Genomic DNA, 71,620 nt, shown 5'->3' on the forward strand with positions numbered 1-71,620 from the left:
AAATTCTTCTAAAGCACCTTGGCTTTGTGCATGATAAACAGGTGCCTGGTTATGCTTGATGTTTAGTTGCTTAATAACTTGTGAGAACAAATGTGATGAAAAGTTTGCAAAGAATTATCTTTAGTATTCTAAATATGGTACTAAACTTTTAACTTTTAAACAGATTTGGCCGTGATAGTAGTGGATAGGCGGCAGGATAATGCGTGACCTTACAAATTACAGTCACAGATACCTTGAAATTAGTCATCTCCCATTTTTTTCTCTTAACTGACTGTATTCAAATGTCAAGTAGGTCTACCTTTTTTGCTATATATTGCGACCGGACTAATAATAACAGTTCTTAAACAACTTTGACACCTGATCACACGTAGCTTTTTGGTGAGTATAAATGGAGGAAAAACCCACACAACCTGACAAGTTTGTTCTCAAGCTGATCATCAGTATGATTCTGCATTACGTATGACAACTCCACATACTGAAGCTCTAACTTTAATGAGATCATGGGATAATCCCTGTAAACTGCAGGGTCATGCTAATGCTGAACCAAACTATCTCTGACAATTACACTGTGGGTCATTACAGACTGTTGTGACATATGGAGCGTTCACTGAGAAACTATGTTCAGCATCTGTTTTTTGTTATTAATTTTCATCCCTTCATCCCTGTCATGGTCAGGCTTGATAATGATGACTTTTGTGTATGGGCTTGCTGCTGTAGTCTGCCTGTTTTGAACCAATAATCTACAAGATATTTTTTTCATTTTGATGACATCATTCGTGGTGATGATGTTTTTTTCCACTACATTTCATAAGCTTAGTCCAATAGCATTGCAAGTGGGCCTACTATTCCATCCACCAGTGTTTCAAATGATAAGTTTAATTTTGGCTCAGAGATGCCCACCTTTCTTTGCAAAACATGCACATGCTTCCTCTGTTTTTCCTTTCTTTCCTGCTTTTCAGCTGTTGTGGTTGGTCCTGCACATACTAACTACCAACTTTCCCACAATTTATTGTTTTATTTGTTGATTACTGATTATACTTTTACTGTTATATGTTCTTTCTTTTTACATTCCCCTTTGCTGCTTTGTCAATAAAGGATCATCTTATCTTATCTTCTTTTTTGTTTCTATTCTAAGCAAACTGGAATCTGCATTACATCAGGTACACAAGCATCCAGGTCAACTTTGTAAGCCATCGTAGTTCTTCAACGCCAGTCAGTCTGACAGCAACATTTTCTTAGGAAATCCATTGCTGTGATAAATCCTTGCTAAGACAGATCAAGGAAAAGTAAGTAGAGCGTTAACAACAATATTTATAAGCCTTTACTGTGTGGCTGGGCAGTTTTCACCTTGCAAATTTGAAAACATGCATGTTGTAGTAAAAAACCTACTATTCAGTGGTACCGCTTTTTAGTTGTTTAATGTGCTTAAAAATATTCACTCCCTGAGCATAACATATTATTCTTTGTTGAACATTAAACCAATAAACCCATGCAATATGCCAATATAGTGTTTATTACCTTGTGCATTTAAAAATATGCATTTCATGGTCTTAAACATATTATTTAGCAGTACCTCTTGGTTAGTTGCACATTTCACTTAACACAATTAGCAGAGTGGGAAGACAATGAGGGATTGCATCATTGTCTCTGCAATAGTAACTCTTACTGCTCTGTTTAATACACATCTTCATAATAGACATCAGTATGTGTTTCATAAAGTTCTACCTTGGGAGCATTTCTTTTTTCTATGTTTGTAAACAACTTGCCTCATATATGTTCAAATTGTCTTGTTCCTTTTTATGCTGATGACACTGTTATTTACATTTCTAACTCTGATTTATTAGAAATCCAAAATGCTTTACAGTTTGAGTTTAACTGGGTCCAAAATTGGTTTCATTACAACAAACTTGTGTTAAATAACAAGTCCTGCACAATGGTGTCCGGTATGTGACGTAGTTGTTTATATTATTTAAGACCTTTTATTTACATATCAGTAATTTTGATGATTGTTCACCCCTTGAGAAAGTTGATTTTTTAAAATATCAGAGACTTTGGATTGACCCTGAACTCTTCTTTAAGCCCCATATTGATTTTATTATAAAATTAAAAAAAGCTTTCTGAGTTTACTTTATTGCTCAATTAACATCCATTTTGCTTTGTCCCCAGGATTTTCAAAGAGCCTAGTTCAGAGAGCCTAGTTTCTGTCTTTGAGTGTGAGATCCTGCAGCAGATACACTCTATAGGAAAGCCATAAGACATAACACAAAGTAATGATAGTGTGCTGTTTGGCGTGAGGTCTCTCTTGCTAATATCTCCTCGCTAACATGTCAGTATTTTCTACTGATAAGGGGGCGGGGTAGGGGAAGGAGTTGATAGCAGAGGGAGTGTGTGGCCCTCAGAGGCCGCCCCGCATGCTTTGTACAGCTCAGGAATAACTTCATCTAGGCCACCTAAGCAAAACCTCACCACCACCTCCTCCTCATGCTCTGCTGGCCACACCTATAAGCAGTGGCGTTTCCAGACACTTTTAACTAGGGTGGCACAGGTGGGGCACTGACTTGTGCAGGAGTGGTATGAAGTACACACACACACACACACACGTCAAAATAGAATTCTTTTAACATTTTAGTCTCCACCGCTCATATCTACTTTAATTATTATTTAATTACATTTGTGTGCATTACATTTGCTTCAGAGATGCTTACAAGTCTTTGAACAAGAGTCTAAGTCAAGTCTCAAGTCACTTGTGGTCATAATGAATGTTTTCTCACTGGCTGCATTCAAACCGGGCTACTTAGAACACTGCATAGCTATAAGGAAATCTGTAGCTGTAAAATGTTTTTCACTCACAGAGCACAACCATGTAATGCGCAATGCAATTAATGACAGCTTACCAACTACTGTAAGTCAACACATTCCCCAGACTCTCAAATCAGTGCAAAGTTATAACTAAATAAAACTGTAACGTTACATGATCAACAATAAATCTGTAACCTGTTTGCAGCCAACGTTAATAATTAATGTGAGGGCAGCCAACATGACGTAAATGTTTACGTTAATCAACCACCACAAGTTCGGTAAGCAAACAAAGGCTCATTCATCTTTTCATAACGAACGACAGTCGGAGTTAGATAAACATTCATTATAACCATGAGTGCCTTGAGACTTGACTTGGACTCTAGCTCACTGTCTTGAGACTTGACTTGGACTCTTGCTCAGAGACTTGAAACTTGACTTGGACTCTAGCTCACTGACTTGAGACTTGACTTGGACTCAAACTAACTCAAAGCCGTGAGCATGTCTGACACACATAGCTAATCACATTTTAGGAAAATGTGGTGGCCCCTGGGGTGCCCTATTAGTTTTCACCAATGCCATCCCCTAGACACGACCCTGCCGACAAGCAGAATAATATAGAATATACAGTGAAGCTGTGAGAGCGAGACAAATCTATTCCAGTCCCACCTATTGCTTTGTCTATTTAAGTGTTAAAATTTCTTTCTTCTGCTCTTTGATTTTCAATTTTTTTTCACACACAAAAAGAAAAACTTGTTGAGGTGGGAAGATTTTGCCTGAAAAATAACAACAGTCAGTCGATCATTTTCTCATTCCTTCCTTACTTTGTTCATTTTTTTCCCCCAGTCACGCAGCTGAAAAAAATCTTGTCTTCTTCTTGTTCTTCATCACTGTTATCCACTGACTTCCCCCCTTTCATTGCTCCTGAGCACAATCAAATGAATCCAGCCATGAGCCGGATTTCTGTTCATGCTCCTGTGCTCTCGCTGTGGTATGCTGGCTAGCATTACCAACTGGAGTAGGGTTTCCTAAGATCTGCAGAAAGTCATGTCTCTCATGTTACCACCTGTTAGCTTGTGCTTGGGAAGGTAGAGAAGTGCAGCAATGTGACAAAGTTACAGCAACATTTGCTGTTCACCTTTTTTTAAAGTGCTCAAAGCAATTCCTTTTTTTTGTACAACATCCTTGATGATTTCAGTGCTTTGATAATGTTTTATAATTATTTTAAGGAGTTGTCAGTGACTTTTCTGGCATAATAGTAATTAAAATCAATTGGTCAGACCATGACCTTCATCCGTATTTAAAGGTGTGTATGTGTTTATTTTAGATTATGTTTTAAATATCTAATAGTTGTTTTAGCTCTCTTGAATTGCACTCGCTATCAGGAGATTACTGTAATCTACTTTTTAGGTATCATTCTTCCTTGTAAATTATTTGGCAGCACTTAATTTAGAGACCATTGTATTACTACAGTATTGAAAACAAAATGTATTTTGTTCATTTATTTATGATTCATTTGTTTAGTTTTACAATCTAAAATGTTTTCTTGCAGTTTTCTTAAATCATAATAGAAACAAGTTAAACTTACCACAAGAACATACAACAAACCAAAGTATATGGATAATCAGTATTAACATTATACAACCAACGTGTCAAGTTCAGTACGAAAACCGTATCTGAGTTTAAACAAAACTAAATATTATATTTCATTTCCTACTATATAGTCTTAACCTTAACCTGTAATATACCTGCAAGAGTACATGCTGAATACATACATGCTCTTACATTTTGTATGCAGCAGAGGTGGGACTTGTTTTACAAGTCAGAAGTAAGTATCTAGTCTTAGCACTGAAGTTCCAAGTCAAGTCTCAAGTTCTAAACTTTGACTTTCAAGTCCTAAACAAATTATAATGTGCTGTCAGCTGTATTAACTACTGCTTACAGTTCTTTGTGCATTTTCAAATGTCAAACAAGTTCGAAGTTGTTGCATCTCCATTACTAGTTTTACTCCTGTATGTTGCAACCCTATTTTTGTTTACAACAGCATAGTCTATATCCAAAAATTATAACTTTTGGGATCATCTTTCCGAAATACGACTTGTCTGAATTCACTCACTAATGTTCCTCTGACACTGTTACGCCCAACTTTTCTCCTCTCGTGCAATTTGATTGGTTGCTGTTGGATCTAAAATGCAATCCATTAAATGAAGTGTTGATGCACGGCACACAGTTTTCTTTTAAAATAATAATTTATATTTGGGCTTTGGGAGGGTATCAAGTCAGTTTGAGTCAAAAGGACAAGTCCAAGTGAAGTCACAATTCATTGTTGTTAAAGTCTAAATTCTTTTTTGATTTTTTGAAGTCGAGTCTAAAGTCATCATATTTCTATACAGTCCACACCTATGGTATTTAAGTATGCAGATGATTTATGTAACCCATCACTCATGAAGATAAGTCAAAGAAAGCCAACATCAAATTCCATAAAACAAAAAAGCCACATTTAATCTTCACAAAAAGACATAGGAAAGCAAAATGGTGGCTGTGAGATGCTCTGAAAGAATGTTGAATATCATGGTGGTGACACAACATCGTAAATAACAAAGGACACAGATTTTCCCTATTCAACTGTTACCTGAAAGTAAAAGATTACACATTGAAAATACTGTACATTTCTATCAACACATCAAACCCGTTTTGTAGTGAAACTTTGCACATTGTTCTCCTCAGGAACACACGAAGATTAAGTCTCAGCACTTATCACACAACCCTTCGACAAATCATCACAACAACTGTTTCAAAGGTACACTTGTCTGGCGCCATGTATGCATGAGAGGAAATTCCTTCAATATAAACAGTCATGTACAGAAAGATCATGCTTTTGATAGACCAACGTAGCGATAAATATCTTCAGTAAGAGCCTCCAAAGGCAATGTGGGCTGCAACATGGGGTGATGAGGTGATAAAGTGCACCAGCAGTGGCCCTCATCAGCTTTCAAACAGGTTTGAGATGGCAGAGATTCAAGAGACCCCTATACAGCAAAGAAAGGCCGGTTTGTATAATGCATTTTCAAGTGCTTTCACACACATGAAGCACATGTAGCATTAGATAATATGTTCAAAGACTCAATGCAAATGCCTTCCTAAATTCTGCCATGATTAAAGGCATGCCTCGTGAGCCACAACAACCTGTGTCTCCAGCCAGAAAGGAGCTCCCTTTCAGCGAGTACAAAGAGAATACTAATTTACAACATGGGTTTATCAATTTATGTCAAGCATGCTTTTCATGCTTTTAGAATGAGTACTGTGCATTTCAACACTGTCTTGTAAAATATTCCGTTCATAATTTGCTTCACCAAATACGTGCTGGAGGTAACGGTAAAATAGTGTTATTACTGCATGGATTAAGTTCACAATCAAGATGCGACTTCCTTATATATATAAATTTATGTTAATTAACTTACTGACACAAAGGCAAAATATACCAAAGCTGCTACGTGTTGCTCGCTGTGTGCACTGCACACACATATAGACAATACAACATTGCAGAGATTGGGAGAAAGTGGGGGTATTAATAGGGGCCCACATTGGGATCCACTAGCAGATTCATCCACCCATGACTGTTGCAGCAAGAGAGGAAGCCATAGCCTAGTAATGACTGAGTTATATATTGCAGTATGCATGTATGCATTTATACTTATATGTATGTATGTTCGGCCAATCAGATGACTGAAGAATGAATTTTAAAAGTGAGCAATGATTTCTCTGAGACTTTGCAGGAGACTGTTCCAGAGTCAAAAGGCAACAGGTGATTATGGGCTGGGTTGCAAAACTTGACAATGCTTTGTGAAATATTTTGTAACGTAAAAGTACAATAAAACATCTGCATTGCCTTTTATATCCACCAAAACTCTGGGTAAGTAAGATAATCAGCACCTTTTCCAAATCTGCCATCACGTCTGTTTGTCTGAAGCAAGTCTCAGTCAGCCACAGTGTGATCAATTTCACACAAACTGAAACCTTTGAGGATGCTGGGTATTTGTTCTCACTCGTGTTGGCACATTGAGTTTCATGTGAAGTATGCATAAGCAGAAATAAGATGCACTGAAACTGACACTCACTCCCACAGATTATGACGAAGATGGAAAGCACTGAGGTCAACTTGACATCTGAAATATTGCATAAATTCTTGCCTCACTACTGAATGTTCAATTACCTAACTTCAAAACGTTCACCCACAAAAAGGAATAAAAACTGAAATTTTGGCACACAAAGTAAAAGTACCATGAATTTATCTCTATAATCAATTAACATGATTAATTGACAAAATATGTCTATAAACTACTGATATGTGCACTCTATTTGTGTCACACCTTATATTACGCAGGCCATACATGTGCATAGTACATTGGTGAATGAATAGTTACATAATGGTTTGTGGTTCAGCAGGGTTAGTTTAGACCACTGGAATAAAGTTAATATGTAACAGTGACAGTGGCAAGAGCCTGAGCTCTGGTCAGAATTTGAAATTAACAAATTTCAAACTGTTTTCAAAGTGCTGTTGCATCAGATACGATGCTGTCAAGGGGTGCGGCTGTTTTTTGTTTGCTCCAGACTACTGGCACCATATGTTGGTTCCCTGATAACACACAGTTACTCTGATAACATACTGTATGTTCTTTTTGAGGAGACCATTAGAGGGAAAATGACCACCCAAATATACAGTAACTGCAGTAACAGTTTAAAGCTAGGGCAGGAACTAGCAAGACACTGCTAAATTTTGAAAGTATCCAAACGTTAAAAGTCACAGCCCATCCCTTCAGACCTCCCTCCAAAACATATTTTAATGTGCAGGGAGTGCACAGACATGGGGGCGTGGAGGTAGATAGGCCGGCAGGTGGGCAGGTAGGTAGGCCAGCCAATCATGCTTCATGCTTATTTCAGTCCTGCGACAGCCACAGATATCGGATTGGTTTCATTTTTGCGTTAGACATTTGATTTATTGATGGCTGTTGGGATGTAAAAAGAATTTCAACAGAGATAACAAATAATGCTTCTGAAACTAATTGCCTATGCCCCAGCTTTAAGACTGGGAAGAAGTTACAAATGTCCCCAAACGTGCTTTATTTTGTTTTACTTTGTTTATTTTCCAACTAAGTGATTATTTAGCCTCTGACTTTTCAAATATTCTTTGTTCCTGAACCACATACATGCAATATAACATACATCTTAAAATAAGTAAGACTACTACAAGCTCCTTTTAGTAACTGTTTGGGAGTTTCCAAGCGGATCGGTCTAAGAAGGTGAAGTTTACCAAATTGTCATGGAATTTCAACTTTCCAAAAGAAGAAGTCAACAAAAATGGAAATTTGAACACCTACAATTCTACGACAACTTGCCAGACTTCAATTACTGAGGAAGATCACAAAAGCTCCAACACAGCTACTCAAATACAGACACAATTCAAAGTGCAAAGATGGGCAAGGAAAAGCATTGGAATGACACTCAAAATGCAAAAGCAAATGTAATTTAACGATGATGAATTAATTTATACGTGTGTGAGGCAATTACAGTATTCTGTGTTTACAGTAGTCTGTGTTTCCACAGTGTCAGTATTTACATTCTGCAAAATTAATGTAAATAATTCCCCTCAAGCATGCTCACAAAATTGCCTTGCATTCGTTGTAAACCAGACACTGAAGCATGTCTGTGCAGTCTAGCAAAAACTGAATGCAACTGAAGTGTCATCTACCACAGTGCCTCGCCCCCCAGGCCCGGTGGCTGTACAAGAGAATTTGAAATGACAGCTTCATTGTAAATCTAACAAATAGCTAGACACGAAGAAGACCTCGGGGGTCAAGGCTGCAAATCTGTGGTATTTTGAAGTAGCATGTTTGTGTGTATGTGTATTTGGAAGGACGGCAGAAAAGGAGGCAGAAGTAGAGCGCTAGATAAACAAAGACTGATCACAGAGTATGCATGAACACGTTCCAAAGCAAGTGTTGTTGAGCTGTGACTACAGCTGTTTTACCAGATTAACATAACCGCTCTCCCCATCCTGAGCAGGTGCATTATTACATTTATTCCCTAAATACTACACAGCAGCCTGATCCAGTGACTTACTGTTGCCACCAAGGCCAGCATATTTCTCCACACATGCTCTACCTGTCGACACATGAACACTAAACTATAAATATGTAAAGTCTTTTTAGGGAGTTTTTAGGATCTTACCTCTTATCACTTAGCACCTGCATTTTAAGTTGCCTAATGCAATGACTAAAAATTGGTATTTAACTCAGAGATGAGCTACATCTAATGAAATGTCAAATGAAAAGAAGGTATTTAAAAAAAACTATAGCAAAAGGTGAGGAAGAAGAGTCCAGTCTCAAAATATCCAAAACAATCTGCCTTTCATAGGTTTTATGAGGAAAGAAATACATTCAACATGTTTGTTAGTCTGAATGCTAATGTCAATCTTCAAAGGGGTATCTTTCAAGATGTGGCAATAAAAGAAATGAGTTAGGGCACAAGAAAGTTTCTACTTTTCAGCACCATTCTTTGATCCCCTACTTTGAGCTCATATGGCATATTACTTGTATTTCAAGATATGATTCATCCAAAAACCTCACTTGGACAAATCGGAAAGAAGGGAAAATGGGCTCTTCACAAATTATGTAACAGCAGAACAACAGAGCTGTGTGTTTCTCCTCTTCTGCTTTGATGAGCTGTTCTGATCTCTGTGCAGATAATGATGATTTCAGTTAATTATCATGCTGTAATACACAGAGGCTTCAGGAAGCAGGTCGGGCTGGGTGTTGTTTTCTATCACTGTGTCTCATGTGAGATGCTGTTCCTAAATCTGCTGCATAAGCCGACTGACCTGAATTCAGCATTTGGATTCTCGTTTTTTGACACACACATACACACACACACACACACAGTGCTCCGGGGTTCTCGTCTGCAACAAAAGCTCATATTTCAGCTCAAAAGAGTGCTTGATTTTATGAGCAATTGTTGTAGAATGTATTCATTAATCAACAGCAGAATTATTTTGCATGACATTTCTCTGACCTACATATCTGATGTCATCACAATAGTCATTTTATCTACCCATATCTGTGTCTCACTGTTGGCAAAGTAAACACAAATGCCTCCATCATTTGAAGTAAAAACAGACAGAGTAATAAGCCAGCTGATTGCCATCACACTTCCTCCCCAGTGAGCTCTGGGACAAGCATGAGGAGGCCGTGGATAGGCCTCCTCATGCACCCAGACAAGATCTGTCTGGCACCCACATATCAGCCCAAACTGATGTACAAACACAGTGAGAGGCGAGGGAACAGGTTTGTCCCAACGAAAGACAGTCGGTGTTCATGGATAACGATCACACATTTATGTATGTAAATCACACCCTGTGAACAACATGTCAGTCTGAAATACCAACCTGTTCTCATTCCCAGGTCGTCATACCGACGTTGTACACGCCCATCTGTGGCTCATATAGATACACAAGGTACCTTTTAGCGTCTGTATGAGACACACCTTTAGAGTCTGTATGAGACGCCTTCAGAAACTACTTGGTTAAGTAGTAGGAAGTCATTTGACGTAACATGACTTTAAACTGTAATGACGTCAACGTTGTTGGTTTCACAAGGGACACAAACCACCTGGGAAGGACTGTGTTTGTTTGACTCACCGATCCACCCCACCACCTACATGGGTGTACTTTAATGTTCTTTGTCACTCTTTATATTAGGTCATCTGACTTCCTTAAGGCAGCCATGTACGAGTGGTGTGCAAGGAGCATAACAAAACGTTGGTATTTGAATACTTGGGAATGACACAGACTGATACCTATACCTCATAAGGATTAAAGATGATACGTTTGGGAGTTAGGGATGAACATTGTTTTACTGTTTTTTGCCACATAATATAAAAAAGGTAAATTAGTTTGTGAGACCTTCAGCATTTTTCTGTTACTTTGGTGGTAAAGTCTGTTTATATCAAAATCTAACAAATCATCCCAGGTTAACCATCACTTTTACCTTTATACTGTCAAAGTGTATTTTTCTCTATTCAAATTCTAATTTACGTGGAGTGCAATCAAGCATCGTTTCCTACTATCAAGGTACATAAACGTATCAACATCCAAAAAATAAGGGATTACTTGTTCTTACCCCCAACAAGTGAAATGGTTGTTTCAGAGGCTAATATTTTGAGTCACAACAAAACTCTGTTTTCACGTTTACGAAGGTTACATCAGCCTGTTTCCTTCTTTTACTCAAACCTCCAGCATTTTATTAAGATGATTATGACTGAACAAAGGTCTGTATTTATCAGTAATTAAGACAGATTTAATTGTGTTAATTCAGGCGTGATGTGCACTTGAGGCTTAGTTATGGGTCTTGTGAATTTACATAGCACTCCATGCTGAATATTTAAAAAAACAAAACAATGAAAACCATTGTAAAATATGTTGAGCTGGTGTTTCATTCTCAGATATGTGTCAAGGTCGATCTTAAGATCCAGCCTTATAAATAGATCTCACTATCTTAATATAGCACATACCAGCTTAATCCAAAGCCTCGTCGCAAACACACACTGGCAGCATACTCACTGACCAAAAATTATCAATATTCACCTCAGACTGATTCTGTTGGTCAAAAAAGTATTTGGCTTTGGCGTTCCCCAATGACCTCTGACCAAGTGTTTTAGCAAGCATGCATACCAAACTGGAACATTACTTGATCCGATGGTGGAAAAATGGCTTTAAAACATTTGTACATTAAAGTTTGGGTTGGGTCTAAAGGTTTGAACATGAAATATGGGGGTGTGGAGTTGTGAAAACGTGAGTGAGCTTACCAGACCTGTGTAGCCCGCTCCACATCACTGATAAATCCAGGCTAATAACATAACAAACCTGAATCTCAAACTGAACTGTCTTTTGTCAAGTTGTATTGTGAGTAATGCAGGTGCCAGGTTTTGAGGAATGTGTGGAATGAAAAAATACAGTTTCTGGTTCTACTGCATTGATTTTTTACCTTTTCTTAAACTATCCATTGTGCTACTGACAATGTTGCTGCAGTACAATGCCAGAAATGGTGGGGTACTCTTTTAAAGTGTGTAATATTCAGGAGAATCTATTGACAGAAATACAATATAGAAGAAGAAGAAGATATACTTTATTGAAATTCATTGTTTCACTCTGTTATTATTGTTAAACACACACATATCAACAAACAGGACCCATAGCAACACACGGAGAGATGTCAGAGTGAGGGGGCTGCCACTCTATGCGGCGCCCAGAGCAGTTATGGGTTCAGGTGCTTGCTCAAGGCCTCCTTCGGCCCAGGAGGTGAACTGGCACCTCTCCAGCTACCAGTCCACTCTCTGCAACTCTGGTCCGAGCTGGATTCGAACCAGCGACCCTCCAGATCCCAGTCTAATCCTTACGGACTGTCCATAACTATGTTTTCAGAGGTGTATAAAGACCTTACATAATGAACCGTTATGTTTTTATTAACTTAGAATGAGCCATTTCTTTCTACATACACTGCAGGTCCTCTTACATACACGTCACCATGTTGCGCTGCCATGCTTCTACAGTGGCCCTGTTATGACCCCGGCTCAAGGAAGGCAACATAAAGGCATCATAGACACACATGGACACATGAATTCAGCAAATCAAGCAAGTTTATTCCAAAAACTATAAAGGGTCAGACAATTAACAAAATGTGGCAGCAAACGCTGCTGCTTCTGCTACAAAACAGTGGGGAGACAGCGAGTGTGAGAGAGCGCAAATTCCTCTGGGGTCCTTATATTTCTCCCTCTGTATCCTGATTGGCCAGCTTCATCATCAGTTGGCCAATATGTATGGAATAAATACTGTCCCAAATGTATTGTAGCTGTGTGTAAAAGTTCTGTACTTGTGAAAATGTTTTGGAGCTGTGTGGAAATATTTGAATGTGTATCTGAATATCAGAAAAAATAAGTTTACAGGTACGGATCGATTCTACAAAGTAGTTTTGTCCCACATTTGACACGTTCTACTGAATAACCAATGGGAATGCTCTGATTAACATGTCATTTGACTATCCAATCAGGAATATCAGTTCACCATCCAATCATTTCGCTGTCTGTCACTGGGTTACTTCTCTAAACATTGCAGTAAAGTTAGACTACAGTCATGTTGAACATAACATTGAGGCTGAGACAAAAAATATATATTCAATCCACGTGATCACGTAAAAGCAAAAAAAGTAGAGAGAAAAGTAAACACAAGTAGTCGTTTTGGATCAACATAAATTAAGCAAGCAAAGAATTAACCTTCACTCTGCTTTGGTTTTAGATAGATAGATAGATAGATAGATGATAAAATATATTAATTACCAATATATTATTTATACTATTTAGTTCCTTGAATACAGCTTTGACAGACATTTCATTAAATGGGTGGAAATGGTAACGTGAGAGAGAGCAGAATATGGAAATTAATTAACTCTCCACCTTATTTTGAAGCCAAAACTCCCTGCAAGAAAGGCCCGCCCCCCTTTCCGTGACTGGATGGAACTGACATTCCTGATTGGATAGTTAAATGACATGTTAACCTGAGCATTCCCATTATTCAATAGAATGGGTCAAATGTGGGACAAAAGTACTACTACCTGTAGAATCAACCTGTAAACTTTGGGTTTTTCAGATATTCAGATACACATTCAAACATTTTCACACAGCTACAAAACATTCCCTAATGAGTTTGAGAAAAAGTACAAAACTTTTCGCTTTTTGCTACAATACATTTGGGACAGTATTCCATACTTGGCCAGGATGCACAGGTGCAAGCCAATCACCCACTCAGCACCTGAAGAGAAAACAGGGGGAGGCAGAAAGCAAGAGGAAAATCAAAAATAAAACAGGCCTGCTTGGAGTGTAACAAGCTCAAATGAACTTTACAGAGCGAGTTTTGTCACTACGTTGAATACACACAAAAACAAGTAGAAGTAGTAGTAGTAGTAGTAGTAGTAGTAGTTGTTGTTGTCTGGTTTATTAGAAGTAAGAAAAGAACACAAATTTGGACAAATAGAGGACTATTCGCAACCCTCACCACTAGATGCCACTAAAACTTACACACTGAACATTAAAGTGACTAGGGTTTATTGATGACAGCATGACAAATAATGAATATTCTGTCACATTTAAAGTTAATGACCAGTATGTTATTATTGTATTTCATTCTATCTCTCTCTATCAGCTTCTAACATGGCAAAAGAAGCTTGGATGCATTGTTTTTCAATTGCACAAAGAGGATTAGCATAGTAAGCATAGCAAGTAATGTAGCGTTCAGAACAAGCAACAATCAGTCATGACCTTATGCATCCACAACAGATGAGGACTTGGTGCAGATGTTAGCAGGTTTCACCCCGGATCACCACTGCCCTTAAACAACAGGTTATGACCTTTCACCACAATACATCTTTATCCACATCATGCTATTGTTAATAGTAACACAGAACGGCTAACACCAGCTACACCCAAATGAGTAACTTCTGCTGATGGTTTGCAGGTGCTGCGCCAAGCCTTGTGAAGATAAGATATGGTGAAATGTTATCAATCTATGCCAGGAAATTAGGTAATTGGAGCAGTAAAGGTTTAGGATTTGGCAGTGAGGCAATCAGAGAATGTGTGTGAATCACTTACAGTAAAGGTGGATTACTTTGTGAATTTGTTTCCTGCAAACTGACTTAATGGCTTAAAATTAGGGCTGTCAAACGATACATTTTTTTCTTAATCGCAATTAATCGCTGAATTTCAATAGTTAATCGCGATGAATCGCATGTTTTATCACATGATTAAAATTCTATTATTATTATTATTATTATTATTATTATATATATTAACTGTTTTAAGTCTGTATTAACAATGATAACAATTCTTTCCAGTGTATCTTGATTGGAAATCAAATGAATGCAAAGAAAGTTAGTTTCTAAACTTGACTTTAAGATTTATTTGATTATTTCAAATCAAAAGATGAACGAGACTGAGGTAAAACAATCAATGTAAATTCTTCCTTAACCTTGCTTTCAAAAATTCTACAGCAAAAGTGCATGTACAAAACAAAATGTACACACATACATTATTATAAAGTGCATAACAAACAAAATACTCATTGCTACATTATTTCTGAATTCAGTTGAAACCAATGAGACAGCACTTGCTTTGTTAGGAGTTTCAGTTTGACTCCGTTTCATACAGGCTATGTATGCGTGCAACAATTGTCCCCCACGACGACAATATATATAACTTGCACTCTCTCAAATAGTGCTTTGCCTCAGTCCGCTAGCGTCAACCTGATTAGCTGTACTAGCTGTATGCTTAGCTCGTTGATGGTAACGTTAGCTTAAGCTCGAAGTGCTTTGATGATATTTTAATTCCATTTCACGCAAGGTGCATACTGCTGCATGCACGGCAGCATGACAACAAGTAAGGGTGCATCGAAGGGTCAAAATAGTAGCAGCCAAAGGTCTTTTTAGCAACGATTCTTTGGTAACAGCACCAGTGACGGTGTAAAATAAGAATATTTGACACACGCGATTAACACAATTAAAACACATTGTGATCAGTCTTTAATCTCATCGCGATTAACGCGTTAATGCTGAACACCCTACTTAAAATTGTACATATTTAAAGTTTGGATGCTTCTCCACTCAAAATCTGTTCTTTGAGTACCATACCATTTAAATAAAGTTTGATTTTGAAACCTATTTTTAAATAAATAAATCTCAGTACACATGGTGGATGATAATGAATTTCTAAGATTTGTACGCTTTAGATTTATAAGACCATTGCGCCAGTATCGTAACAGGGATGATTGTGTAAGTGGTGCCCATTTTAATATGGGGACTGAGTCCAACCAAAGGGATAATCCATCATTTTATATTATGAATATTATAACAGGGTTTCCATGAATCTGATGCCCTGCAGTTATCAGTGTTCTCCCCTTTTGTTCATTTCCTTTGTTCATGTCCTTTAAAAATCCATGTACCATATGGTACTATTCTGTAATTCTCAGTACTCTCATACTCTGTCATACCAATCCCCCTATTACACTGTAATATGGAAAATAATTGTGTGTTAATACAATAAATCCCAAAGTAGCAGATTTCCATCCCTGACAGATGGAAGGCCTCCCTCCTCACCTGAGGTAGACAGTCTGTTTGAAACATTGTCAATCATGCATAAGACAGCATTATGGTGCTATTTCTCCTCTATTTAGTCCCCAAAGAAATCCTGCACAAGAATACAGACACACTCTTGTTTGGCTCTTGGCTCTATGAATAGGACTAACAATGCTTTCTTGCCAGTAAACCAGAAAGATGGGTAGCTGGAAGCCAGAAATAACGGGTATGTGGGATTCAGCATACACACTGTATGTGTCAAGCCAAATAACACTGTTGTATGCCCTAACTGGGAGGCACAGAAACAAGGCCAACTCCCTATTGTGTGTATCCTGCTGAGGCCTGAATGACTGAAAGCACAGAGGACACATCGTTTGAGATTTGAAACTCCAGTTTTTTGTACTTTATGATCTAATGTTTTTTTTACTGATTTTTTTGTGTTTGCTTATTTGTAATTTAAAAATCTCTGTTGTGAAACAAGAGTTAAACCTTAAGCCATAAGTGCCTGGCTTGTTGTTGGTATTGGTCAAGTGTTCATGCAGAAACTTCCTTGGTGATGGCATGTGTTAAGCATTTGTTGAGACCTGAATTCTCTCAGGGACACACACAAAAGGGCTTGAATGGTATATGAATAGTCAATGGCTTGGCTGTTTTTACTCCCTGCCAGAGTAAAAAGAAGAGCCAAGAATCACACCCTAAATCCTGTTTGTTACAGACTCATTTATGCATATGAACTGTGCTAGTTTCTCTCTTCTGCGGCTCAGTTTTCTCTTGAAGTCCAGTTTTCTGTCCCTCTGGCTCTGCAGCTCATTTTCAGTGACCGTGTCTAGTGAATAGCAAAAGGCTCTAGCACTCCTTGTACAGCGGACCAATTCTTCCTTTTGGCAATGACAACCCTTTGCAGAGGAGACGTGCTTTGTATGATAACACTGAGGAACATAATGTATTTGAGTCTATACATAGTAGCCATTCTTCATTCCCTGCATGTAGGGAGTTATGTGTTTACCCTAGAGATGTTGATGACTTCAGAGCAGCTGACATCAAAGGATATTGTATGTACGTATATACAGTACTATGTTTGTATGATGATTTATCTCCTCTTTAAAAGTAGCAGTACTTGTCTAGCATACAGTATGGTGCAGTGTTTAACATAACACTTACTAGTGGATTCACTGCAGTGGACAAATATGGCAAATTTCCAGGTTTTTGAAAGCTAGGCTGCAGAACTAACAAGAACAGTGTTTCGGTCAGCTCTTGCACTGACATGGGAAAAGTAGGGGTTTGGATCCAGGAGCAGTAAGTCTTTTATTGAACAACAGAATAAACTTCCATTTGGAGTGAAGGAGGTAGTCCAGGCTTAAACAAAGACTGTGTACAAAGTTGCATCTAAACTAATTGTGAGACAGAGATACACTAATTGTGTGGAGATAACGAGACACAGGTGACGGACATTAGGGCAGGTGCAAACAACTAACCCGTTCAAACATTACTATCAAAACAAAAGTTCAACAAGTTCCAAAAAGTGCAAAAAGAGTCCAATCGAATCAGGGTGGGTGGAGGGAGGTTCGGAGAATGGACTTCTGGCACAACCGCATTGGGGGCAGGAGAACAGAGCTGTAGCAGAAGGTCTCAGGCGGACGGCCTGGAGGCAGGAAGGGTCGAACAGATCCAGATGGTGACCAGGGGGCAGGACCGAAGTCCTGAGCGGGTTCAGTCTGGTGGTGAAGGCTAGACTAGGCGGACCATACATTCTTGTTTTTAGGACCTAAAAAATGCGTCCAGCCGGGATTTCTAAATCACCCAAAATGTTCGGGATTCTGCTTTTAATTTCTACAGTTGGCATTTATTGTGTGTGTATTTGCATTACATTTTACACTTTGACGTACCAGGACTTTTTCTTGTGTACCAGCACTTCTTACAAGCTGCTTGTACTCGTCTCTGCCCTCTCCACCAGCGGAGACAGAGTAGGCAAAAGATTGGTTGCTTTTTTTCATCCAAGCATGTGCATAAAGTTACTTAATGTCACTAAATAATGTCACTTATTGTGAACTGACCAATCGCAGCCTGAATGGGGCGGTACATTAAAAAAGGTTGATGTGGTGCTAAGCAAACTTTCAAAATGTTGAACTCATTCTGAGTTCTACATACTAGTAAGAGCAGTAAAATATACTTGCAAGAGCTAATAGCACGTATGTTATCAGTGGGGTAAATATTTAGGGAAAGAAGTTAACAAAAAAGTGCAGTGGCTGAGAAGGAATGTAAACTTGAATTATGGAGTTTAGGTAGATGGGAGCAGACCCAGTAGTGAGTGAGAAATTATATTATATATCTATATGCAAGCATTAGAGACTTGAATTTAATTCGGGAGGCCATAGGAAGTCAATGGAGGTCACTGAGTAACGGAGTGACATGAGTCCTTCTGGGCTGATCATAAACCTGACGCGCTGCTGCGTTCTGAACCATTTGTAGGTTTTTCACCGCACAAGTGTGAAGACCCACTAGGAGGGCATTGCAGGGACAGGAGTGGTTTAGCAGCGACTGGAGTAGGAAGAACCGCTGACTGGACATTAGGGCTGTATGATTAATCATTTTCAAATCAAAATTGCTATTTGGAAGAATGCGATTAGACTGCAATAAAAAATGTATGTTAATTATACAGCACATCTGACCTGTTTTAAACAGTCATGCAGGTGCTAATTCATTCCGTTGTCATCCTTGTGTGACTGACTTGCTCGCGAATCACATGCACCATGTGCCTCCTGTTACGGTCCTATTCATCAATCAGAGCGGGCGTTCTGCTCTCTACACAGTTACATGAAGCATTTCAGAATAGCTTTGCCTGCCAAATTTTTGCTGACTTGTTCAGATTTTGTTGATCTTTTCAGTTGTCCTCAATTTTTGTGCTTCTACCATGGTTAAGTAGGCTACATAGTTAAGCTGTGTTTATTGTTGATTTACGATGGGGAGTCTGCACAGGATGTTTTATTTTGAAAATCAACCAGATTCTCTATGCCATTCTGTGTCTTACTTCCTGCCCGGTTCAACTGCTCTGTGCTGGTTGATGCAGCTTAATTTAAAAAAAACATAATCGCAAGTCGAATCATAATTGCAATATCTGGCAGAAGAATCGCAATTACATTTTTTCCCCAAAATTGTTCAGCCCTACTGGACATGAGGAGCAGGAGTCAGGCGGACCGCTCACTGGATGCAAGAAGCAGGAGTCGGCTGGACTTCTGACTGAAAACCTGGCGGGACTTGTGGTACATCCATGGTACTGGGCAAAAATGACTCTAGGGTGCTAGCTAGCACAGTCTCAGTGGTGCTAATCAGCTGAAAGTCTCTGAGGAACTAGACAGCTGAGTCTCAGTGAAGCTGAGGCAATAAGGCAATAAGGTCTCTGAATTACCAGGAAGCATAGTCTCTGGGACGACAGACAGTTAAACCTCCTCAGCACTGGATGGTTGCGAGGAAGAGGGCGTGGGCGGCCATGATGACTCATGATCCAGGTCAAATGAACTGAAAACTGGGACAGGCAAAACATCTGGCAGAGTAGTTGCAATTGAAAGTACAGTGAGAGGTGAAGGAGGTCGTCAAAAAACCAAGTAGCTTAAGTCCAAACAACAAATCCATAATGACATGAGCCGTAATCCACAGAGGGAAAATCCACAAGACAATGGGGAACACGAGACGCAGTGCAGCAGGCTCAAACAAAGACTGTGTACGAAGTGGCAACTAAACTAATTGTGAGACAGATTTTAAAATACCCAAAGGGTGTGGAGATAACGAGACGCAGGTGACAAACATTAGGGCAGGTGCAAACAATCAACCCATAAACACAATGACAGGAATCAAAACTAGACAATGACACCAGGGACAGAACAACTACAAAATAAAATAGGAAACATAGAAAACATGAAACACAACACCAATAGCCCAGACCCGTGACAGATCTGCATTCAGCTTGTATATCAAAGTGCATATATGCATAAATAAACAACAAATATTCACTGACATGTTGTTTTTAAAGAAAAGAAAATAGATGGATGTCACAACTCACCCACTGCAGTCTTGTAATCCATTTTAAATTTAGTTTAAATAAAAAGTGGGTTTGTGTTACATAATATAATCCCTGTAAGGAAAACAGATTCAGTCAAATCTGTGCCCGGGTGTAGTTCATTGGAATTTCATTTAACCAACAGTGAGTGTCTCACAGAGGGTTGAAATGTGTGAATGTCCATGCCACGTCATTATTTATGCAGTTAACTGACTGTCAGCAAACATATACTGACCAGATGTGTAAAGCCTACACCTTCGTTTTCCTCCACATGTCTTGTATTAATTTTTCCTCAAGCATACACAAGAGACCTGAAAAGAAAACCCTCACTTTTCTGCAGATCATTGTTATCCTCCTTCCTCAGTGCCTCTGCGGTCCAAAGCTTCAGTACACACTGCATAATATCCCACTATGTAATTATGTCATGGGTTGTGTTTAGGAGGCAAATTACAGTAAGTCCTGAATGAACAGTTATTAAGTAACACAGATTTGCACATCATCATTTGCAAATGTAACATATTCCACTCATTACATAAAACTGTGTCCCCAATCTAGTTGCTCCCAATGAATCATCTACACTTTATGTATTTTTGGACCCCGTCTGTCTGAGAAGCCTGTTGGGCACAGGAAGAGGACAGAAGAGGTCAGAGTCTTTTGCTGTTGTATGAGGGAGCTGCACTGTTATTATTTCCCCTTCAAATGTTTTTTTCATGCCGCTCATCCATCACAACCTCTGCCTTCTGTCCAGATGTACTCTGTATCTTGTGTGTTTTGGAGCCTGTATGCCTATGTATTTGTGTGTGTGTGTGTGTGTGTGTGTGTGTGTGTGTGTGTGTGTGTGTGTGTGTGACTGCAAAATGTCCTTTCCCACCAAAGGCACAGTATGTACTTGTTTTTGTATAATGGCATATTCATTGTAAAGTAGTAATTACAGTCTAAAATGCAGCAGTTGGATATGAGCAAACTAAAATGCATACATTACATGAACATACTACAAACATCATGAAGGAATATTTGAATCAAATGACTGAGCAGTGCAAGATGTTCTAATATCAAATTGTTATATAACTTGTTCAATTTATGGTGTGCAGTATGCTATAGTGTAAAGCTGACTGTATGTGAGTAGTGTATAGTGTGTTAAGTAGTGTGAGGAAGCAGTAGTGGTAATTGATAAAGGAAATTATGGTTGTTTGGGAAAACCAATCTAAAACAGTATGCTTAAGCTAATTAGCCTTGATTTGAAGTGCTGGCTTATTACACCCACCTCCTTAGATTAACCTCGCAGTTTGTGTGACAGGCTTTAAATTTCAAACTAGTAGTGAAATTTACTTGAAGTTATTATTCACATTAAAAGTGTTTCCCTAAGTTAAGTGCTCAGTCTTGTGTTTTCAGTTAAATCTTGTTACATGCTTACTTTCTCTTTTAAGGAAGTAGTTTTCTGTTGTTGATTGAGTTTAATTTGTCAGTATTATTTAATTGTTAATAAAATCCTTATGGTTATTTTGGTTGCACAGAATCTGTGAAGTATAAATTATTTCCATTAGTATAATATCTCTTCAGCTCTAAGCGGCGTTTTAGCATCTTTCAGCCCCTTGTTTTGGTTTTCGAGCCTGCGATCTTCCTGTTTTGGTTCTCTGCTCTTTCCAGCGCCAGCAGACAGCTGTAACCTACCTGCCCATCACCAAATGGCAGAGAAACAATGTTTGCCTTTGCCAAGTGGCCCAAAACACAACTACAAATTAATTATAATGTTTCTCTGCTAGATGTGTGAATAGGCAACTGTTTGCTTTTATATAATTGTGAAACCAGTGGATGAAATTGTTATATATATAGACCAATTAATGATCTTTGATGTGTTAATTTGGAGAATCTGGAGATATGGTGAAATACAGAATGGTATCATCAGCAAAACAAAACAAAACAATAAGATGGGCATTAAAATGGAGAATTAAAACATTTATATACAGATAGACATATAGACTGAGGGTACAGATAAAATGAATAAAATCTGACCTTGGTTTTATTCATTGGCACATAACTAGCCTCAGTATTTCCACGCCATGAAAAATCATTCAAACCAACAGATTATAATTTGTTTGTCAAATCAGATGTGGAAACAGTGGACACGCAACCAGGGTATACTGCATATAATTCTCTCATGCAAATTTTCTTGAACCTTGACAGACAGGGAACATATCGACTGATCCAGTGGTCTAGCTATCTACATTAGCATGTAGTATTAGCAAACAAAATCAGCAAAATCATGGCCTGTAGAAATAAAATGGCAGTAGTAGTATTTTTACAATCATTAAAAAGCAGAACAGTAGGGCTTTATTATGTTACATTCAGTAGGAAGTTAGCTAGCGTTAGCTAACTAACATTACATTAGGAACAACCCACAGCCAACATTTTTCTGGATTTATTTTAGGTTTTGGAAAGAGAATAAATCGTACTTCTCCTTTCAACCTCTCTGGGTAGAAACTGTCACTATTACAAGTGACCCAGGAACAGCGTTTGACCAGATCTTAGAAAAATACAGCCAAAAAAAGCTAGAAAACAACTCTTTTTGCATTAGAGTAAATGGAGCACAGCCATGAAAGTATCGGAGCTCAGTTAGAGAGAGTCCTATACTGCTCTGTGATTGGCCAGCTGTGTATTTGGGGCGTGGCTTAGCGAAGGGTCAGTTGGTGGAGAGATTAAGTAGGCTTACTGGTGAGGAGCTGGTGGGGAGCTGGTGCAGAGCGGAGCAGGTCAGTCAAGGGCGTCACTTTGCGTTGAAAAGTGGTAGGGACAGAAGGGCTCAGATTAGGGGCGTGATGATACATTTGGGTCATGAGAAGTGACGGTGCATGAGAACAAGACAAGAAGATTTTTAGCACTATTTAAATAAAAGGGAACACATCGACTGATCCAGTGGTCTAGCTATCTACATTAGCATGTAGTATCAGCAAACAAAATCATGGCCTGTAGAAATAAAATGGCAAATAATGAAACAATGGAAAGTAAAATATAGATATATCTAAATGACATTAAATCATATTCATTTCCATCATTATTTTTTGTTTAGCAAACTTATTTTGGTCCATCCATATTCCAGGATCATGTACACCTTTCAGAGCGGGCACAATAATAATTTCTTTTCTAATTCTTTACTTTTAAAATTGCAAATAATATTAAGCTTTTTATTTCAGGTTCCTTGAAAGCCCGCTCTATTAGTTTCAATACACACTGATTACAAAAGCAGACAAGGGAAAGGGACAGATATTCTGTCCTAAATAAATACCTTGATAACCAGAAAACACACAGAAAGCCCCGTTCAACAAAATATTATAACTGGAATTATTTGTATTTGGTTTCTGACAGCTCTGACCTGTAATCACTGTTTTTACCACAGGTCACAGGGAAATTCTGGCAAGGTCATCACAGGGATCAGCCTGATGATTTGACTGTGGCTGCTGTGGGAGACACCAGTTGCTCAACTGCTGAGAGGTGAGTGTGATCCAAATGAATGATAATGTTGTTTGTCTGTTGCTTGTGTGAAAAGGCAACTGTTTGCTTTTATACTACTGTGAAACCAGTTGTATGAAATCATTATGCAGTGCTATTCCTCAAGACCAGTAAATTATATCTGATGTGTTAAATTGGTGAACGGCACACACATGGTTAAATACAGGATGGTATCATCAGCAAAACAAACATAAATACACATTAAATAAAATGGGCATTAAAATGCTGTTGGAAAATTTATATTCAGACATAGACAGACAGACAGATGGTACAGATAAAAATGGATCAAGGATGAGCCTTGGTATTATTCTTTAGCATACTAAGCCTCTGTACTTCCAGGCCATGCAAAATAATTTAAACCAAGATATAAAAATTTCTTTAGTCAGATAGTCTGGTCAGCATTTGAATGTATTTTTATTAGCCATGAATAGAGGCACACAGTGATGCACTATCAAGAATTTTCACAGAGTCATTCATCAGACAGCGTGCAGCTGCAGCTACATCTAAACGCTGATCACTACAAGAAAACGTTCACTCATAGAAACTCATATTTTTTCAGCTGGATTAATCATTAATTCCAGGGTGATGTGAAAAGTAAATAATAGCTGGTAAACAGATAGTTGCCATCACAACATACGCTGTTCCACCTTCCTCTAATGAATTATAACTATCAAATCAGGTGTGGGAACAATGGACACAACTAGGGTATAAATAATTCTCTTATCATGAACCTCATTTTCATAGATACATATTAACTTCTAGATGTAGCAGTCAATATACAGTGCAATTTACTGATCCAGTGGTCTAACTTCCTACAATAAGCAGACAAACTGATGGCCTGCAGAAATAAAAGGGCAAAGAATCAGAATCAGAAATACATTATTGATTCCCAGGGAGGATTTTGTTTCGTTACAGTTGCCCATGTTGGTAAACAAGGCATTAAAGAAATAGAAATAAGAATAATCAATACTAAGTGACAGAAAAAATAGCTTCAGAAACATCAGTTACAATTCATATCCGACTAGTATTGAGAATAATAATTTCAAGTTGGTCTTCTTCTTCTCAGTTTTCCAAAAGCTTTCATGTTTGCAGACTGAAAGAGAACACATTTTGTTTTTTCATCTGTTCATTGCCAACTGATCTGTAGCTATGCAGGGAGCCAAACGCTTTAGATTCCCCTTGTGCTTTTTCTAAACGTAATTTGTGTCGTTCACATCTACAGTCTTTTTTTGCAATCTCCAAATTGTTACCTCAATAATACTTATGTTGATAATAATGTAAACTTTTAAAGCTGACGCTTCAGGTTTCTTGAGGGCCACCCAAATTAGTACTACACACCACACTACACTGTCTCTCTCTCCCTGTTAGGCTATGTCTCTGCTGACTTTCTCCATCAGCAGTACGTTTCATAAAGTCACCGTGTTTAATAAACTCACCCGTTATTCAGTTTTCAAGTGTGCCGCATGTGGATCGAAACTGAAACTTAACGTTAGTGAGTGACATCTGCAGTGGTGTGTTCACTGTCGCTCCGCAATGTAGGCTAACATTTCCTGCGTGTCCGTTGACATAATACCAGATGACCTCTCCCTCACTGTTTCTATGCAAAATGCTAAAGTTGGTTGCCAAATATACTTTAGTGTATAGTGCAACTATACCTGTCTTGCCCACCCAAGTAAAGTATATGATGAAAACACTTAAGTTAGTGCAAGCTGTAGGCCTATAGGCTATTTTGTAAATATTACACCTTATAAACCCCTTTTCTTGGTATTAAACACTACCAAGAAACAAAACACCAGGAGACTGTTGGTGCAGGCCAACCAAGAGCTGGCATTGATTTACACAGAGCCATGGAGGTGTCATTTGACTCCATTTGTTTGCTATTAGTAAGTAATTACATCATCTTTTTCTGTGAGTGTTTTGTCAGCTGTTGGGGGGTGCTCAGCTTTTCTTAGATAAAATTAGGTGGGGGGGCGCCAAGGAAAAAAGGTTGGGAACCACTGGTTTAAATCCACTGATAACAGGTCACAGGGAAATCCTGGCAAGGTCAACACAGGGATCACAAGATGCAGCCTGATAATTTGACTGTGGCTGCTGTGGGATGGATTACTGTTGATCACAGGAACTCGGTGCTAGAGAAAGTTCATTCTTAGAGGAGCTGCACCTGATCTGTCTGCAGGAAGAGGTAGTTGACACTGGATCCATTTCAGTGGTAGAGAAGGTTACACTTTAAAGGCAATTCTTTAGCAATAAAAGTAAAGAATATTGAAGAAGTTAAAATTTACACTGGTCTATGCTGGTTGAAAGATTATATTTGCTTGCTTGTACCACTCCCATGTAGAGTATTTGGCAAAGGTGACATCTGGAACGACAAGGGAGATAAATGTGTCATGAGGTGAGGACATATAAATATAGTACAGGCTCAGCTACTATACATAAAAAAAAATTCTCGCTGTAGAGAAAATCATTAAACAAAGATCCTGCCAGAAGTCATCAGGTACAAGAAGCAAGATTTTTACTGCCAGATTTCAGAAAATTAATATCGTTCATTTGCAGGATGCTGAAAAACCTGCCAAAAAATACCAGAATAGATGTCTGTCTCTGCACCAAGTTTATCTTCTTCTTCTTCTATCTTGATTTAAAGCAGGAAGTTTGCAGTGAGCTAGAAATTGCTTTTGTTGAGGGCAGTACCAGTGGTGTTAGAGGACTGATAGGGAACAAAGGGGACCCCATAAGAATGCCTATGTTCAGGGTCCTGAATTTTGTTTAGAAGTACATAAAGACTGAAAATTGGTGGCAATTCTTCAGTCACCCGTACAGGTCAGTAGAAGTCCCAGTTGCCTAATTCTCCTTTAATTGAACTGAATTTCAAGCAAGCCTCTGAAAACATCTTGATAAAGTATACTCTCCCCAAAGGCAGCTTATTCTGTTACAGTCCACTAAATAATGAAATGCCCCCTTTCATCTCAAATCCATGATTTTAGATAATACCAGCAGACATTTACACTGAAATATGATGCTGTATCTCATGCTGCTATAAAAATCAGTAATAATAATAAAGCAGCCATTAATACAGGCTGCTCTTGTCCCCAAAAGGAGCACACTTACACAGCTGAGTCTACAGTATTGACTCCTTGAGACAGCGCTATAAATAGCACCGAGCGCATGTTTCCTGGGGCTCATAGCGCCCTAATGAGGGTCTGCTCACCTTCAAAGGCCAACATAATCTAAATTTACCACAGTGCCATCTTGCGACAATGTTGAATTATCTCTTTGATGGGCAGAGCAGAACACATTAATGGATTGAGGTTGGTGTTGAAATACCCTTTACACTGATGCAGTTCTTTGTTGCCCACTTCTTTGTGACAAAGTGACACAGCGGTTCAGCTATGATGATTCATGCAGCCTCCTGGATGAAACAGTGAAGATCAAAAGGTGGATAACAAGAGAAGGAACTGACAGATGGACATCTGCAGAAAGCTGATTAATGCTTCTGGTACATCTCTTCTGGTACTTTCCAGAAAGGCAAGGTAAGATTGTGGGAGGAATTAAAGGCCCTGTAAACTCTATATTTCTCTATATGAGCACACAATATTCTGCAGTTTTGGTGATTTAACATGAGAGATTTTCTGTATTTTCTCTTTATTCTGTGCTCTACTCGCTGGTTTCAAGTGGGCCTATATGTCACGTTTTTCGGTGCACCGATCAGGATTTGACAACATTTCAATCAATTTGGGGTTGTTTGCTCATGTTGCCATTTCTGCCAATCAAATCAAAATAATAAATAACAACTAAAAATGTTTCTCCAAACGTGAACATTTATTAATGAATATTTCATGTTACAGAGAAACACATTTTTAATTTGTACGATTTACATGTGCTTTGGAATTAATTTTTCTTCTAGACTACATCTAAAACGTATTCCCAAATGCTGAACTTTACTCTTGTTTAAAGGGCCAGTTCACCTATTCAACAAAACTTCGGAAAACAGATGTTGGTAATTTTTACCCACCCCATCTTTTTGTTGCTGCCCCATTGGCTGGTATTTGTGTATGTATGTGATTGGTTGTGTTTTGCATTTTTAAATTTTGTTCTTTGTAATGTGTTTTAACATTTCGCTGCAAGCTGAAAAGCTAATAAAGTTGTTCTTTATATTACAAGTGCTGCTGGAGTTTTTACTTCTTCTGATTTTAGTTTTAGTCACTTAAGTGAATTTTTTCAATTCTGATAGGTGAGAGTAAAGTAAGTGAGAAAATGTTGTTGACGTTGTTGCCGCTGCTGTTGTTGTTTTGGTGGACTTACCCTTAAAGCATAACAACCAAGTCTAGAATAAGGAATGCAGATCAGTCTCAGGGTTAAGACTAAATACACAATCTGAAATATCCCGTCAGTGTGAGACTCATACTTACAAAGAGGGATATTTAGCTCTCTGCATCTAGGGTCTAACAAAACATAACAAAAAAGCGCAGTTGTGCCCATAAGGAGGAGGTGTAATACACCATAAACCTTTTTTATGGTTTAGATACAAAAGGGAGGAACCACTTTCCAGTCCTCAAAAAAACAACTCTGGACTGCATCAAAGAAGGAAAACCTTTAAATGACCTTTTAGGTTTTTGCATTGGGTGTGCTGATTTCTCCAGAGAAAATCTAAATTGGTGAGAAAAAGGCTTTAGCCCAATTATAAAGGGAACTCATGTGGCAGAGATAAATGCTGCAATGTGTTTCAGTCAACAGTTGAAGGCATCTTTCATCTGGCGTAAAACAAGGCCTCTCTTTAAAGAAACACTGTAATTATAAAAGCATAGATTGGTATCTCAGGGAAATGGTGCAGCAGTTGAAAAAGCCATTACAGGTCGGAGTCTGTAATGGCTAAAGAGGGACGATCTGAGCAAATGAATGGCACCGTTTATGTGTTATGTAACCACTGAAAGAGGTGAGGGAGGCTAAGAGGGTGAGAAACCAAATACAGAAGCATGGCAGGGAGGAAGGTGGGGGTTTGGAGTTAGACTAAACAGAATATGAGTGTTGGATGAACCAGTAAAATCTCTACAACAAAGTTGATGGCAGGAGATGATGACATTTGGAGATGTTTATCATGTCCCACAGCTTCACATAATTTGAGGTTTTGTAGATGAAAACTCATACAAGCCAGACTGGTGGCCGCCTGCGTGTGTGTGTGTCAAGGAAGGCAGCGAGGGATGTGACCTTGGCAAGATATCATTGTAATGTAAACAGTAGGGCTGCTTGCTCTGTCGGCTTTTTTCTTCTGACCTGTTTCAAAGGGCAAGAAAATGAACAGTGCATTTCTTCTTTCATTATTTTTATATAATGATTCTCAAAATCACTGTGTTTTGAAGGTTTATTGTGGATGTTTTCCATCTCTTCGGCAAAATCAGTCTTCAGAAAATCTCCTTAAAACTCTTTTATGAAGGCTTTTCTCAAGCAGTCACTGCATTCAATTGTTGAAATAATAATAATAATAATAATAATACTTATTTGTAGAGCACTTTTCAAAAACAAGTTACAAAGTGCTTTAACAAGTGTAAAGACAATAATACCCAAAAGTCCCCCTCCACTCAAAAAGTAGCTTTGCCTGTTGTTCACTTAGATGTTTGACCCTCATTTTACCGGACTGACGCCTGTGTAGAGTCTGACCCTAGAAGGCTGTTATTATAGGCACCTGTCTCAATTTAAGTTTATACCTTCAAGACAGATTTTGCGACATCAGAACTGGTCTGGAAGCCAATCACACTCCGGTATGCAACGTACACAAGTGTAATATGAAATCTCCAGTGTAAATACACTGAGAATGTAATTTAAAGAATGGTTAACAAGGATTTTATTGTAAGATGCAAACAGTGGGCGTCATCCTTTCACACTTGTTTAGTTTTAGAAATGTTGTGTTATTATAACCGAACACTAAAGAAGGCATTTTTAGGCTGTTAAAATGTTACAATTGACTTTCATTAACTGAAAACACACTGTGAAAGAGCCAAAGTTCAAGTTCACGGCGAGTTAAATGTAGACAGAGCAGTGGATATGTTTCGCCTCTTTCCTGATTGGCAGGTTGCCAAGGTAGCCACACTCTAAAAGTATACCCTGCTTCATTGTCTATTTTACTCTAAATGGGACCAAAATTTACAAAATGAACATTATGCTATAGTGAAGAAGACTTGAAATTAGAGACTGAGACCATAAGCTCATTACATTTACATTTATTTTAACATTTACATTTACTCATTTGGCACTATGACTCATTTATGTATGACGCACATTTGAAGAACAACATACAAGCATCAACAAAGCACCAATACAGCAAGAGATCTACAAGCGACAATAGATACTAGTAAGAGCAGCAATAAATACTAGTAAGAGCTAATAGCAGGTATGGCATCAATAGGGTAAATTCCTATCATTGCAATCAATACAAGAATATTGTAAGGGGATAGAAGAAGAAGACCACAAGAAGTACATGTTAGAGGTTAGGGGTTAAAAGTGTTATCAGCAGTGTTGGGAAATTACTCCTTAAAAAAGTAGGCTAATAATATTACTTTACTTATTAATGGGTGATGACTTGTTAACTAGTAGCATATTCATAACAGAAGCAAGAAGTATGTTTTTCACAAAACATTACATGAAGTAAATCCCGACATTTGAACTACTGTTTTTCTGCACGTGTATTTGTAAGGGTAGTATTCAGTATTTTGACGAAACGTACAACATTTCTTAATGCCACTTTCTCCCAACAATTCCAAGCATCACTTGCAGTAGTGGCCGGAGTTTCTTTCTGAGTTTCGCATTGCTGTGCTGCTTTGAAGCAGATGCTTTGATAAATTACAACACACGACAATGTTCTTTGCATCTTAGACTGTGACACAATAATAGCAATACTTATACGCCTCTCTCTCTTGTCTCCATTCCACAGTTGCGCATTCACGTCAAAGATGGTGCGTCTAGTAACGCAGTAACCCGGCGTTACTTGGTTTATTACTGTTATTTGAAATAGTAATCCATTACACTAGTAGTTACTGGGAAAAATAATATTATAACTGTCCAACACTGGTTATAAGAGAAAGTGTTCTCGGAAGAGATGAGTTTTCAAGGACTTCTTGAAGTTGGAGAGGGACACCCCTGCTCATTAGGTAATAAATCAAATGAGAAGTAGGCCCATTTTGTCATTTACTCCAATGTAATCGGACTTCTTTTTGGAACCAGTGGAGTCGCCCCCTGCTGGCCGTTAGAACGAATGCAGGTTTGAGGCATTTCCGTATTGGCTTCACTTTTCAGACCTCGAAGGTTGACGCTTGGTTAAATTTTATATGTAAATCAATTTAGTTCAATTCTACATGTAAAATAAATCTGGAAGATTCACTGTAACTGTATAGTGTAGGGTCACACGATAATAATGTATTGTTTCTATGAATTCCAAAGTGGCAAGGGGGTTGGGTTGGATCGCATATTTCTTTTCATCAGTTTTCCTGTATTTTTTTTGTATGTTTTTAACCTGCATTTATATGGCAGTCGATTGTATTGAAATATATTTGGTTGGTCACACAAAATAACATTTCTGTGGAAAAAAACATATTAGACAAAATGTTATTTATGTCTTATTAAAGAACTCTTTTACTTTGTTTTGAATTGATATGTTGATAATTTATTTAGTTATTTTTATTTATTATTGCACATCAACATAAGATGTTCTCCTTCAGCTCTCACTTGTTTATTTGTGTTTTCTCCCCTCTGTACAAAAATAAAATCCCACATCCTCTTGCTCTCCATCTGCCAAAGTAAAGTTAATAGTCCCATTATAGCTAATGGATTGTTCTCAGAGTTTATTCAGTGCATCCTCTTGCCTCTCCATTGTCCATGGCCTCTGGGAAGCTGCTAATGTGGCGTCAGTAATGGCTAAACTGTTATGTCTGATGACAAAACAGTAGCCCATCAACAAAAGCAAACACAAGAAATAACATGTGAGTAATGCACAAATAGGTATATTAGGTAGGTATTGTGATATTGTTTCACATTATAAAATAAGTTTAAAAATATAAATTGCCAAATATTCACTTGAATGACGTAACACAATGTGTATTTTTTGGTTTGGTTTCCTGAAAAAAACATAGAGCACCAGTTAAGAAGATGATTTACCAAGATGATATTCCTGCAAGGCGATCACAATACGTCATGTTGTCATACGATATGAGAAATTAATCAACAGCCACCTACAACCACACCCTGAGAATCTTATTTGCAACCTGTTGCTTGAATTAACATGAAAAGGGAAGTTAAGTTAAGGGACAGTGGAGCATCAGGAGGGGACAATCAGGATAAGTGCACACAAACTTGATTTGGACTCCTGGGTGTTTTCTAATCAGCGTGGATCCAATTATGTCCTACATTCACATGAATGCACACCTCGCTCTGTCTTTGTTCTCTGTGAAAATGCTCACAAACACACACACATGCACACAAAGCACACCCATACACTCCTTTGCTGAGTAAAAAGGGAAGGAAATGTTTGCTTACACACAATCAGCTGATGGCCGCCACAGTGTTTCCTGCTGTAATGACCTTCTGTCCACAGTGTAATCCCACTGTGTGCTGTAATGATGTCTCTAATATATGAATGAACCATTCATGGTGTTTTTTGTGAACATTAGAGAGGCATGATGGGTGATTAGGTCTTTTCTCTTTCCTGCAAATTATTTTCCAGCTGAGTGAGATCCCAGCCAAGGACAAGATTTACCCAAATACCAAGCTGTTAATCTGTCTACAGTAATACAAGGCTGGTGTCCCTGCAAAACAGGCTCCCTCAGCTCATTCATGGCGCTAGATGGTCACTGTCTGCCACCTGCTGGAAAGAGCTTCAAACACTGACTATTGAAAGGATGTTTGAATTTGGTTACTTTTGTTACTGTGTGTTTTATTTGTTTGTTTTATTTTGCTTTGTTTTTATAAATAGGACATCTTATTTATTGCCCTCATAATTTACTGTAAAGTGGATACAATACACCGGGTGTTTTAAGAGAGGCTATGCACTGTACTGTGTGCTGCATTTTTAAACACAACAAGTATTACAAACCGCAAAATTAAGGACAGAACTGAATGGCTATGTGATTTTTTTGTTATTATAAAAACAAATAAATGCTCTACAATATTTACAAAACATAAAGGAATAGATCAGCTCTGTCTCCCCTGTGTTTTGTTGTATGGGGTCCTGTCATGCAAGTTATATTATAGTGACTTTGTTTTTAACACCATGGACCGAGGGTATTATTGATGTTGTTATTAATATTATTGTTAGCAGTATCTAGTTGTATTGTTTTACACCGCTTTTAAGTTCTTACTATTTATATATATTATTGTAAAGTATGGCAGAAAAACTGAAAATCAAGTCAAAGTTAAGGAATAGTAGAGTATGCAAATGAACGAAATGCTGTTTCTACTAATAATAATTCTACTTATACTAATAATGTATATCTGTATATTTTATATATATATTGTGATTTATAATAATATAGCCTAATTACAGTTGCAAGTGGGTCCAAGCAGATTGTAACATTTTTAAAGAAGACCAGATGCTGATTACCATCAGATGACTTGAGAGATTAAAATAAAGAATTTTGACTCAAAGCCAAACCATTTTCGAGAGAAAACGTAAGCTTGAGTGTTACAGCGCCACCTTGAGGCCAATGAGTGTCACTTTATGTGCCTCAGTGGTGAGTTTATGTTTTTTCTGCCGGCACAGTTTTCGCGGAGAAAAAGAAGAATGACAACAAAAACATCAGGGCTCCCATTAATAAATAAAGAACGTAAATGAATGATAAATGCTCTAGTTTTTTAGTTACCATAAACAGTGCCCAGCTTGTGACACCCTCGCGTATTCCCCACCCGCCCGGCGCAGCCCGTATCTATAATTGAACGTACACCCCCACAAGGGACGGAACCAAGAGTCAAATTCAACCAATCAGTGTTGTCCGAGAGTGAAGGTGTCGCAGCCGATTGGCAGAAATATCAGCTACTATTTGGTAACACTTCCGCTTCACCAGCTTTCAGACGCTTTTCATAAACTTTGGTGCTGTTGAGATTATTTTCTGGTAAAAGATTTGTTTTCAGTGTTTTGAGCAGTCTCGACTGCTGTAGTGAAGTGAGATGCAGACTATAAGGTGAGTAACTTGCTCCGTACATTCATGATAAATAATCCAGTTGTCTAAATAAATTATGTAGTTTTAGTTACAGGCTATTCAAGTGGTAATTTGACGCTAAACGTGCCTAATTTTAAACTGTAACAAGTGAATTGCTCCATAATAGTTAATAAAAGTCTAAATCTTTGCCTTAGTTTAGATTAAACTATGATGTGTGGTTGCAGTAGGTGTGTTTTCTTTGTCATTGTTCATTTCATGCCAATGTTGAGTCGGTTAAGTTAAGTCACGCTGATTTCCCAATATCTCAGAAATTTGTTCCGGACTCCTTGGTCCTCTGTCGAAAGGCTGGATGACAAAACTGTGGTCATTACTGGGGCCAACACTGGCATTGGCAAAGAGACAGCCATTGACCTGGCAAAGAGAGGTTGGTCTGAAATGTATAACTGCTGAAGTTGCACCTCATGTTTAAGGTTGAAGGTAGTTGGGGTTTTTTTTTTTTTTGGTGACTTCATGTATGACGTTATTTTCTGTACTTCTGCCAGAGAGTAATTATTCTCAATGGCTCACAAGAAATAATAAAATAGTTTACAACAACACCTTTTCATCTATTGTGATATACCCAAATGCACATACTAAGCTCCACAGAAGGTGAACTAGAAAATATGAAACCTGTGACTGCAACTAAAACACATTTTCTTTAGACTTTGGGGGGGGGGGGATTAAAAATGCCTTAATCAAAACAAACCAAACAAATAAATAAAGTGAAATGCAATACACAATTCTATATGAATTTCCTTTTTAGGTATGCATTTACTGTCATAATTAAAAGAAAAGACAAACAACAAATGATGAAAACGAGTAACTACATTACTAATTTGAGCCTCTTTGATTCCTTTTTTAAGCTGAACCTTTTAAATAAACTTAAGTCAATTATAGAGCTGTTTAATGTGAATATATGACATAAATATTTTATTTTATATTCCTTTTCCATCTTTCTTTCTAAGACAAGTATTGGCCCCATTTCCTTATGTCCAGGTTGAAACTTTATGTCTGAATTTCCCTTTATTAAATAACTGTACACGTTTCGTCAAGAGAGGGTGCTCTTCGCCCAAATTACAAGCATGCTTGCATACCTACACAAAACTACACGCTATAAACTACATGTTTATACAGACGTTTGCTTATGCTTTTGTATTTCAATTCTGTTTTATTTTTCTATTTAGGAGCAAAGGTCATCATGGCGTGCCGAGACATGGAAAGAGGACAGGCCGCTGTGAAAGAAGTCATCGAAAGCTCAGGCAATGAAAATGTTGTTTACATGAAACTTGACTTGGCAGATAGCAAGTCAATAAGGGAATTCGCTGAAGCCATCAACAAAGGTGAAACCATTTGTTTCTTCTTTTTGAAAGCTGCACACATGAATGGACTTTAGAGTCGTACTGTTTTACTTCTTGATGTTCTTTTCTACAGGCGAGCCGAAACTCAACATCCTCATCAACAATGCTGGTGTAATGGTTTGTCCTTATGGGAAAACAGCAGATGGCTTCGAGATGCAGATCGGTGTCAATCACTTGGGTAAATAAAACTGTGTAGTCTCTTGTGTAATGAGGATAGGAGTTAAAGATTTGTGAGTCGGGAACATTTGTTTCATATTTGGCACCCAGATTATTAGTAATATGGTGTCTAATTTAAAAATCTTTTTTAAATTAACCTCTTAATACAGATTTTATAAGCAGAGCTGATTGTAAAGAGGGAAATTGCCAATATCATTGTAAATGCACAAACTATGAGTCACAAATATATTACAGACAAATAACTTTTATATTCATTCAAATTCTGGATTTCAAGTACAAAAATGTGTCAACAAATTGTAATATATATTTGTGACTCATAGTCTGTGCATTTACAATGACAGTGACAATGATTTACCTCCATATATTGTATCAGAGGATAGTTGCACTACATACAATTTTTTTTCTCGTGCTGAACTGACTTACTGTAGCTCCAAGGTTTGCGTTTAGTTTACGCACCCTTGTACCAGGCATGTCTCGAAGTGGAAGTTGTCAAGGCATTCAAAACCGTTAAATACCTCCATGTAATGTCCACTGGGTGCCAGACGTTTTCCTCCCTGCAGTAGGGTGACTCGTCTAGATGTGATTGAATGCAACAGTACCTTTTTTGTATCACTGTAACATTTTGGAAATGGTAGAAGCAAATAATATATCACTGATGTATTGATTCACAGAATTTCACACAGACTTCACCAAGATAACTTTAAAGTGGATTTTACTTTTCACGCTCACCTGTATACAGCCCTCTATTATACTCTTACTATTTAGCTGTAATATCCTTTTGCTGTTAATATTAATTGGTGTTGATTATTATTAAAACTTGTTGCGCTGATGTCTGATAAGGAGAATAGTTCTTAGGTAACATCGAGTTTTATCACCCTGCCATCAGAACATTCGTCCCTGCCAAGGTTAATAGTTTTAAAGACAATAATACCTTTCCTGTCTTTAAATTTGGTCGCTAAAAATCCAAGTGGCTTGTTGTGGATGTGATTACTGATCTTTTTGATCAACATACAGACAATATGGATACTTTTATTTATATATATATATATATATATATGTCTCTCACACTGCCAGTCCGAGTGCTGTTGTTTTTTATTATTCTGTAGGTAGGAAAACATTGCAATTATAAGAAAGACTTGATATAACTGAGGAATTCTTATTAGAAATGGCAGAGATCTAGTTGGACATAACCTTTGCAACAAAAAATCCTAAACTTTGGTCCATCATTATATTTTTTTTCCATGTTTCTTAATACAAGCAGTCCTGTGGGCTTGCACCTTAATGACAGTTTCTAGTGTTTTCACATCTCAATGACATAAGTGTACCTAATAAACTGAACCGAGTGTATATATCAACAACACACAGACAGCAAATGAAGCATAAGAGAACATTATATAACCTGCTACAAGTTTCAGTACATTTTGTCAAAAATATAATAATGACATGTTATCGTAATTGACTTTTTTTTTTTTAATTGCTGTATAATTGTGGCGGGAATATTGAAGGTACACAACAGCTATGTCTATTGTAGATTATAAATGTGATTAAAATCCTCTTTGTCAGACGTTTGACATGTTTAGAGCATCTGTTTGATGTAGTGTAGATCAGTGGTTCTCAAACTTTTTCATGTCAAGTACCCCTAAACTGACACGAATTGGACCATGAACCCCCATTTGAAAAGATTTTGTCCCAGGATCGCTAATCTGACCAAAATAATATGTTCTGTTACTTATGGATGGAAATATAGTGAAAATAAAGAATTCCCGTTTTTGCTGGGGACCCCCTGGAACCCCCTCAAGGACCCCAGGGGACCCCACTTTTGGAACCACTAGTGTAGATTCTGGAGATAAAAGCCTTTTACCAGGTTTGGAATATTTTAAGTTATCAAGCTTCAAAAATCATTTTTCTTAAATATTACTCACGTGCGATATATTATCCTTATTCTGCTTTACTAAACTCTGAATTTGAATATGAGAAAAGGGCTGCAACTAAGAATTTAGTTCATTGTTAATTAATCTGTCGATTTATTTTTTTTGATTACTTGTTTGGTCCATAAAATGGTGAAAAATGTTGATCAGTGTTTCCAAAAGCCCAAGATGACATCTTTTATTGTCTTGTCAGCCCAAAGATATTAATTTTACTATCAGAAAGGAGTAAAGAAACCCGAAAATATTAATATTTTAGAAGCTGGAATCAGAGAGTTATGTGACCTTTTTTTTTTTTTTTTTACCCTAAATAATGAGTCAAACCGATTTAGTCTATTATCAAAATAGTTGCAGATTAATTTAATAGTTGACAACGAATCGTTGCAGGTCTATGTGAGAGTCATATTTCCTTGTTCTCCAGGTCACTTCCTGTTGACACATTTGTTGATTGACCTGATTAAGAGATCGGCACCAGCCAGGATTATCACGGTGTCTTCCATGGCTCATTCCTGGGGCTCCATCAATCTGGAGGACCTCAACAGCGAGAAGAGTTACAACAAGAACGGAGCCTACTCTCAGAGCAAGCTAGCCAATATCCTCTTCACCCATTCATTGGCTAAGAGACTGGAAGGTGTGCATTACACCCTTATGTTCGTCATTTTAAGCATTTTAAGAGCATCCTGTATTTGATTTAAACAGAGGATGGTCAAATAATGTGGGAGAGTACTTAGTTATTCATATGCACTTTCTTCATGTACGGTAGCAGTAATCAGGTATTGACTTATCTTACAGGCACGGGTGTGACAACATATTCCCTCCACCCTGGAGTCGTCCAGACAGATTTGTGGCGTCATCTGAGTGGCCCTCAACAGGTTCTCATGAAGATCGCCAGTCCATTCACCAAAAACTCTGTCCAGGGAGCTCAGACGACCATTTACTGCGCTGTGGAACCGTCACTGGAGAAAGAGAGCGGCGGATACTACAGGTGCACTTTGTTTTTACATGCAGCTTATACATTTTATATAAACCAGCCATTGTGGAGGACTAGAAGATAACATGTAATAGCTTAATATGGCTTGAAACAGTGGAAAATTTTTTACAGCCTCTTATCACAGTTTAGGAGTTGTAACCAGCTGGCTCGAGGTAGATTTTTCCTTCTCTGAATAATGTTTAGAAGCCTGAAATTTAAAAAAAAATGTTGCGTTAATCATCTTGCAACCCTTAACCCCTTGGCTGTATGCCGACCCTAGATTAGGAACCAGTGGCCTAATTTACAATATAGCAACCAAACCATTTTGAAGAGGGGTACTTGTAAAATATTTATTGAAGTGTGGGCAATTCTTATATAACCATGAATTGTCTCATTAGAGCCTGTCACAGGCTGTGAAATAAATGCTTCAAGCCTTTGTTAGCAACCTAGCATACCAAAAAAAAGCAGGCACTGTTAATGTTAACAAATGAAAGACTGACAATAGTTGGCTTGTATGTTTACAAGACAGTTATTATTTACTGAATAGATTAAGCTCAATTGGTCACATGAAATAATCACTTCTCAGTCAAACTGGCACAAATCTTCTGATGGCATATAGACAGGAACTAAACCTTAAACTCATTGTGCTCTGAATCATTCACGACCACACTGAATGTATGAAAGAGCTGATTCATCTCGTTTTAAGTTGCTCACCTTATATGTCTTTGCTTACAGCGATTGTGCTCCTGCCAACTGCTCAGCAGCCGGTAAAGATGATGATGTGGCGCAGAAGCTGTGGGAGTTGAGCTGTCAGCTGCTGTCGATAACGTGGGAATGAGGCAACCTGGATTTAAAATAAAGTCTGTTGTGTTTTTCTACTAACTGATTTTCTACTAATTGATGCACTATGTCTTGTTTCACTAATACCAATGCCAAAAAAATTATATTCTTATCCTAAAATGATATTGTGTGGATTTGCTTTACATACTAACATGCAGTATCTGCACAACATGGCATTATTTCTTACCTAGACTTTTTCTTACTTCAATCCATTTTTTATAACTTTGTAGTGGTCAGACTACAGGGTTGTCAACATCTCTCAATGCCTTTTCTATACATGTATATTCTGACATTAAACACAATGTTACGTCCTTTTGTTTTGTTTTTTTCTATCTATGTGATATAATAGTTTATGAGTTGTTACATAAATGCCTTTACCCATTTGGTTCTGTTATATTAACTTCCTGAAAAAGTCAATAAATCTTTCTGATTATGATTATTTTATTTTTATAGAACACTCTCACCCTCGTCTGACCTCTATCACCTTTTTAACAAAGGGTAATAAAGACAACCACAGTTTATAACTTTGATACCACTGTATCAATCTCTGTGTGACTGCAGTAGATTGATAACGGCAGTAAAACAAAGAGCCAGCCAGAGCAGTTATCTATCCCATAATTTCATTATGTTTCCATAATTTCTGTCCCCATTCTCATGAAAGTGAGGTGTTTGGAACGCATTGAGGGAATTTCTTCAAATTTGGCACAAACGTGCACTTGGACTCAAGGATGACCTGATTAGAATTTGGTGGTAGGGCTGAATGATATAAAAAAATCAAATTGTGATTATTTTGACTGATTATTGCGATAAGATTTGCAATATCGGAGAGAATGATCATTGTTGATTGATTAATTGTTCAGCTCTATTTGGTGATCAAAGGTCAAGTCACTGTGATCGCCCATTTTTGGAAGAATTCATACACTAATTCATTTCACAGAAATGTCTAATAGGAAAAAATTATGAAGTGAATATTTTATATCCAAAAGGTCAACTTCACTGGGACATCATAATGTTCTGTAAAAGCACTTGAAGCTCTCAATCAGTCTTTGCATAATGTGCCCAAAGATAACGTTGCACACATTGTTAGTTATAGTCATTATCGCTGCTTTGTTGAGTTTGTTTAAAGCGCATCTTTCAACATCTACTTTCATCTTAACGTATGTGATCAAAACATAAAGCTAATGGAACACACTCTTTTTTTTTTAACATACAACACGTTTGTGTAGTATAAAGCATTGGACTGATACCCTATTTCTTAAATTTGAAATGTGGTAAATTATTATTTTCAGATTAATAAAGTTGTGTGGATTAATTTAAAAAATGTTAACCATAAGAAGATCTTAAACTTGATTTCCTTGATCAATTGGTTGATTGTTATTTATGGCATAACTGTGATGAGCTTGAATGAAACAAGACCTAGAGCCACCCCATTGTTTAACAACCTATTCATGTACCCATTAAACTTAGTCTAATCATTTCCAAGGCGCCATAAATGTGTGCACTGAAGTCCTTCATCACCATGGCTACGTATACAATAAATCATTAATTTTTAATAAAGAAAAGAAGCTGGCTATAAGAATCAACAGCAGGTCCTGCAGTGATACCATCGCTGAGGGAAAAGGCAACGGTATGGATGTAAGGATGCACTGGTGCATGACAAAACTGGATTAATTACACAGTTTAAAGAATGCTAAACCCATTTATTTCTGCATGGGATGTTGCCTGGAAGAAAGAGTGATGTTGGCATGACGGAGCAGTAAAGATATTTGATTTTTCTTTCCCAACGATGTTCAGCCAGAATGGATGAAGACAGTATTGCAGTGGTAGGCATTGGATGCAATTTTCCAGGGGGTAAGCCATTTGAGTCTGAAAACTTGATTTTGTTGTGTTTTGTTTGTTTTTCATGTTTGTTTTTCTATTCATTTTAACAAATTTGCCATTTACAGATTTCTCTCTGTCTCTCACAATGTGCATTGAGATAAATGGAAAATATCTCTGAATGTAGTTATAGAACATTGTATACTACAAAAAAAAAGACAAACTGCATCATTTCAACATTATTAGTTAAGATCTAAAACTAACAGATTAAAGTGTGTTCACTTGAGACATACAACCTCCCCCAGGGTTGGTCAAATTAATCTCTGGTAATTCTAAAAAATGTCATTCCATAAAGTGATTTCTACCCTTTTCACCACAACTTTGTCTTGCCAATCAGGGGAGTCACGCACGCAATAATTTGTTTCTATCTATCTATTTTCTTTATCTTTCCAAACAGGAGAAGGGATTAACAACTTCTGGAAAGTTCTGGTGGATGGGAGAAATTGTTCTGCGCCAATTCCCAAAGAAAGATTTGACTTAGTCAGCTGGTATGACCCTGATGACAACAAACCTGGTAAAACCCGCACAGCCAAGGCTGCTCTGATTGACGGGTATGGTTTAAACCTTATTATAAGACAGATTTGGATAGGCTTACTTACATATAGGCACATGTGTCCATTTCTTTGTAGTCCTTAGTGTTAGATTGTTTTCTTTAAACTGGATTTTTGAGACTTTGGAAAAGTCTTGTCTGTTGGTGTCAAATAATATAGATGGATAAAAATATTGATGTATCCTCTCACATTGCCTGTGTTCAACCAGAAACAGAAGTAAGCTGCTGTGATAAGCACATCTGATTTTCAAGACAATTAAAGTATTAAATTATGATTATGAAAGTCTCCAAATTTGATGTAATGGTTTTGAATGCTTTCAGGTTCAATGAATTTGACCACAAGTTTTTCGGCATCAGTGACAGTGAAGTGGAACAAATGGACCCTCAACAAAAACAGCTCCTTCAGTGTGTCTACAGGGCTTTAGAGAATGCTGGAATTCCTATGGAGAAGGCCAGTGGGACCCGGACAGGAGTGTTTTTTGGTAAGTCAGTAAATATGTGTTGACTAGCAAATACTTTCTGCTGGATCAAATTCTTACTTACAATTTAAAGTTCCATCTGGGTTAAACTAATTTGAAATAACTAACTATCTGAATAACCTTTTTTAATATTCTTTTATTATAGGCATGATGAACAGAGACTATGAGACAAATGCTGCAAACGTGCACCCAAGGGTGATCAACCACTGGACTGGCACAGGGCTGGCCATGAGTATTGCAGCAAACAGAGTCTCCTACATTTTCAACTTCACTGGCCCCTCACTGTCCATTGACTGTGCCTGCTCATCATCTCTCATGGCTCTTCATCTGGCCTGTCAATCAATTAAACAAGGTCTGTATAGTATGTCTAATTAAAGTCACTGACAGCATCCTGTGAAATAACTCTGATGTAAAGCCATGCCCCACCATAGTGCTTTAAATTACATGTTAAAATGGCATTCAGAAAACTACTGTGTGAGATATAGAGATGTAAAATATGTTTTATCTTGTCAGGTGATTGTGACATGGCTGTTTGTGGAGGTGTCAACTGTATCCTAGAGCCAAGAGTGTTTGTTGCTCTCAGCAAGGCCATGATGATCTCACCTGAAGGGACCAGCAAACCTTTTTCCAACAGAGCAGATGGTTATGGTAGAGGGGAGGGCTGTGGCGTTGTTCTCCTGAAGCCTCTGAAAAAGGTTAGAGTATGTGGAATAACAAAAGTTTCCCAATTTCACTTTATAATTTTTATTAACATCGGACCAAATCAGATATTAGACCACTATGAATTAATAACTAATTGATTTACTAAAACGAAACTAATTGCTTCTGTTAAACATTAAACTGTCTGAACAGTACCCATTAACGTTTTATTAGTCAGCAACTTCATAGTTGTCGGTAGCCCTGTTTCTCTCCAGCGATGCTTTACAAGTCTAAATGTTTTTTTTTTTTACATAATTTGGACCGGGACTAAATATCACAATTTTCAGTCCCAAGTCATTGACGCAAATTATACTCTCATTCTTGTTTAATTTTAGTCTTATTCTCACTTTACAGGCTATACAAGACCATGACCATATCTGGGGTATCATCAGCAAAACAGCAGTCAACCAAGATGGTCACTCAGTCACTCCAATCACCAAACCCTCCATGACACAACAAGAGGAGCTCCTGCGCAGAATCTACTCAGAGTCTGACCTCGCAAATGTCCAGTACATAGAGGCACATGGGACTGGAACCCCAGTTGGAGACTCAACAGAGGCGGGAAGCATTTCAAATGTCATCGCAAAAGCCAAACCTCCTGGTTCAGAGACACTGTGGATTGGCTCTGTGAAGGGCAACATTGGACATACAGAATCTGCAGCTGGAGTGGCCGGACTCATTAAGGTTCTCCTAATGATGAAGCATGAGACCATTGTTCCCTCAGTTTTCTACTCTCAAGATTCTGCTAGTGTAGATGCCAAAGCCCTGAACATTAAAGTTCCTATCCAAGCAGAAAAGTGGGAAGCCTCTGGTGTAAGAATTGCAGGAGTGAACAACTTTGGCTTTGGGGGTACAAATGCACATGCCATTGTCAAACAGCACATACAGTCACACAATGAGCGAAAGACTGATCGGAAACAGGCAAAGTATTTTGTCATGTCTGCACATTCACCAAAATCTCTTACTCTGATGATGGAAGACACCCTTAAAGAACTAGAAACAGATGGCAATGTTAATCTAGATTCTCTGTTGTACACATCAGCTTGTAGGAGGAGCCATCTGAAACATAAATACAGAAAGGCCATTGTGGTTTCTTCTTTAGTCGATCTTAAAGAGAAGTTAAGTGCCACTGTAGCCAAAAAGATTAGCCCGTCCTACTCAGATCCAAGGTTAGTGTTTGTCTTTTGTGGAAATGGCGTCACTTACCATGGCATGTGCAAACAGCTACTTAAACACGAGCCTGTGTTCAGGGATAAGATCAAAGAGATTGCACAACTTTTCCAAAGACTGAGTACGCTCAATATCTTGGACACCCTTGAGAGTGAGTTTGAGGGTAGTGACTTCAAAAACCCAGATGTTGTCCAACCACTCCTCTTTGCTATCCAAGTTGGCATTACCACCCTATTCAGACACTGGGGTGTCAAGCCTGATGCAATCCTTGGGCACTCTGTTGGGGAGGTTGCAGCCGCTCACTGTTCTGGCCTCTTGTCTCTTGAGGATGCAGTAAAAGTCGTCTATTTCCGCAGCATTCTCCAGAGAAAAGTCACTGGGGGAAAGATGCTTGTGATCAGCAACATGGCTGTATCAGAGGTAACTGCTCTTCTCCGTCGTTACTCTGGAAGAATTTGCCTTGCTGCTTTCAACAGCCCTCAGTCCTGCACCCTCTCAGGTGAGGCAGATGCAATTGAGAGCCTCCATAAGGAGCTAAGCACCTCAGCCAACAGTCAAAATCTGTTCGTTCGTGTACTGGATGTCTCTGCTGCTTATCACAGCCACATGATGGACCCAATTGTGCCAGAAATTAAGGAGACAATTGGCTCCTTGCAGGTGAATCATCTTGACACAGAGTTGTTCTCAACAGTGACGGGCAAGGAAGTCCAGCAGGGTGATTTCTGCACAGGGGAATACTGGGCTAGAAACATTCGTGAGCCAGTAGCCTTTGAGCAGGCAGTGAGGTCAGCAACTAAAGGAAAGAAGAACACAGTCTTTGTGGAGATAGGGCCAAGACGGGCACTACAGAGAAATATCATGGAATCTCTGGGTGATGACACAGCTGTTCTTGCATCTGTGCAGCCAGAGAAAGATCATGAAACAATCATTTCTGTTGTTTCTAAGCTGTTTGAACTGGGTGTCCATGTAAATTGGAGCACCTTCTACATAGGATATGAGACAGTTCCAGTGCCTATTTTGAAATACCAGTTTGATTGCTCAGACAGAGATGTCATCATTGGGGCAGCACAGAAAAGAACAGCAAGTAATCATCCTGTTCTCTGTCAGACAGGAAGCGAAAGCAACATTTTCAGCTGTGATCTGAAGTCCGACTCATCTTTCTACTTGAAAGAGCACAAGCACAATGATATACCCATCATCCCTGGTGCCTTCTATGCTGAGTTGGGCTTAGCCGCATTCATGGCCAGTGGTAAACCAAAAGTACCGCTCAGCTCACTACAGCTCAGTGTCAGTTTTCACAGTCCATTTGTTTTAACCCAGAATTCCCCTGAAATGAAGGTGCAACTAGAACAAAAAGAGAAAGAAACTGGTTTCATGGTACTCTCAGCATCTGCATTGTATGCATCAGGCACAGTGGTTTCAAAGAAAGAGAGGCTGAATGAGGAGCAGTGCATTTCACTAAGCTCCATCTACAAAAGATGCAAATCTGTAGTTAGCTCTCAGGCGTTCTATGGGTATCTCTCTCAAGGAGGCTTTCAGTATGGAGATGTTTTCCAGAATAAGGGGGATGTGCATTATGGAGAAGATCTCAAGGAGGCTTTTGTAGTTGTCACAGTTCCAGAACAACTGCGGTCTCAGTTGCACGACTACTGCATTCATCCTGTTGTGCTGGATTTTCTGATGCAGCTTCTCCCAGTTACAGTGAAGCACATTTTTGCTGGTAGACCAGGATTTCCTGCCAAAATAGGAAGTCTGACAGTGTTTGAACCCTTGCAAGATGAGATGATTATCTACCTGAGAGCAATTGATGTGGGCCTTGATCACATTGAGGTTTGTGGCTGTTTTGCAGATAAAGAAGGAAGAGTGTTAGTTGAGGTTAAGCATGTGATCATCAAGTACCTTGGCAGTCGCCCTCATGTGGTGGAAGAGTACTTCTACCATAATGCCTTTAGTGTCATCCCTGAAGGCCTCACATCGGCTCTTCCGCCTAAGGCCTTGGTCTTCTGTGACCATATAGGGATCTCTAAAGGCCTTCAGCAATATTTGGACGCGAAGTCTAGATATGTATCCTTCAAACATGCTAAATATATCTTGAGTCATGGGTTTCCCTCTCTCTTGGCAAATCTCAATATAACAGATATTGAGAAAAACTTTGATGAGGTCTTGTTTTTGTGGGGCAAAGAAAACCTCACTTCACTGGCAGCTGATGTTGTCCTGCAGCACTTGGCGAGCTGCTGTGAGATTTTCCGCCAAATAGTCCTTGAGCTAAAGCGAATTAGCTTCCCACACTCCATCCGGGCAGTCACCTACTGTTCATCTGACATCACTCTGGACCACATAAGTCCAGGTTTTGCTCTCGCTGGCATGACAAGATCATTTGCTGCAGAGATACCAGATCTTTCATTTCAGCTGATTGATATAAGCACAATCTCTGCTAGGGACATTGCAGCTCTGTCTGAGGTCCTAAGATCATGTCCTTGTAGCAAGTACCCAGAGTTGGTGGTAAAAGATGGGCTGATTCTGAAACCTTCCATTGTGCGCACTCCACCAGAAGCCATTGACAGTTCAGAGTGCAGTTTCACCTCTACAATGTCTGAACCCTGTATCCTTCAGACCACCAACGCACATAAGATGACTCAACTGAGTGCCATCCACTTTGAGGAGGAGGCCCAGCCAATCGGTGATACAGCAGTTGAAATTCGGCCCACTAAGATATGTGTTCATTCATCTGATTACTTCCCTGTCAGTGCTTCGCATCTGAAATTTGGCCAGACACTGTACTGGAACAAACACTCATCACAGAACCACAAGCTACTGGCTCTTGATTTCAGTGGTACCATTACAGCCGTCGGAAAAGATGTCAGGAAATTGAAAGTGGGAGACCATGTTGCTTCCTGTTATCCTGTGGTGGCGGCCAGCAAGGTCAGAGTTCCAGAGGATGTATGCTACAGCACTAAGCGGTTCCCATTTCTTCGAAAAACACCCTGTGTTTCCTATTTTGTGCTAGCATGGGAGATCCTGCATCAAGCTTTGCCCAGAGCCAAACATAATCTAGGAATCATATCTTCTGTGCCTGATTCTGCTCTGTTGAAAGTCTTGGCAATCACTTCTTACAAGTCAGGTTGGAATGTCATTGTTGGCACACAGTGCAATGGCTCTTTTGTGGATGTCAATCAAATGGATGCATTTGTTGTGCTGCCTCCATTTAATGAATCTCTGATTCTTAAAATTTGCAACTTTCCAGGTGTCCAACATGTTGTCTTCATCTGCGAATCTCAGATGCAGTGTTCCCTTGCTCAGGGTGTGTTCCAAAGTATAAGGGAAAGTGTTCACGTGCAGACAATTCAGATGCCAGCCATTTTGCAAAAGGGATCCTTGAGTGCACAAAGGCCGCGCATTTATCACTGGCTGAAGTCAATGAGCTTTAGCAGGAAATTTGCTCTTGAAAGCTTTACCTTTCAGAGTGTGAAATCTGAAAGCATCAAGAGCCTCAATTCAGAAAAATCCCAATCATACTTCAACTCAAAGAAACTGGGCGTTGTGGCTCTGGGAAAAGATGCCAAAACTACGCTGTCTGACATTCCAGTACTTCCAATAAAAAAGCTGCTTTTCCGAAAGCGAGCAGTGTACATAGTGGCGGGTGGTCTTTCTGGTCTGGGCTTCGAAACTGTCAAGTTCATTTCGCAAAGAGGGGGAGAGTACATCGTTATACTCTCCAGGAGCAAGCCTACACCAGATGTGCAGCAAGAGATACACAATGTGGAGAAACAGTGTGGAAACTGCGTCACTACCATGGAGTGTGACATATCTGTGTCTGAGCATGTGCACAAGGTTATCAGTGTCATCGGCCAGAAATTCCCTGGTTGTCCAGTCAGAGGAGTGTTTCACAGTGCTGTCGTCTTGCATGATGGGCTAATTGAGACCCTTGACAGGTCGCTTTATGAGAAGGTTCTCAAACCAAAAGTAAATGGTGCACTGAATTTGCACAACGCAACACAGAACTGTCAGTTGGATTACTTTGTGTGTTACTCCTCCATCTCAGCTTTTCTTGGAAACGCATCACAAACAAACTACGCTGCCGCCAACACATTCCTCGACATGTTCTGTCAGTACAGGCGGAAACTCGGGCTGCCTGGACAGTCTATCAACTGGGGAGCTCTAAACCTCGGCCTCCTCTTGAACAAGGAGCATTTCCAGCGGTTTCTGGAGGCAAAGGGCATGATGGTGTTGGATGTGGCTGAGATTCATCAAAGTCTGGAGCAATGCCTTGTGATCAACCGACCCCAACAAGCTGTTTGCAGGTTTCACTTCAGAAACATCAGGTACAACATCCTCTCTCAAAATGCAGCCTTGACCATGCGCCTGTCTGTATTGGTAGAAGAGGCTTTCCAAAAATCCAAAGAGATAGATTCTCAAACTAAACAAGTAGAATCTGTCTCACCTAAAGAATATGTCGTCTCTCTGCTTTGTGAGACCATTGGCATGGATAAAAGTGAGCTGAAAGATGAATCACTTCTTTTATCCTTAGGCATTGACTCCATGCAGGCCATGACTCTGCAGAATCTCATCTTTCAGGAGAGAGGTGTGAATGTGCCTTTGGTGAAACTGTTGGATCCCAATGCCATGCTGTCAACAGTAGTAGCTTTATTGAGTGAAGAAGGTGAAGGTGAACATTTCAGTGATGACACAGAGGCTCTCCCAGTTGGAGCCATGAAAGATGTTTCTACCAGACTGTAAAAATGACAAATGCAAACACAGAAATGTAAAATATATATATATATATATATATATAACAAAATGCATCAGTTATCAGTACACCATAATACTGGTGTGGTTGAAAATTTTGTCACTGGATTCAATACAATGATGGCCATTGCAAAAAAACAGCATTCTTGTATAAATTCCACATGTTCATAGTGTTTGCTGATTTTGTTGTTGTTGTTTTGAGGTTTGGCTCTGGTTATTGGTTTTATTAATTTCGGTATGTAGTTTTGGCATTGTTTTACGTTGTTATAACCTTACCATGATATTTTACTCACTTTTTTGGATACCTATTTTGAAAGGATGTTTTTATTCATTTTATTTTCTTTATGATTACAACAATAAAACAGGGTTACATTACAATTAAATACACAATTCTGCTTATTAAAATATTATTTCAATGGTGAATAATTTATGTAAATTACGCATTTTTATTATATTATTAATTTTCAATAAATCTTAAACTTTAAAGCTTGTGTTTAATAAGTCTGTCACAGGGTTCGGCTTTCATAATACTATTGCAACTCATTTTTATCTGCCTGTTTTACATTCCCTCATCTCTCACAGGTCATGGTCACTTGTTATCACTGGTAGCTCATTGATTCTGATTGATTATCACCTTTATGATGATGATGGAACAAAGCATGTGATACAGTAGTCAGGCATGTCCCATAAATGTTCCACTGGAGGCAAGTGTGATTACTGAGCCTTTTGCTGACCAATCATTTATCACATTATGTGAATAAGGACACTGCTCTCCTAGATGATATTGCCACAGCAAGGACATACAAATAATATGATAACAGATATAGTGATCTATTATCTTATTGTTTGTAGCACTGTTTTCTTACTAAAATGAAATTGCATCTAAGCAGTTCTCTCAATCAAGAAATGATCTGGCGACATGACTGTTCTGAGGAGTTTTCACAGTACAGATTTTTGAAATTGGAACTAATGTAAAACATTAGAAGTTTTTATTATTACAAATATTCCAAAAAAAAAAGTACAATTTCAAAAATCCATTTGAAAGTCAAGACATTTTTATTTTGAAAACATTAGGTGTTAGTGCAACATCCAAACAATGACAGTGAAGTTCCATGGCATGAAGACACAAACTACAGTATATCAGGCTTTGGCTTCACTAACGACACTTGCTAGTAGGATAAATGAACTGTGGGTTTTATTCTTATTTGTTGATAGTAGTAAAACCATGAAATAACACCAGCCTTATTGTTTATTCCAATCTCAATATGTGATTTAATAAGTTGTTCTGCAACGACATTTTAGACATGATATTTTTAGATACATGGAGCTATAAGATGACTTAGAACACTTTCTTAATATTCCCAAGGAATGAAACCATAGCACACTGATGATCACAGTTATTGTACTATCCTCTACAGAGAACTTGTCAGCAACATAAATATACATATATTACAAGAGAAATCATAAAGTAGTACAGCACTTTATTTGAACATTTGTGACTGAGCAAAGATGTCAGTGGAAAAACAACTATAATATATACTTATAACTATAAACAATTATTGTAGGGTTGAAGCAAGCCCACTTCAAAGAATTTTGACCAATTTGACTGCTATGAGAACAGTGAAACAACCCTGTGCGAAAACAAAAATTAATCCCATGCATTTTCATGCATTCTCAAAACCCCCATCATTCAAAGTATTCTTTGATGCAACATGGAATTTTTTACAATAGTTGACAAAGTGGCCAGTGTACTATTGGGGTCCAATATTCTAACCAAAGGTACATTCACACCTGTCTCTTGGAATATCTTATTTTGCAGAGTCATGGCCAACATCGAGTCAATACCCAGTGCACACAGAGCTGAGTCATCCTCCAGCTCATCTACACTAACATTGCTGATGTCACTGACAATTGCTCTCACACTTTCATGTGTGGAAGGCAAAAGCTCAACCCTGGGCTCATTACTTATATCATCTTTTAGCTCCATTTCCACTAAAGCTGACAGCCGCTCTCTGAGGGATGCATTTTGTGAAAGTACATGAATGTTAAGATTTTTGAAGTTGAACCTGCATATGACTTGTTGTGGTCTGTTCATCAGAAGACACTGTTCAAGTGCCTCTTGAACGTCACACACATCCATTATCACCATCCCTTTTGCCTCTAGGAACTTTTGGAAATGGTCTTTTTTCAACAAGAGACCAAGGTTCAAAGGACCCCAGTTGATGGACTGTCCAGCAAGTCCAAGGTTTCTCCGATAATGACAGAATGTGTCGAGGAAGGAATTGGCTGCTGCATAGTTACATTGTGAGGGATTGCCAATGAATGAAGAGATGGAGGAGTAGCACACGAATACATCCAGTTTGTTGTGAAGTGTTGCATAGTGAAGGTTTAGAGCCCCACTCACTTTTGGCTGCAGCACCTTTCGAAAAAGGGACTGATCAAGGGTTTCAATCAACGCATCATGTAATACTGCAGCACTGTGAAACACTCCTTTGATTGGACAAGAGGAGAATCTCTGTTCAATCTTTGAGATTGCATCCACCACCTGCATCGACACAGAAACGTCACATTGAACATTCATGATAGTCACTCCATATCTTCTCTGGAGGAGTTCCATTTCAAATTGCATTTCATCAGTCAGAGTTCTTCTGGACAGTGTTGCAATACAGCCTCCACCATTATGGGCAATGAACTTTACCGTCTCAAGACCCAAACCAGAGAGCCCTCCAGTTACAATATAAACACAGCTTTGTTTAAAGAGTTGTCCAGGCCTTGTAAGCAAAGGGACATCAGACACTGGACAATCAGATTCTCTGTGATCTAGAACAACTTGCTGCACTGTCTTTGCTGTGAAGTAGGACTTATCCTCTGCATTGGACTGAGGCTCCTTTGTGCTTGATAATTGAAAAGTCTCCCTTTTCAAAGGTATAGATGCTACATCGAAGCGTAATGACATTAGCCAGTTAGAGACGTTACTGTTTTGCACTTGCAGATTGGCTCTCTGCAGAACATTAGACACATCAAGTTTATGTGCATGCACGTGTTCAGTCTTCAATGCACACATGTTTGCTGTGAGTGAGGATGACATGTGTTCACTACATACAAAGATAATGTGTCTTTCATAACCGCCACTGTCATACATCCCCTGCCAAGAATGATCGAATGGGGGGAGAAATACAAATGCATGACTTTGATCAAAATGTAGAGGTTCTCCTCTGAAATGCGGCAGAGAGGAAACATTCCAGCCTGACCTGTTTGCTGTCAGAGCCAACACTTTCATCAGAGCAGAGGCTGAGTTAGAGGATATAATGACCAGCTTTCTGGGCTGCTGTTTTACCTTAGACAGCATCCTCTGCAGGATCTCCCATGCCAGTATGAAGTAAGACACACATGGAGTCTCTTTCAGAAATGGGAGTCTTTTCGTGCTATAGCACACAGCTTCAGGAATTATAATCTTCGCAGTGGCAGCAACTGGATAACATGAAGCAATATGATCTCCCACTCTTAGACTGTGAACATCTTTACCAACGGCTGTGACAATACCGCTGAAATCTAAAGCGAGAAGCCTGTGGTTCTGTGATGTATGCTTGTTCCAATACATAGTCTTGCCAAAGTTCAAATGTGAAGTAGTGACAGGAAAGTAATCAGATGAATGCACGCATACATTGGTTAGCTGAATCTCAACTGACTTCTCTGGGACAGGATTTACATTTGTGTTGTAGTGGATGGCAGACAGGTCAGCCATACTGTACGGATCAGGTGTCTGCAGAACAAAGTCGTTCAGATATACTGAGTGCATATCACCTTCACGTAAAGCCCTGTCCGTCATGGGGGTCCGTGCTATTCTTGTTGTTGATGTTTGCCCTTTGTTGATCATCACCTCTTGTTGTTTACAGGGGTTTATTACATGGACCAATGTTTGAATGTCTTCACTGGTCACAGATGCAAGGTCAATCAGGTGAAAAGAGAGACCCAACATCTCTGTTGCACAAACCCTTGTCATACCGGACAGCACAAAACCAGGACTGACATGGTCCACAATCATCTCTGTTGATCTATAGGTTATGACGTAGACAGTCCAAGAGCGTTTGCTCTCTCTCAAGGCTAAAGTGATCTGGCGAAATAGCTCACAGCAAGTCACCAAGCGGTCTAGCATCTGCTCAGATGACAAGTGACTGAGGTCCTCTACACCCCACATGAAGAGAACATTGTCCAAATCTACATTGGTGTCAAGTGAGTGGAACACTGAATTTCGAACTTGGTCTGCAGTCCAGTGCTCTCTGCTCTCCACAAACGCAGACTCTGGGTGTATGTATGACCTTAGTCCTTTAGCAATGCCGAGTTTGTCTTCAAAAACTATTGCTTTTATTTTGAAATTTTGCAAGTCACTCTTCTCAGGAATTGCAATTACTTCATTGTGGAAAAAACGTGACTGAAGAACATTTGAGCAATTGCCCAAATATGATATCCTCACACCTTTAAGTTCCACCAGTACATGGCCCTCTGTGGTGGAAAAGCAACCACATACATCGAGGAAGTTTGGAGTCTGTTGAGTGGCTCGTAAGTACATGACCATTTCCTCTTGTAGTGGTCCTGATATGGCTACACTACCAATAGCTGAGGGGAATCCCTGCTTGGCTGTTAGCCGTCCGATAGCTACGACAGCAGTCATTTGCAAGAAACAGTCCAATAACACAGGGTGAATGAAGTAGTCATGAAGGTGTTTTAGAAGTTCACCAGGGACTTGAATTGTTGTCACAGCTTCCTTGAATTCATCTCCAAAATGCACAACATCAAGCTGTTTGAAGACAGAGCCGTATTCAAATCCCGCTTGAGAAAGAATTGAATAAATCTCCTTTCTCTGCATAACCAATTTGCACCTTTGGGAGATCATGTCGAGACAAATGGTCGGTTCTTCTAACAATGCTTGGCCATCTGTACACCTATATGTGCCAGAGGCATGTGTTGTGACAGAAGACTGTATTTTAAATGAAGCTTCTTTCTCTGCATGTGTCACTTTCAACTGATGACAGTTTGAGCTTAGTGTGAACAGACTGTCAAATTGTACACTGATCTGGAGCAGAGAAGTCGGTTTCTTTGGCCTTAAACTTGCCATCACTGAGGCATAAGCTAGTTCAACATAGAACGCGCCTGGCACAATGGGAACACCGTTGTTTTTATGCTCCCAAAGATACGGTGCAGTCTCTAATGAAAGGTCGCACATGTACTCTTTGTTATCCTGCTTTATTTTGGATATGAGCTTGTGGGGAGGGAAAGAAGATGCTTCATAATCTTTTCTCACAGTGTCAAAATTCAGTTCTTTCTTTGTTTTGACAAACTGATACATAGGAAGAGATGTGGGCAATGTCTCACAACCCCTGTAGAGCTGATGCCAGTCCACACTGATGCCCAGTTCAAATAGTTTTGCCACCGTAGACAAAATTGTGTCATAATCTTTCTCTGGCTGGACAGAGAAAAGAACTATGGCGTTGTTTCCCAGAGTCTCATGTATGTTCCTTTGGAGAGCCCTTCGAGGTCCAATCTCAACAAAGACCACATTTCTTACATTTCTTCTTGATTGCTTGTCTTTGGTGGCAGCACGCAATGTTTGTTCAAACAAAACAGGGTCTCGGATGTTTCTTGCCCAGTACCTGCCTGTTGTAAAGTCACCATCTGAATTACTGTCTCCAGTCACCGTTGAAAAAAGTTTGCACTCCTTTGTGTTGGCATTCAAGGGATCAATTCTTTTCTCAATGTCATCTAGTATAGGATCCATCATGTGGCTATGGTATGCTGCTGGCACATCTAACTCATGGAGGAAGAGATTTTTCTCTATAAACACAATCTTCAGCCTCTGATGGAGGATGTCTATAGCATCCGCATCCCCGGACAGAGTGCAGGACTGGGGGCTATTTAACGCTGCAACACAAATTTTCCCAGAAAAGTCTTGAAGGATTTGTAATACTTTTTCTACGGCCACATTACCAACAATTAGCATTTTCCCTCCTGTGACTTTGCTCTGAAGAGCACTGCGGTGGTACAACACTTTCACAGCATCCTCAAGAGACAAGAGACCAGAACAGTGAGCGGCAGCAACCTCACCAACAGAGTGTCCAAGCACAGCAAAAGGTTTGACACCCCAGTGCTTCAGGAGAGTGGCAATGCCAACCTGAATTGCAAAAAGAAGAGGCTGGACAACATTTGGCTTGCTGAAATCCTCATTATCATAGTCACCAGCAAGCCATTGACTGATGCAGATGCTTTTATGACTCTGGAAGAGATTCTCAACTTCTCTTACCTTATCTCTGAAAACAGGAACCTCTCTCAGGAGCTGCTTGCACATGCCCCTGTAGGCAACCCCATTTCCACTAAACACAAAGACCACCTGGACTCCTGACCTTATTGACTCAACCTTTGTTTTCAAGGCAGATGTCAGTTGATGTTCTAAATCTGAGAGGGAAGATGTTAGGAGGGCCTTCCTGTATTTGTGTCTAGAATGACTCCTGCCACATGCTGAAGTGTATAACAGTGCCTGTACGTCAACTGTTTGATCGTTGCCAAGCCTCCGGTTGAGGTCTTTGATGGACAGGATTAACGATTTCTCAGATGCTGCAGATATCACAAAGAGTTTTTTACAGCCTTTTGGGATCTGTGTGGGAAAGTTCGTCTGTCTGTACTCTCTTACAATCACATGTGCATTTGTACCTCCAAACCCAAAGCTGTTGATCCCAGCTACCCTTTCTAATGACCCCTTTGTCTCCCATTTTTCAACGTTAATCGGAATACTGATATTCAAAGCTTTAACATCTACACTGGCAATGTCTTCTGAATAGAAAACTGAGGGAACAATGGTTGCATGCTTCATCATTAAGAGTACCTTAATGAGTCCGGCCACTCCAGCTGCAGATTCTGTATGTCCAATGTTGCCCTTCACAGAGCCAATCCACAGTGTCTCTGAAACAGGAGGTTTGGCTTTTGCGATGACATTTGAGATGCTTCCCGCCTCTGTTGAGTCTCCAACTGGGGTTCCAGTCCCATGTGCCTCTATGTACTGGACATTTGCGAGGTCAGACCCTGAGTAGATTCTGCGCAGGAGCTCCTCTTGTTGTGTCATGGATGGTTTGGTGATTGGAGTGACTGAGTGACCATTTTGGTTGACTGCTGTTTTGCTGATGATACCCCAGATTTTGTTGCAGTCTTTTATGGCCTTTGTATGGAAAGTCATGCTATTAGCAGGGTATCTATTATGTCTACCGCATGCAGTTTATTAATGACATGAAATCACTGTAAAAAAAAAACAAAACAATACTTGCTTACATTTTTCAGAGGCTTCAGGAGAACTACACCGCAGCCCTCCCCTCTTCCATAACCATCTGCTCTGCTGGAGAAAGGTTTGCTGGTCCCCTCAGGTGAGATCATCTTGGCCTTGCTGAGAGCAACAAACACTCTTGGCTCTATGATACAGCTGACTCCGCCACACAGAGCCATCTCACAGTCTCCTAGAGAGTGAAATAAAAAATGGAAAATTTAAATGTTGTGCCTTGATTAGATTGCTTTTGGTCATGGCCTTTATAGGGGAAATATACTGAAATACCTTGCTTTATAGCCTGGCAGGCTAAGTGTAGAGCAACCGAAGATGAAGAACAGGCACTGTCAATGGCAAATGAAGGGCCAGTGAGATTGAAAGTGAATGAAATTCTGTTGGCAGCCACACTCATTGCTGTCCCAGTGCCATTGTAGTGGGTTATTGTAGTAGGGCTGTCATTTCGGAGCATTTCATAATCACTGTTCATTAGACCTGTAACACCATTAAAAAGTATGAGTATGTTACAATTTTTGTATTATGAAGTTGTACTTGTAGTTTTAAATGTATCACAGAACAATACCGGTCACCTATGTAAACTCCAGTTCTGCTTCCACTGATGCTTTCCATAGCCATTCCTGCATCTTCTAATGCCCTGTATGTGCACTGCAGAAGGAGTTTCTGCTGAGGGTCCATAAAATCCGCCTCTGCTTCAGTAACGCCAAAAAACTTGTGATCAAATTCATTGAACCTAAAATGTAAAAATAGCAGATCCATCATAATTCAAACATCTCTCACTAGATGTATTAACACTTAATCTTAGTCCAAACCATAGACTGTATAAATGCTTACCCTTCAATTAGAGCTGCTTTGGTTGTCTGTGTCTTTCCAGGTTTGCTATCATCAGCATCATACCAGAGAGTGGTGTCAAACCTCTCTACTGGAATATCTACAACACAGTTCTTTCCCTCCAACAGAACCTTCCAGAAACTTTCTAACCCTTCACCTGAAATAAAAATACATATAATATACCTTAATAACTGGAAACAAAAACATTAACTAAGAGAAATTCAAAACACTTGCCACAGCACCATAATTCAGTCACACCTCCAGGGAAATTGCATCCAATCCCGATAACAGCTACGTCATCCTCTGTGTCCTCCATTATTCCTTTGAGATGTTAATTGCTCCGGGGAAGTTTTAAAAGCCTAAGTAAAAGTTCAAGCCTCTCCATAGTGAAGCGTAATGTTCAGTCCTGTTGCTGTCTTTGGTCAGAATAGTGCTGCTGTCCCTATCACCCTTTATAAACACTGAGCCAAGCATCAGTGAAAAGGAACAAGAGGGCACAACAATGCCCTGGCTTGTTGCATCTCAGTTGGCTACATCTGGGACTAAATACACTAATTGTAAGTTAAGATCATTCAAAGGCAGCAGTAAATAAGCTTTTGTTCTTGTTTGCAGACTGACAAAAGAACACAGTGTATCCTAAGAATCTGATCAATAGGAGATCTGGATCACTGGAAGTCCTCTGCCTGGTCATTTTAACCGAAACCTGTGGCCACATTGTCTCTGAAAGGAAATAGTTATGTTTTTACTTTATAGATGTTCATGAATAAGCATCATTACAGTGAATATGATTATGCATTAATCTGGTGTTAACATAGACAAGTATGCTTGAAAAAGAAGAGAAAATAAATTAATTGTTTGACCACAGAATCTGCAAATGGATGAATGCATGAATCCATATCTTCTGACAGTGGCAACTCAGGTGGCAAAACACACCAATCCAAATAATTGCTCATGTTTCTCTAGGTCTAACTAAGGAAGTGTTTGCTGACACATCAACCTTATCAGCTTTATAAGGTGATAATATCCAGATGTTGTGTAATAGGCTAATTTGTTATGCTTCCCCCAAGCGGCCAAATAAAATATCAATTAATATAAGCTAAAGTTTAATTTGAGATCTTTACAACACGAGTAAGAGTAACCTTTATTTGAGCTTCAAGGAACCCATTGTCTAAAAGAACAAACAGAAGCACAAAGCCAATCCTTTGACACGCTCATAATATATATATATATATACACACTTTCTCCTTCCTTTATCACATACAGGTGAGCTTAGAATAGAGCATGAGGGCATATCACTAATTTCAAGAAAACAGGATACACCTTTGGGCACTTAAATAAATAAGAACACACAAAACAGATAGCATATGGTAGATGCCAGTGAAAGAAATAATTTAGAGGGAAAAACTAACATGAAGACAACAAGAACAGCAGTATCACCTGTATCTTGCTACAGCCAACTGATACATTCTAGACTGAGGTACGTTAAGGTCCAATGGTGTTCACCAGTCTGTACAAAATTAAAATGAGACAGAGATTAAATCATCATTCATCTCACCTTCAATAACCATGCCATTTGTCAAATCCATTTGCCTTATGACCTTGTTATGATACCAAATATGGCTCTGATGTATAAAACTATTAGGAGGTCATATGTCTTGAGAGTAGAGGACAAAAAGCCCCCAATGAAAGCTCAAATATCTTTGTGAACTGTAGTAGACAAACTTGTGGAGAAGAAATATTTATTTTCATTTCGGTGAAGCACTTTAAAATAGTATTCTCTACAGGAAAAGCCAGACAAATGAAAATTAATGAAATAAAAATTTATATAAAGGGGTGAAACTTAATCATTTCGGTGTCATCTTCACATTGATAATAAGAGGGAAACAAATGAAATACAAGGCCTCCAAAAGGCCAGTGTGCAATCGCACGGCTTCAAATATATATATATATATATATATATTATATATATATATATGATACAAGATTATGTACTGAGGTATCTAGTGGTCCAGTGATTTTCCCTCCAGCACCATCTTGATCTCTTTAGCATCCAGAGTTTCATATCTTAGCAGGGCATCAGCTAGCGTCTTGTGCTCTTTACTGTAAGTCTTGAGGATGTTTTTAGCACGATCATATGAGTCCTGGATGGAAGAGAACACATGGTGAATCAGAAATTGATAAAGAAAGAGATTCTAAAAACAATCTGTAAATTAAACATATTTATTTGAGAGTGTTGTGGGAAGGCTCACCTTCAGTAAAGCCCTGACTTCTTGTTCGATGGCAGCTTGCGTCTCTGGGCTCTGCTTGGTTACGTCACTGTAGGTCATGACACCAAGCTGCAAAAAAACCCCAATAAACCCACAAATTACATCCTTAAGTTCAATGGACAATAGACCTGCTCATGCATTTTTCACTTGTAGTGATTATCATCATCATCATCATTGTTTGAGAGAGTTAGACATAGTTTCATTATCTTAAGTGTAATTTTATGTTATGGCACTGTTAGACGGCTGCAGGTTTTCATTGCAACTTAAATTAATAAATTGGAGACACACTGAATTCAGCTACTGTAGTGTTTGGTTGGTTATAATGAAAAACCTTAAGTGGTTCAAATAGGAAAAATGACAAAAAAGAAAGTGCCAGCTTGCTCAGAAGTAGAAATATTATGTTCGTGTTCAGAACATTTAAATGTACAGATGGTTTTGTGCAAACACTTTCTTGTATATACTGTAAATAAAAGGTCTAGCCCTGCAGCAGTGTAAACAGTAAAAACCTCAGGACAGCACTGTGTAGTGAAAAATGCTGTCTTTTCTGTAAGCGGAAGGTATCACACAAATTTTGATTTTACCTTGTCACTCATGCCGAACCTGGTCACCATCATTTTTGCTATTTTGGTTGCTCCATCAAAGTCGCTGGAGGCTCCTACAATGCACAACAGCATGAGAAGATTTAAAATAATGCTGTATTGCAAACGACCAAAGCATTCAGTCAATATTATCAGACATGTACTTATATTAATATTATAATATTTTACTATAGTATAACAGGTCTGAGGTCATCACAGTTGTAGATGTCTCACTTTATAAAAATGTATTGATAAATATGTATTTATCCTCAGGACACTAAATCGGTCAAAATTCTTTGAAACCATGCAAATCTGTGTTTTACAGTACATATACTCCTCTGGGAAACATATGGTTATACAATATGGGTGTAGTATTTTATCTTTAAGCATTTCTGGTTCTGAAATGGCACCAGATCATCAAGTAAATCAAGATCTCTTATTCCCGCACCAGTGGTGATGTGGTCATCTCCGAAGATGAGCTCCTCTGCTACTCGGCCGCCCATACTGACATCCATCTGAGCCAGCAGCTGGGCTCTGGTCTCACTCCAGCGGTCATTCTCTGGGAGCATGGACACCTACAGGACAAAGATCAGGACAACACTGATTAGCTTCAGGTTTTGTTTGAACACTAAATGACACAAACAACACTGGTAAGGAGTAGGAGATATAGATTATGTAGCCACAACAAATGCTCACATGGCCGAGAGTTGGGCCTCTAGGCATAATCGTGGCCTTGTTGATGGGCATTGCATCTTTGGTGAAATAGGCAACGATGGCATGGCCGGACTCATGGTAGGCTGTGATGGTTTTATTCTTCTTGTCGATTTCAACACTCTTCCTCTCAGGGCCTGGTATTAAAAAGGATACAAAAAAGGAGGATTAAGTCATTAAAATAAAAATAAAAATCCCATTCAGGGTGCCCAGGTTCGATTACCCTCTCTCGCTCCCGCCATTCCTGTCTATCTCTGCAGCTGTCACGCATTTTTAGGAAAACACAAAACTCCTATTCATGGTATCTCTCGTTGACATTCTTCCCGTCTCCTAACTAGAGTGTGTGTAGGTAATCAGTCTCGTGAGGGGATGTAGCGCAGATCTAAACACTGTGTGTATTCACCCATGAGGATCTTGTCCTTAGCGAACTCCAGGTCCTTCATTGTGACTGTCTCTTTCCCGTCCATGGCTGCCTTCAGGGCTGCCTGGTTGACCAGGTTCTCCAGCTCTGCCCCAGAAAAGCCCACTGTGCCCCGGGCAATAATCTCAGCATCCACACCTGAGAAAGCACAAACACAATAGAAAATGCCTTCTTTATAAAAGTGATCAGTGTTCAAGAGACTATGTCCTTTACAGAGATGCTAGACAAAAAGTATTCTCACAAGCTTACAGCTTTGAATGCTCTAAAACTGTTTCAATTGATGAGGGGAGCTAATGTTTCTGCAAAATGTACAGGATTTTCTCACTAATATTGCCAACTAAGAATCATCTGTTAAAATAATTTGTGAGATATTAAATTTATTCTTGTATATTTTACCACTGAGACCTACCAGGGTCCATTGTGATTCTGGAGAGGTACCATTTGAGAATTTCAGTGCGTCCTTTCACATCTGGGCGAGGGACCGTCACCTGCATGTCAAACCTTCCTGGCCTTATCAGAGCGCTGAAAAGCAGTAGCAAAGTAGTGTTACTAAAGATTCATAGTACATCTCTTTTAAATGACTTAACCTTCCTGCTTTACAACCCAAATGCTGATGAGTGTTTGCTTCTGGGCTTGTTGTGTCCCATAATCATGTTTTAAATGAATGCTCTTTCTTTAGAAGCAAGGTTAGTTTGCCATAATATGAAGTAGAAGTAGTGGAGTACTTTTCAGATTCTCAAATTAGGATTTGGGTTTAAATCAACTCATTATATAAATGGAAATTAAAGCAAATGTCAAAAATACTTGCCATGAAAATGTGTCAACAAAAATCACTGTATGATTTTAAAGTTTTTGTCTTATTGTAGTTTATATTGAACAGGTTAGGGGTCAGTTTATATTCCGAGTGTTTGTTTTGTATTTTGTGTTTATGAAATTGGATCCATTCGGACAGTGTAATATAGAAACTAGAATGAGGCCAAAAGGATAAAACAGCCAGAGGTGTTAGAGGACAAAGGTTACAGAGTGGGAGGTAAAAAACTGGAACAGTTTGAGTACATGAACTATATCTACATACTGAACGGATTCACCATATTTCAGACCTCAACTGGTTATTTAACAGTGGTTGATTGTGCGAGTCTGCGTTTGTGTGTGAAATTTAAACATACTTATCCAAAGCCTCTGCAAAGTTTGTAGCACCAATAACAATGACACCTTCATTTGGTTTAAACCTGTAAAATACCAAAACATTGCCAATAAGAAGTCAAAGAAGTTATCGGCTGCAACATTTTATTCACACTATGCTTTTAGTTTTAAATATGTCAAAGCCAGAAAACTGACCCATCCATTTCAGCCAGCAGCTGGTTGATGGTTTGTCTGGAATAGGGATGCATAGGGGACTCGATCCTCTTTCCACCAACGCTGTCCAACTCATCGATGAAGATGACACAGGGAGCGTTAGCTTTTGCCTCTTCTGCAAACCACAAAACAAAGACAGATTGTAGTGGTTTGGCTACACGAGCAACTGGTTCCTCACGTTTTCTCACATCCGGCAAACTTACTGAAAAGGTTCCTGATTCTGCTCGCACCGACACCCACAAACATCTCATCAAACTCTGATCCGGAGGCGTAGTAGAAAGGCACATCGGCCTCCCCAGCCACAGCTCGTGCTAACAGAGTCTTGCCTGTGCCTGGTGGACCAACAAGGAGGATCCCTGAGAGGATAACAGAGCAAAGGAGTTACGATAAAATAACATATCAAGACCAGTTGCAGAGTTTGTGTATTAGGCTAATGAGACCTGTGAATAAAACAGAAAATAGAATACCTTTAGGTAGCTTTCCACCCAGAACAGTAAACTTCTGGGGGTTCTTGAGAAACTCCACAACATCTTGTAATTCATTCTTTGCCTCCTCCACTCCTTTGACGTGCTCAAATGTCACATTCTTCATCTGGATGGGGTCGACTGCTGAGTCAAGACCAGATGTGGTGCGGAACCTCACTGTGAAATCCCAAAAACAACTGGTTCAGCACAGTAATGCCAGAAAAACTTGCTCCTCTACAGTGTTTCACAATGAAAGACAGAATACCCGCTGGTTACAACATGCACATATGTAAATACAAAGAACATATGCTGCCTTTCCACATTTATCACTTCCAACTAATCAAATTGTTCCAGCATACTGACATTGAAACATACATAGTTGATATTTAACTATCACTACAGAGTGGTATGCAGCAGAATAACCAGTCAAACTCTACATGCACACCACAGGAGAAATACTATGTCTTATCAGCTACACTGTACGGTATTAAGTTAATGTACACATTAAAAACATATTACATTAAATATTTGAGCTGAAATAGGCTTAAGTAAAGCTCTCACTTTTATTTTACATATATAGACAGTAACAAGCTTTATTTGCAATGTGCATGTAGGGTTGCGAGTTGATTTGCAAGTAGGGGGGGGAATAGAAACGGAAACAAACCAGCGTCAGAAAAGGAGCCTTTACCCGAGAGAAACGGGGTTCTTGACAACCCATAAATACCAAGAAGTACGAGGGCCAACAGGATCAACCTGGTTCTCCTGAGTGAGTCTGTCAAAACAGAGCAGAGACAAAAGGTGAGCTAGAAGTCCTTCATGTCAAGCATGGGATCAATTAACTCAGCCCTGCAACCCAAAGAAAAGCTGGTGAACCTGTTAATACTTCCTTTCATTATATAGGGTGAGCCGCATACCTTGTGTTCTCTGAGTGAAGGCCTGAGACCTCATGAACCCCTCGGTGAAACCCGTCTTGTATGCCTCCTGCTTGTTGTCTGGAAGGTTTGTTTGTTTCGCCAGTTGATCCAGTGATTGCACCTCTGGTCCCTTTTCCCTCTGAAGCCATCCCTGTGAGGGAAACAGTGAAAGAGTTTGTCTGTAAGCTTCAAAATTCAGCCCTTTTCATTTCTTTGTCTGCCCTCATTTTTTACTATTATAATTTATTATTTTTAGTCTTATGTGTACATTTAAAATATGTCCCACTAATCTTTTCACCAGACAGAATGTTAAAAACAGCTGGAAGTGTGCATTAACGTGCTGACCTTCATGAATGCTGGGGTATAGGGCTCAGACTCCGGCGGAACATCATAACCAGACTCCATTCTTCTGGTCTTTGATTTAAGTGTCTTGAAACCCCGACTCTGGACCCATACTGAATAGAGACACAGAAAAATATTAAACGCTACCCTATACATCCAGTCGTTCATACACACAGCAGGGTAAGTATTCAAAGTCAGTTTCTTACCAGGCAAGAATTGTAGCTCTGAGCAAACCTCTTTTAGAGGACTGTGATATTGTCTGTGGAATATTGGGGAGCCAAAAACCCCCAACCTTCTGTGTGAAAACCCTGTCAGACAAAAAGTGTTTTCTTAAGTAACAAATGGTCTCTGATAATACAACAGCTTTCGATAAAGTAAGCTTTGGTACATTTTCTTAGAAAACAACAACGCTGGGTCGTCTTCCAGCTCAACGGCCAGACCTGCTCACCATGCTTATTGTGAAAGAAGCTGTCTGCAGAAACGTGACTTGTCCTCCATAGCGAAGGAACAGCGGGAGGTTCTTCTCGTCCCGGTGTGGGCAGTAACCTGCTGACCAGCTCATCCAGCTGACTCACCTTGATATCTGACAGGCCAAGATCCCTCAGACTCACATTGGGCTATGAAGAAAGGATGGCAAAAGCAGTTTATCTACACCTTTGTGAGACAATCGTTATGGGAAATAACGACCCACATGACATATTTTTTCAGAGACATATAAAAATGAACATATTGGAAAATATACTGAAGAAGTTGTACCTGCTTTTGGATGTATTTTTAACACATAGTGTTTATTATTGTGTGTTTAAGAAAACTACTACTGTTGAAGAGAGACATGCATCCTCTGCCTTATTTACAATGTTTATTTTCTCCACATAAAAAAAGACAAAAAATTATGAAAGCTCTATTTAAAATATCTTCAGTATAGAAAAGTAAAGTCAACTCATGAGGGATTTGTCTTGATTTGTGTGCTTGATCAAAATGAAAAGAGGTTTCTCCCTGCAAAAAAAGTGATGCGAGACAAACTCCATGGTGTTATTGGTTACTGATCTATGTCATGTATCCGTGGTGTCCCTCTCACCTCTTTTAGAAATGAACTGTGCTCTGGAATGAAGTCTTTGTGCAGGGTCTGGACTGAAGCTGTGGCTGAGTTCTTCAGAGAGTGGAGGGCATTGATGAGCTGGCTGAGGGGCAGCATCACCTGGCAGGTCCGCCAACAGAGGAGGGTGAGGAACAGTCTCTCAAAAACATGGTGGTTTATTATCTTTCATGTCTTATGTAGTAAAGTTTAGCTGGATTGAAGGTGACTCTTCCAGACAGGACAGTTATGTTAGTGTTATTATACACTGCTCTCAGAGAGATGGCACCGTGTGTGACTTATGTAACCTCAACTCTTTGAAAATTCAATTAGCGCCCATCAATTTATTTCATCCCACACATATCAGATGTAAATGACAGAAACCGCACGTACACAGCAAGCGTGGGCTAATTATGGAGAAACATACCGTTGACTTGTCAATGCTAACATTAGCCTAGCTGAGTTGTCATTGACCGTCGTAGAAGAAATTTAAACGACCTCAGACAAAACCTCTTGCTCTTCTCGGTCACATTATAATTAAAGGACATATACATAGAGCACACATACAAGCTAGCTAAATTTAAAAAAGCTGCTATCCAGTCGGCTTACCTGCTGAGACTGAAACGAGGCTGACAGTGAAAACATTTTTTTCCGAATAACGTTAATAATTCAAATTCAGGACTTGGAGGGTTGATATGTGAGGAGAGACCCTCTGTATAAATTAGATGAACGAGTCCTCCCTGGAGCGGTGTCCTTTGTGTTTCCCCTGTTACACAACTTTCAGCAGCTTAGCTTGTAACAGCAAATGGATTCTCCGGCACCCGAGGTCAAATGGACTACAAAATGACGTCAAGAGGAAGTACTACCGGGTGTAGGTTACGTCACTTTTGTTTTTGATACAGTCTATGTATAATACCTTTTATATTTTTATATACAGTCTATGTATAATACCTTTTATATTTTTATATACAGTCTATGTATGATACCTTTTATATTTTTATATACAGTCTATGTATGATACCTTTTATATACAGTCTATGTATAATACCTTTTATATTTTTATATACAGTCTATGTATGATACCTTTTATATACAGTCTATGTATAATACCTTTTATATACAGTCTATGTATAATACCTTTTGTATACAGTCTATGTATGATACCTTTTATATACAGTCTATGTATGATACCTTTTATATACAGTCTATGTATAATACCTTTTGTATACAGTCTATGTATGATACCTTTTATATACAGTCTATGTATGATACCTTTTATATACAGTCTATGTATGATACCTTTTGTATACAGTCTATGTATAATACCTTTTGTATACAGTCTATGTATGATACCTTTTATATACAGTCTATGTATAATACCTTTTGTATACAGTCTATGTATGATACCTTTTGTATACAGTCTATGTATAATACCTTTTATATACAGTGTATGTATAATACCTTTTGTATACAGTCTATGTATGATACCTTTTATATACAGTCTATGTATGATACCTTTTATATACAGTCTATGTATGATACCTTTTATATACAGTCTATGTATGATACCTTTTATATACAGTCTATGTATGATACCTTTTATATACAGTCTATGTATGATACCTTTTATATACAGTCTATGTATGATACCTTCTGGTCTTTTGAGATTATTACAAGGAAGTGGCAGGTTTAATGAGCATCCATCAACAATTTAAAGGTAACCTGGAATCTCCTTTTCCCAAGCTACTTTGCAACTCCTGAAAAATTAAAATAAAGTCAGTTTTGAATTTCAAGAAGCAATATTGTGTAACCAACAAAACTAGAGAAGTTCATTTAAAATTATATATTTGATTTGTACTGTGAACCAGGTGACCATGGCGAGGTTGAAAATACGTGTCATTTATTTTATGATTGTATTTCTACAAAATTATTTTAGTTAGATTTAGACAATTCAACTATTAATTAGATAATTAAAAAAAAGAGACATCTTTTTATGACAAGATTGATAGTGATCGTAAAAGAATATTTTGAACCTCTTTATTTTATAAGCTAAATATTACATTCACAAGTGCAAATGGTCTAAGAAGAAACCACAATTACCACATTTTAAGATAGAAATTAAACATTATATTGAAACTTTATTTGGTTTAAAATAGCAAAGCAATCAAAACAGTTAAATGTATGTAAATATTTATTTTTAATGCAATTATTCAAGTTAAACAATACAAACTCAAACTACACTATTTAAATTCAGTTTTTAATGCGATTATTGAAGTTGAGCAATTCAAATTCAGATTTAAATAATTCAAATTCAGATTCTACTGACACAAATATCAGCCCAATGTTAGAGTACTGTGCTATTAGATTTGGGGTTATAATGGAGGATAAAAAAGGGACTTAATTATCCATAACAATTTATCCATAAGTTTAGATTTTTTAAGGTAAGACCTCTGTTTTTTTGTTTTCATGAATGAGCTAATACTTTATAAGAAAGCTTTGAAATGTATAAAAACAAAACAAGCCTTGGATATTTTCAAAATCATATCTGTTGTAGTTTTTAAATTATTTTTTCCTAAGTTATTTATGTTTGGTTGTTTTTTTTTTATTTGCTTAATTGGCTATGTATTTATTGCTAATATGAATTTGCAATGGCCTGATTTTGATTGTTAAATAAAGGATATGTAAAAAAATAAAAAATAAATAAATTCTTGTGACTGTTCCTCACTGCCTGTTTAAAATTATAAAAGAACATTTCGAAAATTTCGTTCCATTAGATTTGATAAATGGTAATACAATTGACAATTTTACAGCTAAAACGAATAACTTAATCACAGAAAACGTCAAGACCGTTTCACGTTTTGCGGACAGGCGTTTATGTGGACAACTAAACAGAACGGGCGGTAGAGGACCCCGCGAAAAAGCAGTGGGATTCAAAATTCAAAACAAACCCCACATCGCAGTTGAAGTGTTTACTCTGAGCTAGCTGGCTGTTACAGGCACGACATAGCTCTTCATTTGAAAACGAGTAATAATAACATGGACGCGGATGAAAAGCACGACTCCAGCACAAACGAGAAATCTGTGGAAATCCCTAAACCGCCTTCAATCGAGGATTTCATCATTTTGAAGCCGATCAGCCGCGGCGCTTTTGGCAAGGTCTACCTCGCACGGAAGAAGTGCAATGCGCGATTATATGCCATTAAGGTGAGTCCGTTTGGTTTGTGACAGCTTTGAATCATTTACTGATACTCATTTATGATACAAAACACTGACAGTTTGTGTTTGTTTTCTCTCTTTAGGCGATGAAGAAAGCAGACATGGTTGATAAAAACATGACGGGCCAGATGAAGGCGGAGAGAGATGCACTTGCTTTGAGCAAAAGCCCCTTTGTGGTTCACCTGTTTTACTCCCTTCAGACAGCCACCAAGATCTATCTGGTAACACGGAGTGCACAAAACGCATGTATAACAACTACTGCGTTGTTTAGCTGTTGTTAAATCTTCATTTTCATGTTGCTTACAGGTAATGGAATACCTTATTGGTGGAGACGTCAAATCTCTGCTTCACATCTATGGGTATTTCGACCAGGATATGTCCGTAAAATACATTTCAGAGGTCGCACTAGCTTTGGATTACCTCCATCGCCACGGTATAATCCACAGGTACCTTTGACACTTTCTTTAAGTCTTGTTAAATGTATATAACACAGATATTTTTTTGTGTGTTATTGTGTTACCTGGAATTTACCAGAATTTTAATTTTAGGGACTTGAAGCCAGACAACATGCTTATATCCAACGAAGGTCACATCAAATTAACAGACTTTGGCCTTTCTAAAGTCAAGCTTGACAGAGGTATGCAGTCCCATGAGCTTGACACTTGAACAAAATTGTGACCATCAACACTAATAATCTTAGTAATCTGTCCTTTATTTTATCTCTGTGCTCTCTACCAGAGCTGAGTCTTATGGATATCCTTACTACTCCATCCTTGGCTAAACCAAGTAAAGATTACTTCCGCACCCCGGGCCAAGTTCTCTCCTTAATCAGCTCCCTTGGATTTGTAAGTGAATTAATATAATTTCAAATTGTCCTATTTGAGGGCTTCATGCATAGTTTGAATTGCATAGTGACTTTTCCTTCATTTAATCAAACCTAGAATACACCTGCAGGAGAAGGCAAACGTCACTGCAGCGCATCTGTGGTGTCCAGTCCCTTGTCCTGTGGCAAAACAAAACGGAAGAACAACTCTCTTGGGTCTCCCTGGATGAAGACAAAAGATCAGCTGTACTCTCCGACTCGCTACCCTTGGAAAATGGGTAAGTCATGGTAGATACACCACAAAATATATTATGGATATATTTTTCTTTTTTTCATCCATTAACCTTGTGGAATGACAGAAAGCTGATTCATTAACTGTTTTGGTTTATCTGTATTGTTTCCATAGAAACAAACAACACTGTGTTTAGTCATCACAACGTTGCTAAAAATCTGACACCCACACTGCTGAAGACCAGGAAGAGGTTTGAGACGATGAGTGCGGGCAGCACCACCGACACAGAAGGTGGCGTCAGCCCACTGTGGGAGTGTGAGGAGGTCAGTGATTGTAAACTTATAACTGTGTGTAATTTATGACCTAATAAACAATGTTATTTATTGATTTGGGTTACCCCCAGATCTTAATTAATAATAATTTAATATTATACATGTGTGAATACAAAGGCATGCTTCTCTCCCTAGTTTTAAAATAGATCCCCATTGCATAAATTTTGGCCTCTTGTGTATAATGTCTGTAGTGACATACAACAGGTGGTGTAGATCTAAGGGGATAAAAGTAACAAAGGATTTGAATTTTAAAAATGATTTAAGTGGAAAAAGACCTTCATCTGTCTATATACTGGTCTTTCAGATTGGTTCATTCCTTGTTAAGTCAGTCCTTTTCCCCTTTTATATTTCTTCTCCAGAAAGAAAATGAACATACTAATGAACAGAAGAGGAAAGGACACTGGACTGAACAGGACTGTGCATCAACAATACAAAGCTTCTCTGCCAAAGCCACCAGCAATCGGTCAACTGAGCCAAATCCAGACCATCTCACAGAAAAGAAGCCACACACCAACAGTTTGGGGTCTGTTTCCACAGCACGGGATCCTGTATGTCCATCAGGCTCATCTGTAAAGAGAACGTTTTCTGATATTGAGAGAAGTCCCGAGCCATTGGAGATCCAAGCCAAGAAGAGTAATGCACACTATAAGAGATGCTACGAGATTCCAGAAGAGACTACAAGGTTTCACACTGGCCTGACTGGAACATTTTCCACCATCCAAATAGGCGACTTCATGGCTTCCACTGAGGGGATAGGGCTAGCTGAAGACCGGTTCCCAATGCGCTCCAGTCCCATTGCCATTGCCAAGAGTCTGTTCTGTGAACTGGAAGATCCCACGAAGGACGTGTTTGACGATGGAGCCAAAGACTTGTCACATTCAAGTTTCACGTCGCCACTTGCTGGGACCAGTGACATTTGCAGGAGCTTGAGCCTGGACTCTGACGGGTCTATGCATGAAATGTCCCTCACGGTTGACAGCCATGCATCTCACAAGCCAAACGTGTGTTCCAAAAGCAGGACTTCAGCATCACCTGAGGAGCAAGCAGAAAATAAAAACTCATCCATCGCTGAATCCCTCCCACATACTCCATCTGCTGTTAATAGTCAAACACCCAAACTTGGTAACTTTAGCAGGAGAGGTGAATCCCAGTGTTCTTTTTTTAACCGGCTGCCTGATCTGGCCAGCAGTGTTGCACAGTCCCCGTCATTCCTCAAGCCGCGAAATGTTGTAGCTTTCCGTAGCTACTGTAGCTCCATCAACCGCTCCAACATGTCAGGGGTGTCCCGATTTAGCGTCGGGTCTATGGAGGCTATGGACCTGTCTACAACAGCTTCCTATCACACTGCGTCTGGCACTGCAACACCAGTGCAGAAAAGACCCGACTACAACAGCTCTCTCTATCAGGTGAGCATACAGGGACACAATTTAAATATTCTTCTTCTTAAAGGAGCCACAGTGTTGTCCAGTTGAACACCTCATTCAGAGTAGGTAGTAAAAGTAACTGCAGGCTAGTGTTCGGCTACATGTCTCAAGATAGAAAACTAATACGTGTTGTTTTCAGCCATGTTGTAACGGGATTTGGACATTATGACATTAACACTTTTATACCTTAAGACAGCTTCTTCACCCTGCTGCCATCTAGCAAGAGATACATAAGTATCTGCTGTCATACCACCAGATGCCAGAGCAGCTTCTTCCCCCAGGACTCCCCCCGAGACTCCTTTAATCTTCCTCAGCACTCCACCATGTAAAATAGTTTTATTTCTTTATATAATTTATGTTTTTAGCCACCTTAGCAGCACGGCGACGTCGGCCCCTTGATCTGTCTCAACAAATATTGGATGGATTGCCATAAAATTTGGAACAGATTTCCATGGTCCCCAGTTGATGAATGGTCAAAGCTTGACTTTTCTTCTGGCACCACCATGAGATGAGACGTTTTGTAGAGACATTCAGGTGTCGATGAATTAAAATACCTTTGCTGATGTGCCAAACTTTTCATTCAGTGCTATCATTAGGTCAAAATTTGACATTGTTCTATACTTGCAAAATGAATGACATTCTGATCAGCTTCAGCTGTACGTTGTGTTTAACTTGCAACAATTAACTTATAGCTATCACACTAACTACTAAAATGGTGTTCTAGTCAGTAATACATTAGCTAAACAGCCGCATGTTGAGCTGCTTACATGGTTGTAGTCTTGGAGTCGCGTTTTTGTTTTGTGCATAGGAGTTA

The 71,620-nt window shown here is 38.9% G+C and overlaps 5 protein-coding genes and 1 long non-coding RNA gene across 9 annotated transcripts in view; 4 read left to right on the forward strand and 2 right to left on the reverse strand.

Annotated features, from left to right (window-relative positions):
- The first annotated feature begins 22,751 nt into the window (after positions 1-22,751).
- Positions 22,752-27,683, forward strand: LOC123975122. The gene is made up of 4 exons (XR_006825991.1): positions 22,752-22,772; positions 23,417-23,511; positions 26,898-27,056; positions 27,481-27,683. It is a non-coding gene; the product is annotated as an uncharacterized LOC123975122 (long non-coding RNA).
- A 5,846-nt stretch (positions 27,684-33,529) lies between these two features.
- On the forward strand, positions 33,530-39,288 carry rdh12l (retinol dehydrogenase 12, like). Its single transcript, XM_046075271.1, has 7 exons — positions 33,530-33,689; positions 33,977-34,092; positions 34,892-35,047; positions 35,139-35,243; positions 37,589-37,798; positions 37,960-38,152; positions 38,873-39,288. Exons 1-7 carry the CDS (start codon positions 33,676-33,678, stop codon positions 38,973-38,975), a joined length of 897 nt encoding a protein of 298 aa, XP_045931227.1. The 5' UTR covers positions 33,530-33,675; the 3' UTR covers positions 38,976-39,288.
- Positions 39,289-40,776: 1,488 nt separating this feature from the next.
- Positions 40,777-48,521, forward strand: LOC123982309 (highly reducing polyketide synthase cm3B-like). Its single transcript, XM_046067801.1, has 6 exons — positions 40,777-40,828; positions 41,253-41,406; positions 41,727-41,887; positions 42,030-42,236; positions 42,398-42,579; positions 42,938-48,521. The coding sequence occupies exons 1-6, from the start codon at positions 40,777-40,779 to the stop codon at positions 48,488-48,490; spliced, it is 6,309 nt and encodes a 2,102-aa protein (XP_045923757.1). The 3' UTR covers positions 48,491-48,521.
- A 1,220-nt stretch (positions 48,522-49,741) lies between these two features.
- On the reverse strand, positions 49,742-56,967 carry pks1 (polyketide synthase 1). The gene is made up of 6 exons (XM_046067918.1): positions 56,910-56,967; positions 56,655-56,808; positions 56,393-56,553; positions 56,094-56,297; positions 55,817-55,998; positions 49,742-55,706 (listed from the first exon to the last, which is right to left on the reverse strand). The coding sequence occupies exons 1-6, from the start codon at positions 56,965-56,967 to the stop codon at positions 50,190-50,192; spliced, it is 6,276 nt and encodes a 2,091-aa protein (XP_045923874.1). The 3' UTR covers positions 49,742-50,189.
- An 813-nt stretch (positions 56,968-57,780) lies between these two features.
- Positions 57,781-65,618, reverse strand: LOC123987551 (ATP-dependent zinc metalloprotease YME1L1-like). Of its 2 annotated transcripts, none has more exons than XM_046076583.1 (18): positions 65,389-65,618; positions 64,783-64,902; positions 64,153-64,321; positions 63,911-64,012; positions 63,708-63,817; positions 63,363-63,513; positions 63,113-63,220; positions 62,452-62,625; positions 62,188-62,340; positions 61,967-62,099; positions 61,795-61,857; positions 61,038-61,150; positions 60,611-60,766; positions 60,193-60,344; positions 59,945-60,071; positions 59,500-59,573; positions 58,901-58,987; positions 57,781-58,792 (listed from the first exon to the last, which is right to left on the reverse strand). In XM_046076583.1, the coding sequence occupies exons 1-18, from the start codon at positions 65,422-65,424 to the stop codon at positions 58,652-58,654; spliced, it is 2,169 nt and encodes a 722-aa protein (XP_045932539.1). In that variant the 5' UTR covers positions 65,425-65,618; the 3' UTR covers positions 57,781-58,651. The 2 variants fall into 2 exon arrangements, with proteins under 2 accessions (XP_045932539.1, XP_045884369.1); XM_046028413.1 differs by having other exon boundaries at positions 63,137-63,220; positions 65,389-65,617.
- Positions 65,619-67,700: 2,082 nt separating this feature from the next.
- The window catches only part of mastl (microtubule associated serine/threonine kinase-like), a 7,933-nt gene continuing 4,013 nt past the window's right edge, over positions 67,701-71,620 (forward strand). For all 3 annotated transcript variants that reach the window (XM_046029000.1, XM_046029076.1, XM_046029151.1), the window contains exons 1-8: positions 67,701-67,983; positions 68,079-68,216; positions 68,302-68,441; positions 68,544-68,632; positions 68,734-68,840; positions 68,937-69,096; positions 69,225-69,373; positions 69,742-70,788. In XM_046029000.1, the coding sequence (XP_045884956.1) occupies positions 67,816-67,983; positions 68,079-68,216; positions 68,302-68,441; positions 68,544-68,632; positions 68,734-68,840; positions 68,937-69,096; positions 69,225-69,373; positions 69,742-70,788 (1,998 nt within the window). In that variant the 5' untranslated portion in view covers positions 67,701-67,815. The remainder of the gene's footprint in view (positions 67,984-68,078; positions 68,217-68,301; positions 68,442-68,543; positions 68,633-68,733; positions 68,841-68,936; positions 69,097-69,224; positions 69,374-69,741; positions 70,789-71,620) is intronic.

This window comes from Micropterus dolomieu, linkage group LG01, assembly GCF_021292245.1.
Source record: "Micropterus dolomieu isolate WLL.071019.BEF.003 ecotype Adirondacks linkage group LG01, ASM2129224v1, whole genome shotgun sequence".
NCBI lineage: Eukaryota > Metazoa > Chordata > Actinopteri > Centrarchiformes > Centrarchidae > Micropterus > Micropterus dolomieu.

Bases quoted from the DNA above. Each gene is read 5' to 3' on its own strand.
- LOC123987551 (XM_046076583.1), bottom strand. From the start codon at position 65,424: ATGTTTTCACTGTCAGCCTCGTTTCAGTCTCAGCAG. The intron at 58,988-59,499 runs GTAAAATCAAAA...GTTTTTTTGCAG, and splicing joins GGTTCGGCATGAGTGACAAG to CTTGGTGTCATGACCTACAG. The intron at 58,793-58,900 runs GTGAGCCTTCCC...TCTTCCATCCAG, and splicing joins AAGTCAGGGCTTTACTGAAG to GACTCATATGATCGTGCTAA.
- rdh12l (XM_046075271.1), top strand. The intron at 37,799-37,959 runs GTGTGCATTACA...CTTATCTTACAG, and splicing joins ATTGGCTAAGAGACTGGAAG to GCACGGGTGTGACAACATAT. The intron at 38,153-38,872 runs GTGCACTTTGTT...CTTTGCTTACAG, and splicing joins GAGAGCGGCGGATACTACAG to CGATTGTGCTCCTGCCAACT.
- pks1 (XM_046067918.1), bottom strand. From the start codon at position 56,967: ATGGAGGACACAGAGGATGACGTAGCTGTTATCGGGATTGGATGCAAT. The intron at 56,809-56,909 runs GTGTGACTGAAT...TTTTTATTTCAG, and splicing joins TGGATGCAATTTCCCTGGAG to GTGAAGGGTTAGAAAGTTTC. The intron at 56,298-56,392 runs GTGACCGGTATT...ATGGTGTTACAG, and splicing joins CAGAACTGGAGTTTACATAG to GTCTAATGAACAGTGATTAT.
- LOC123982309 (XM_046067801.1), top strand. From the start codon at position 40,777: ATGGATGAAGACAGTATTGCAGTGGTAGGCATTGGATGCAATTTTCCA. The intron at 40,829-41,252 runs GTAAGCCATTTG...CTTTCCAAACAG, and splicing joins TGGATGCAATTTTCCAGGGG to GAGAAGGGATTAACAACTTC. The intron at 41,888-42,029 runs GTAAGTCAGTAA...CTTTTATTATAG, and splicing joins CCGGACAGGAGTGTTTTTTG to GCATGATGAACAGAGACTAT.